The 72,089-nt window shown below is 35.5% G+C and overlaps 2 protein-coding genes across 2 annotated transcripts; both read right to left on the reverse strand.

The window, feature by feature from the left end:
• Positions 1-3,242: 3,242 nt before the first annotated feature.
• Positions 3,243-5,433, reverse strand: LOC113291561 (the record flags this gene model as incomplete). The annotated part of the gene is made up of 6 exons (XM_026541083.1): positions 3,243-3,299; positions 3,400-3,552; positions 3,604-3,718; positions 3,752-4,076; positions 4,374-5,072; positions 5,187-5,433. Coding segments are annotated over 6 exons (1,596 nt in total), but the record flags the coding sequence as incomplete, so codon positions are not given.
• Positions 5,434-70,046: 64,613 nt separating this feature from the next.
• LOC113291562 lies at positions 70,047-70,993 on the reverse strand. Its single transcript, XM_026541084.1, has 2 exons — positions 70,675-70,993; positions 70,047-70,567 (listed from the first exon to the last, which is right to left on the reverse strand). Exons 1-2 carry the CDS (start codon positions 70,991-70,993, stop codon positions 70,047-70,049), a joined length of 840 nt encoding a protein of 279 aa, XP_026396869.1.
• Between the last annotated feature and the right edge of the window lie 1,096 nt (positions 70,994-72,089).

Consider the following 72,089-nt stretch of genomic DNA (forward strand, 5'->3'; position numbering starts at 1 on the left):
GGAAACTTTCGGTCATATTGATACCAACATTAAGAAACTTTCAATTGATTTTGTATTAGTCTGATGAGTATTTTACCAGAAACATGAAAATTTTCTCTTGTTGGTTAAATAATATTTCTTGCAAATACCAAATTTTCTCTTGTTGGATTAACTGTGGATTCTAGTTCTTCATTTGGGATTCAAATCACTCACAAAACTCGATTTTAAGTGAACCCCTGTTGATTCATTCTCTGCAGTGTTTCTCCCAGATTAAATCTCTGAATTTCCCTCCGTGTCATTGATGAACAACACTTTCCACTCTCTGAGATCGACAACAATTAATCATTTTCTTCTTGATCTTGTAATAACAGCAGCAACAACGAGATTACTCTTAACTTCAAGTGATAAAACATCGGTAGCTGCTGTTTCTTTCTCTTCTCAGTTTTAGGAACAAATGATTGACCGAGAGAAAGAGAACTCTCGATTTAAGGTTGATGGGGATTGAGCTAATGATACCCGGTTGCCTCTGATAAGGGATAACCATATGGCAGCCCCTTAATTGTGAACTCAACTGGTTTTAGTATTCCTCCATTTCCTTGACCTACCAGTAGCAGCGGATTCATCTCAGTTCTTCTCACAATAAACCTTCTTCCTCTCTGTAATTGCTCAGAATCACCACCACAATCTTCTCGTGTAATATATAGATTTAATTCGAACTAGTAATCACCACCGCTTCCATCATCTCCGATCAAAACTTCATGGATCTCTCAATTACTCTCGACTGCGCCTCTATTTCCTCAAGTCTCTCAGTTTCAGACAGACACAACAATGAGGAGAATTCTCTAAGTTTTAGGGCTGTAATGAATAAAATTGATATTGGCACCCTGCACTCCTTGATAAGGGCCACAAAGTGATATTTGGATTGTCAGTTTTAGAGGACTGACTGCCCACTCTGTTTTCTTGCTTAATTGTCAGTTGCACGGAATTGACGGATATTCTTCACCTCTTTTGCTGCATCACTTTAGCTGGCTCCAAGTATTACTCGTCGTGAATTGACCTTTTTGCCATTTACGTTCCAAATGTACGATTTCTTTCTCTTTTTCTCAAAAGGACTCCATTGCACCTAATAACTCAAAACTAAACAAAAGAGATTCTATTCACAAAGATAATATCAAAGAAAGCATAAATACTAAATATAAAATTAGGTGTTTTACAACACCTATCAAATTCCCCCACACTTAGACTTTGCTAGTCCTCGAGCAAATCAAAGAAAACAATTCTTAAATACATACAACTCCATGTCGTCGAGGCTACGTTCACTTTTAGCATAAATAACAAGCCTTTTGAACCCCTAGGTGTCCCTAATGGAAGAGTTATAGTCTCGTGAAGGTTTACAAGAGGTATGCCTACAAAACCTACTTTTCCAACTTACTAGTTCTCCGAAAAGATAGTATCCAACGTGCTAAGAAGACATAGAAATTCTGCACCATAGCAATAAGAAGTTAGACACATAAATGAACACAATCTCATCCTTAAAAGTTGAGAGAGAAATAACCATCCCTTATCGAGAGAAAATCGGGTTCGGAGTGATCAAAAGTCTCGAATTTGCCTCACAAGAAAGGGTTTTATGATATTGCTCTCAATAATAAATAGCTCTTTATGGGTCACACATGTGTCCAGGTAGGAATGAAGAGAAAATCCTGTGACACCTTGAATGGTAGGAAGGTAAAAACCCTCCGAAGTATTTTGAAAACCCACATCTTTTATCATTTTGAAAACCATTTTTTCTGACGATCTCTTAGAAAGGAAATCAACCACTTAGCGAAGGTGGGAATATGCTTACTTACCTTGTTATCCGTTCGGCGTGCAGTTAGCGCCACTCTCACAGCATCCATAGAAACGTCTTCGGTCTTCAATACTTTTCTTCATCTTCGTCTTCGGTCTTCAACACTTGATGATAACTCTTAAACTTTGTTGAATCTTGACAATGTGATTCTTTCCTATAATTCCTTGTTGCTTGAAACTTCATTATGTATATTTCTTCTTTCATTAGCTTTATTGAATGAATACAAAACCAAATATGAACTAAACAAACCAAAATATAATACAATGGATTTTTTTTTTTGAGAAAATAAAATACAAATTAACAAATGAAAATGCAAAGGCCATGGTATGAGTAATTTACCACTCAATTCTTCACAACTTGTATGTCTTGATATCATAAACTTCTTGAATTCTCATCTTGATAATCTTCACTCTTGTACAATAGTCTTCGACTTGTAAAAAATTTTCTCCTTGTCTTGTTGCTTTACTTGAATCTGAAATCTGCTCATTTCTGTACTGTTGCTCATAAACCTTGAACGTCTTCAACTTTCCTTCGAATTTGTGATGCTCTTCTTGTTGATGATGATGGTGTTTCTATGGACCCGTTGGTGTAGAGAGAGATAAAGTGGAAGGTGCTAACTGCGAACAAGATTACAAGTGGTATGTAAGTTAGCAATTCGATGTCACCATTCATGATTGATAAAAATAGCACTCAAGAGATCAAAATAGTGCTTCTATGGTGGGAGGTTGGGTAGCTCACCATTCTACTCGGAGTTTACGTACGGTGACACACACTCTAAAAGCACATATTTAGACAGGTACAAAGAATTGAAGGTCGGTTCCTCTCATAATGTAATATGGGTAGTCTCCACTATAGGGGATCATAAATCTAATACCGAATTCAATCTGCACCTCATTTGCCACTGGGATGGTTAAATCCAACTTTAACTCTCATACAAGTAACAAACCCGATCACGTTCTCTGTCATCTCTAAGTTCAGTCACTCTTATGAGATTCTCGATGTAATCTTAGCGACATGTATACTATGTGACTCTAAGCTAACTACAAGTTGGAGTTTCTTATTCACTAATTTACAAAAAAGTTGAAAAAAATGCATGAAAAAGGTACAAAGCAAAAGCTTAACCACTCCCCCACACTTAAACTTTACATTGTCCTCAATGTAAATTGAATCATCCAAAGTAAGTCAAGGTGAGAAATTCAAGACAATAAAAAAATAAAAATAAAACAAGACAAGAATACTGAAAAATAAAAAAAATAAAGGTAAAGATACAAAATCGGTGGGTTGCCTCCCACTTAGCGCTTGGTTTAAAGTCGGCAGCCCGACTCTCTCCTTGCTTTCTATGACTCCTCCAGAGGGAGTGCATCCACAAAATTAACTCTTTCCACTACTTCGGAAGAGAAGTTCTCATAGTATGGTTTCAACCGGTGCCCATTAACTTTAAACTCCTTGCCTGTAGCAATACTACGAATTTCGACTGCACCATAAGAAAACACATTAGTAACAATAAAAGGTCCAACCCATCGTGACCTTAATTTACCCGGAAATAATTGCAAGCGAGAATTAAACAAAAGCACTTTCTGCCCCAACACAATCTTTTTTCTAGAAATCGTATTATCATAAAATGCCTTAGTTTTCTCCTTGTAAATGCGTGAGCTTTCAAATGCATCATTGCGAAGCTGCTCTAGCTCTTGGAGTTGTAACTTCCTTTGCTTTCTTTCCCCATCCATCTCCATATTGCATTGCTTGATAGACCAAAACGCTTTATGGTCAATCTCCACGGGTAAGTGACAAGGTTTACCATACACAAGCCTAAAAGGAGACATCCCAATAGGTGTCTTGTATGCGGTTCTATAAGCCCACAAAGCATCATTAAGTCGCATGCTCCAATCCTTCCTTGTTGGATTCACCGTCTTTTAAAGTATGGACTTCACCTCTCGGTTGGAAACTTCGTCTTGTCCATTCGTTTGTGGATGATAAGGTGTTGCAATCTTATGCGACACATTGTACTTCCTTAACAAGCTTTGCAAGAACCTGTTTTTGAAGTGAGAACCTCCATCGCTAATTACGTCCCTTGGAATTCCAAACCTTGCAAAAATATTTGCTTGCACAAAATCTGAAACCACTTTAGAATCATTAGTTGGGGTGGCCTTAGCTTCCACCCATTTCGACACATCAACAACAAGTAAGATGTAAAAATTCCCATGAGAGTTGACAAAAGGACCCATAAAATCAATACCCCATACATCAAAAACTTCAATAAATTGAATAAAAGTTTGTGGCATTTGATTTCGAGCACCTAGATTGCCTGTTCTTTGGCACCTATCACAAGTTGTGCAAAATTTATGTGCATCCTTAAACAAGGTTGGCCAATAGAAACCGCTTTCAAGCACCTTGTGAGCGGTTTTCTTACTCCCAAAATGTCCTCCGCAAGCATAAGAGTGACAAAAAGACAATATAGAGTTAAATTCATATTCGGGAATGCACCTACGTAATACTTGGTCACTACCTTGTTTCCACAAATAAGGGTCATCCCATATGTATTGGTTACCTAACCTTTTAAGTTTGTCCCTCTCAGCACGAGACAAGTCCTTTGGGATTTGTTTAGAAACTAAGTAATTAACAATATCCGCATACCATGGTTCTCCAAGGGCAATTGAGAATAGTTGCTCATCCGGGAAGCTTTCACGCAATGGGATAACTTCCTTGTCCACAGCAAGTCGGCTCAAATGATCCGCAACGGTGTTCTCAATTCCTTTCTTGTCTTTGATTTCAAGATCAAACTCTTGCAAGAGCAAAATCCATCGTATGAGCCTCGGTTTCGCCTCTTTCTTTGTAAGCAAGTATCTAAGTGCTGCATGATCAGAAAAGACAACAACTTTTGTACCAATTAGATAAGAGCGAAACTTTTCTAAAGCAAAAACAATGGCCAATAACTCTTTTTCAGTGGTTGTGTAGTTTTGTTGGGCCTCATTTAACGTTCTAGAAGCATAATAAATGGCATGAGGAAACTTCCCCACACGCTGCCCAAGCACCGCACCAACCGCGTAGTCACTTGCATCACACATGAGCTCAAAAGGCTTGCTCCAATCCGGTGGTTTAATGATAGGGGCTGAAATCAAAAGCTCTTTCAAGCGATTGAATGCCTCCATACACTTTTCATCAAAGTTAAAAACCACATCCTTTTGCAATAAGTTACAAAGTGGTGATGCTATCTTGGAAAAGTCCTTGATGAACCTACGATAAAAACCTGCGTGTCCAAGAAAAGAACGTATCTCCCTCACCGTAGTGGGAGGGGTTAGAGCACGAATAAGGTCAATCTTAGATTTATCAACTTCCAAGCCTTTAGAAGATATTACATGGCCTAAAACTATGCCATGAGTTACCATAAAATGGCACTTCTCCCAATTTAGCACAAGGTTTGTTTCAACACATCGTTCAAGGATTAAAGACAAGTTGTCCAAGCAAAGGTCAAATGAATCACCAAAGACACTAAAATCGTCCATGAACACTTCGATTATGTTTTCAACATATTCTGAAAAGATACTCACCATACACCTTTGGAAAGTAGCTGGAGCATTGCACAAGCCAAAAGGCATCCTTCTATAAGCAAAAGTACCGAAAGGACAAGTGAAAGTGGTTTTTCTTGGTCCTCCGGTGCTATCACAATCTGATTATAACCTGAATAGCCATCAAGGAAGCAATAGTAAGAGTGTCCAGCTAAACGTTCAAGCATTTGATCAATAAAAGGTAAAGGAAAGTGATCTTTTCTAGTAGTGGCATTCAATTTCCTATAATCAATACAAACCCTCCAACCGGTTTGCACACGAGTTGGGACAAGTTCATTCTTATCATTCTCCACTACCGTCACACCTGATTTCTTTGGTACTACTTGTACCGGGCTTACCCACTTGCTGTCGGATATGGGGTATATAACACCCACTTCCAAAAGCTTGAGTATCTCCTTTTTCACAACTTCCATCATGGGAGGGTTCAAACGACGTTGCGCTTCCCTTGTAGGCTTTGCATCATCCTCCAAACGAATCTTATGCATACAAACGGCAGGGCTTATACCCTTGATATCAGCGATTGTCCATCCAATGGCCGTCTTGTACTTCCTTAGCACCCTTAGAAGTTGTTGCTCCTGTAATTCACTAAGCTCGTTAGAAACAATCACAGGTAACTCTTCCTTGTCACCCAAGTACAAGTACTTTAAGTGACTTGGAAGAGGTTTCAATTCTAATTTTGGAGATTTAACAATAGATGGTAAAAGTTTTTCATCACTGCATGGTAAAGAAATAAAAGAGATATTATGAGTTTCCGGGCATCCTTGTAGTGAACTAAGATCACCAAGGGCTTCCTTGACTTCATTACCACACTCTACACCATTATCCATGGATGTAGTTAAAACGGTTTCCAAAGCATCGCCACCATTCAATTCAAACACTTGTTGTGCTAATGTATCCATAACATCAATAGAGAAACAAGAGTGGACGTCACTAGGATATCTCATCGTCTCAAAAATGTTGAAACGTATTATTTCTCCATCAAACTCCATAGTTAGCGTTCCCTTATCCACATCAATAATGGTTTTCGCCGTTTTCATGAAGGGACGCCCAAGTAGCAATGGAAGAGATGAGTCCGGTGAACCTTCATTCATCTCTAACACACAAAAGTCAGCTGGAAATACAAGTTGATTAACCTGCACAAGAACATCCTCAACAATACCCATTGGGTAAACATTAGAGCGATCGGCTAATTGCAAAACAATTCCAGACTTTTTAAGAGGACCAAGATCAAGTGAATTATATATGGACGCAGGCATAACATTAACGGATGCACCTAAATCTAACATTGCTTTGTTAAATGTAGTGTTACCAATAGTGACGGGAATGTCAAAGCTACCCGGATCCTTGCATTTCAGTGGGAGTTTATGTTGTAAGATTGCCGAAGCATTCTCTCCCACACTTAGCACTTCATTACCTTGGAGCTTTTTTTATTGGTACACAAGTCCTTTAACACCTTTGCATACTTTGGCATTTGCTTTATAGCATCTATGAGGGGTATGTTCACATGAATCTTCCTTAACACGTCCAAAATCTCCTTTTCTAGTTCCTCCATTTTGGACTTTGCAAATCTGCAAGGGAAAGGTAAAGGAGGAACATAAGTAGGAATAAGAGTTTTAGAGTTAGGAATCGGTACCTCGGTTTTTTGGGGAATTTCATCCCTCTTTTCCTCCAACACCGTCTCCTTAGGTGTTTCCACGTTGCCCGAATCAGTAACTTCGGGTTGCACAAGTTGTGTACCGCTTCTCAACGTAATTGCATTGACACCCTCTGTTGGGTTAATAGCTTGAGAAGGGAGTTTCCCACTATTTTTTTCTTTCAATTTGTTTATCTCAATCGCCATGGATCCCATTTGTGTCTGCAACTCCTTAATAGCGCTCTTAGTCTCTTGTTGTCTCTCTTGAAACATGGTACCAATGCCTTGCATCATCTTTTGAAATTTTGCATCAATATCCAAACCTTGACCTTGCATTGATTTTTGTGGTTGCTGAAATTGTTGTTGTTGTGATTGAAATCCACTTGGACGGTTGAAAGTAGGTTGTTGAACCGCTCCTTGCTTGTTGGCATAGCTAAAATTGGGGTGGTCTCTCCATCCCGGATTGTAAGTGTTGGAGTAGGGATCATACCGTCTTTGCTGATTTGGGAAGATCACATTAGCTTGTTCATTGGAGTCTTCATACCCTTGAGAAGAACTTGGTATCACCGCGGCTGCAACTTGTTGCAACATTGCTGTCACGTTACCCATTTGTTGACGAAGTTCCTCTACCTCGCTCACTTCATTTACTCTCCTTAAGAGCACGTCCGAACCACGGCTCAAGAATTGTTGGGAGTTTGCTACCATGTTCTCAATCAACTCTCTAGCTTGTGCCACCGTTTTGTTCACTAGTGCACCATCACCCGCAGCGTCAAGAAGATTCGTATCACTTGAATTGAGTCCTTCATAGAAGTATTGTATGATCATTGCATCGCTGAATTGATGGTGAGGACATCTTGCCACCAATCTCTTATATCGTTCCCAACATTCATATAAGGATTCTCCCATATTTTGCTTCATCCCGCAAATCTCTTTGCGAATTTGAGTAGCCTTGGATGCTGGAAAATACCTCTCCAGAAAGAGTTTCTTCAACCCATTCCATGTTGTGATACTTCCGGGAGGTAAATAACACAACCAATCCTTAGCATTATCCATCAAAGAGAATCGAAAAACTTTCAACATTGCACCATCCGCTTCAACATCCGCTGGAAGCATGGACGTGACAATGGTGTGTAAGTCCATAAGATGCTTGTTTGGGTCTTCATTCACCATGCCATGGAACTTTGGTAATTCTCTAAGCAACCCCGGCTTGATCTCAAAAGTAGAATTTGATTGAATACACCTTTGTTGTGTATCCAACTTGTGAGAAGCCAAGTCCTTGAGTGTACGATTTGCATCACCCATTGCTTCTTCTTCTTCTTCAAAAGGTGGTTCTTGTTCAACCGGTACCTCTTGTTGTAATTCTTCTTCCACTGCTAGCTCTTGTTCTTCCGTTGTACCTTGACTTGGTTGGAGTATTGTGCCTCTTCGAGTGGCTATTCCGCACCTTGGATAGTTCCAATCTTTAGAAGCCAGGGATTAGGTACCTGAAAACAATTCTCACAAACAAGTAAGAAACAAGACAAGAAACAAAAAGCAAATATGGAAGCAAAAATACTGAAAAGAAACTAAAAACTTAATAACAAGCCGATGCCTTCCCGGCAGCGGCGCCAAAATTTGATCGGTTGTCAATCGACAAATATAATTTCACTTCCTTAATCAACTACAATAATGTAGAAAGTGGTAGGAAAGAGTTCGTATCCACAGGGAGGCCTTTGTTGTTATGCAATTTTCGGTTTCTAAGATAACCAAGGGGGGGTTTTGTTTTAGCAAATCAAATAAAATAAAGTAAAGCAAAGTAAATAGTTGGAATAATCAATAAGGAGAAGATATTGGTCATGGGATAGTATCATTCACAAGCATGCATTTTTCATCATTGAATAGAATTGATAATTTAGTCTCTTACTTATTAAAAGTCCTAGAATACCTTGATCGCAAGAGTATCCCGCTAATTCCCTATTTTCATCACAACCACATTAGAAGATGCATATGTGAATTCTTCCTAGAAAGCAACCCAAAGTGTAAAAGCACAATTAAGTTTAACTCCCTAAAAGCTTTAAGATTTATGGAATAAGACTAATCAAAGCAAAAAAACGTGTAAGAGCACTAACTTGTTTTAACCAAGGTTATGATTCATATGTGACTAGTAGGATCTATCACTACAAGCACTAACCACAATTATGCTACTTAAAATCAGGGACAAACAACTTTTACGTATTGAAAACCCTAATATAGCTCTAGAGATGAAAGCAAATCGGATTGATTCCGGACTCCACCAACCAAACAATCAAATCCTAAAACACTATAAACCATGAATCATAAACAATAAAGTTGAGACAAAACTAATCCATAGAATCAAATAACATGCATTGAGAAATCAACTTTTATCCCATAACCAACAAGTGTATTTCGTTACTCATAATAATAGAGTTCATCATCATCATGATCAATAAAATAATAAAGAAGATGAAAGCAAAGCAAACCCTAGAAGTAGTTTTCTCCAAAGCTCCAAAAAGAATAATAAAACGTGATCCCAAAAGTTGTAGAAGTCTTCCTTTTATATCCCTTTGCTTTCCAAAATTAGGTCTAGTCTTCAAAGTCCATTAGATGAAAACCCGCATGGCCCAAAAGTGATAAAAAAACCATGAAGAAAATCTGCCAAATTAGTTTCCGGAAAGTGGACGGAAGTTGGCCGGAGGGTCGTCGGAAATCGTACGGAAAAATGTTCAGGTGACCGGCAAAGTCCGCCCGGTCACCGGTCAACGGGTTAACTTGGTCAAGGAGTTAATCAACACGGTCAACGACCGATTCAAATCAGCTGACCCCTCAGTCAGAACCGAGTCAGCTAGTCAAGTAGCTAACTGGGATGACTTGTTTGAGTTAGTGTTGGCCAAGGCCATTGCATAGGCCTTAACCTTGTGTTGCACCATCTTGGCCGGCCATAGCTTCTACCAACACGACTGCAACTCCACAAATCCCAGCATCTTGTAATCTTGCAGCTCAAAGCACAATAACAAGTTAAGACCAAACCCATCCACAACTTCTTTGAACACAACCATTCTTTTCATAATTCACAAGACTCATGTGCATATCCACCTTCAACAACACCAACTTCTCTTCCCTGCTATCTTCACTAAATTTCACTCTTCTCAGCTCAAGCCACCAGTTGCAACATCATGGCTTGTAACTCAGCAGAACCACAACAACTGATACTCCTTTCTTCCTGCCATCTCAGTTGCAACCACCAGCTCAGCCTTTCCTCCTTGAACTGCACTGTTGCGGCCAGCACATTCTCCTTTCTTGCTGGTTAACAACCATTCCAGCCAACAACTACTTGCTTGCAGTCCCAATCTTTCACATCCATACAAACCACTGTTTCACCCTTGAAAACACACTCACACAGTACCCATTGCAGACCAATCCCCATTTACTCACCATCATTATAGCTTCACCATCTGAGACAACAGCAACAGCTCCTCATCTCCTAAACCTTCAAGCATATGGTACCCATGGAGACAACATTAATCTTCACCAGAACTGTACCTGCAACAGCTGCAGCTGCATCTCACTTAATCCATCACCTGCATATTCTCAATTACCACCATCTCCAATCTCATTCTATTACTGCCTGCATCTTCCATTTCAGCTTCTACTCTCACTAGCAGCAACATCAATCTGTAGCATACCCATCCATCTAATTCCTCCAGTCTAGCTACAATTTCTACAACATTAACTCAGAACAAACCAAACCCTGATTCATTCTTATCTCACAAATTCATCAGTTGTAGCTCTTTCTTCATCTGCTATTGTAGTGACAACACAATAGACTCGGCACCGAGCTGCATCAGCTACATTTCATACCTCCCCTGCATCTGGTGGCTTTATCATTCCACATTCTTTACAGCAACAACTCCATTGTGACCATGGAAGTAACACCCATCTCTCACTGTTGCATCCTCTCCCTGTAACTTGAATCCAACACATACCCATGACCATCATCACTTTCAGCTCAGGCCTAATTTCAGGAACCCTAAATTCAATTTCAACAGCAATCCACCATTACCTGTTCTCTATAAAAGACTCAAACTCAAATTCTAACCAAAACCAAGATTCTAGTTCTTCATTTGGGATTCAAATCACTCACAAAACTCGATTTTAAGTGAACCCCTGTTGATTCATTCTCTGCAGTGTTTCTCTCAGATTAAATCTCTGAATTTTCCTTTGTGTCATTGATGAACAACACTTTCCACTCTCTGAGATCGACAGCAATCAATCATTTTCTTCTTGATCTTGTAATAACAGCAGCAGCAACGAGATTACTCTTAACTTCAGGTGATAAAACAGCGGTACTTTCTGCTTCTTTCTCTTCTCAGTTTTAGGAACAAATGATTGACCGAGAGAAAGAGAACTCTCGATTTAGGGTTGATGGGGATTGATCTAATGATACCCGGTTTCCTTGCTTAATTGTCAGTTGCACGGAATTGACGGATATTCTTCACCTCTTTTGCTGCATCACTTTAGCTAGATCCAAGTATCACTCGTCGTGAGTTGACCTTTTTCCCATTTACGTTCCAATTGTTCGATTTCTTTCTCTTTTGCTCAAAAGGACTCCATTGCACCTAATAACTCAAAACTAAACATAAGAGATGCAATTCACAAAGATGATAGCAAAGAAAGCATAAATACTAAATATAAAATTAGGTGTTTTACAACACCTATCACATTAAGAACCTTCATTCTCATCTGAATACTCATCATCTCACAGTTGTTGCTCAAGACAACACTACTTCTATTCTGGAAGTTGAAAGGAAGAACTCTAAGATGTGGACAATAACTCTAAGTTTCACCGTGCGCAAATAGGAGAAAATCAAGAAACAAAATAGATGCTTTACAAGACCAGAATGGTAGTTGGTGCTCAAATAGGATCTTTCTATCAACATTGTTAACAAATCATTTTCAATATATAAGTATTACAACTAATCCTTCTTTTGATGAATACTTTCTACAACATGTTACTCATGTGATCACTCCCAAGGAGGATGAAAGGTTGATTTTTATTCCCACAAAGCAAGAGATTTTGGATACTCTTAAAATCATGGATCCATGGAAAGTACCAGGACCTAATGGATTTCCTTCAGGCTTTTATATTTCTCAATGGGATGTTATCAAAGATGATATTGTTGCTATGGCTTAAGATTTTTCAAAAATGGCTTTCTTAGCAAGAAATTAAATCAAACAAGACTCATGCTTGTTCTTAAAGTCAAGACTTCAAGTTCCCCTTCTGATTACAGGACAATCGCATTGTATAACACCACTTGTAATCTCATTTCTAATCTAATGTCAAGAAGCATGCAACCCTTCTAATCAGAGTAATATCACCATTACAATTAGCATATGTTCCTGGGACATTAATTTCATACAATATTTCACTTTCACATGAGATCATACACACGGTGAAAAAGAAAAAGAAAGGTGAGAGTTGATTAGCACTTAAGCTAGACATGTCGAAAGCATTCGATGTACTATAATGAAATTTTATCATTGAAGCTATGAAGATAATTGGTGTCCAGTCATTTATCAGTATACATCAACTACAGAGATTTCAGTCTTACTTAATAGTTCAAGGCAGTTCAGCTTACAAGGTCAATCAAAAGTTAAATATCACTCGTAAAGTTCTTATCTTGTGCAACAAGGAAACTTTCGATCATATTGATACCAACATTAAGAACCTTCATTCTCATCTGAATACTCAGCATCTCATAGTTGTTGCTCAAGACAACACTACTTCTATTCTGGAAGTTGAAAGGAAGAACTCTAAGATGTGGGCAATAACTCTAAGTTTCACCGTGCGCAAATAGAAGAAAATCAAGAAACAAAATAGATGATTTACAAGACCAGAATGGTAATTGGTGCTCAAATAGGATCTTTCTATCAACATTGTTAACAAATCATTTTCAATATATAAGTATTACAACTAATCCTTCTTTTGATGAATACTTTCTACAACATGTTACTCATGTGATCACTCCCAAGGAGGATGAAAGGTTGATTTTTATTCCCACAAAGCAGGAGATTTTGGATACTCTTAAAATCATGGATCCATGGAAAGTACCAGGCCTTGATGGCTTTCCTTCAGGCTTTTATATTTCTCAATGGGATGTTATCAAAGATGATATTGTTTCCATGGCTTAAGATTTTTCAAAAATGGCTTTCTTAGCAAGAAATTAAATCAAACAAGACTCATGCTTGTTCTTAAAGTCAAGACTTCAAGTTCCCCTTCTGATTACAGGACAATCGCATTGTATAACACCACTTGTAATCTCATTTCTAATCTAATGGCAAGAAGCATGCAACCCTTCTAATCAGAGTAATATCACCATTACAATTAGCATATGTTCCTGGGACATTAATTTCATACAATATTTCACTTTCACATGAGATCATACACACGGTGAAAAAGAAAAAGAAAGGTGAGAGTTGCTTAGCACTTAAGCTAGACATGTCGAAAGCATTCGATGGACTATAATGAAATTTTATCATTGAATCTATGAAGAGAATTGGTGTCCAGTCATTTATCAGTATACATCAACTACAGAGATTTCAGTCTTACTTAATAGTTCAAGGCAGTTCAGCTTACAAGGTCAATCAAAATTTAAATATCACTCGTAAAGTTCTTATCTTGTGCAACAAGGAAAGTTTCGATCATATTGATACCAACATTAAGAACCTTCATTCTCATCTGAATACTCAGCATCTCATAGCTGTTGCTCAAGACAACACTACTTCTATTCTGGAAGTTGAAAGGAAGAACTCTAAGATGTGGGCAATAACTCTAAGTTTCACCGTGCGCAAATAGGAGAAAATCAAGAAACAAAATAGATGATTTACAAGACCAGAATGGTAATTGGTGCTCAAATAGGATCTTTCTATCAACATTGTTAACAAATCATTTTCAATATATAAGTATTACAACTAATCCTTCTTTTGATGACTACTTTCTACAACATGTTACTCATGTGATCACTCCCAAGGAGGATGAAAGGTTGATTTTTATTCCCACAAAGCAGGAGATTTTGGATACTCTTAAAATCATGGATCCATGGAAAGTACCAGGCCTTGATGGCTTTCCTTCAGGCTTTTATATTTCTCAATGGGATGTTATCAAAGATGATATTGTTTCCATGGCTTAAGATTTTTCAAAAATAGCTTTCTTAGCAAGAAATTAAATCAAACAAGACTCATGCTTGTTCTTAAATTCAAGACTTCAAGTTCCCCTTCTGATTACAGGACAATCGCATTGTATAACACCACTTGTAATCTCATTTCTAATCTAATGGCAAGAAGCATGCAACCTTTCTAATCAGAGTAATATCACCATTACAATTAGCATATGTTCCTGGGACATTAATTTCATACAATATTTCACTTTCACATGAGATCATACACACGGTGAAAAAGAAAAAGAAAGGTGAGAGTTGCTTAGCACTTAAGCTAGACATGTCGAAAGCATTCGATGGACTATAATGAAATTTTATCATTGAATCTATGAAGAGAATTGGTGTCCAGTCATTTATCAGTATACATCAACTACAGAGATTTCAGTCTTACTTAATAGTTCAAGGCAGTTCAGCTTACAAGGTCAATCAAAATTTAAATATCACTCGTAAAGTTCTTATCTTGTGCAACAAGGAAAGTTTCGATCATATTGATACCAACATTAAGAACCTTCATTCTCATCTGAATACTCAGCATCTCATAGCTGTTGCTCAAGACAACACTACTTCTATTCTGGAAGTTGAAAGGAAGAACTCTAAGATGTGGGCAATAACTCTAAGTTTCACCGTGCGCAAATAGGAGAAAATCAAGAAACAAAATAGATGATTTACAAGACCAGAATGGTAATTGGTGCTCAAATAGGATCTTTCTATCAACATTGTTAACAAATCATTTTCAATATATAAGTATTACAACTAATCCTTCTTTTGATGACTACTTTCTACAACATGTTACTCATGTGATCACTCCCAAGGAGGATGAAAGGTTGATTTTTATTCCCACAAAGCAGGAGATTTTGGATACTCTTAAAATCATGGATCCATGGAAAGTACCAGGCCTTGATGGCTTTCCTTCAGGCTTTTATATTTCTCAATGGGATGTTATCAAAGATGATACTGTTTCCATGGCTTAAGATTTTTCAAAAATGGCTTTCTTAGCAAGAAATTAAATCAAACAAGACTCATGCTTGTTCTTAAAGTCAAGACTTCAAGTTCCCCTTCTGATTACAGGACAATCGCATTGTATAACACCACTTGTAATCTCATTTCTAATCTAATGGCAAGAAGCATGCAACCCTTCTAATCAGAGTAATATCACCATTACAATTAGCATATGTTCCTGGGACATTAATTTCATACAATATTTCAATTTCACATGAGATCATACACACGGTGAAAAAGAAAGGTGGGAGTTGCTTAGCACTTAAGCTAGACATGTCGAAAGCATTCGATGGACTATAATGAAATTTTATCATTGAAGCTATTAAGAGAATTGGTGTCCAGTCATTTATCAGTATACATCAACTACAGAGATTTCAGTCTTACTTAATAGTTCACCATGTGCATCTTTTCATCCTACTAGAGGTATCTGGCAAGGGGATCCAATTTCTCCATATCTTTTTATTATAGCAATAAAATATTTTTCTCATGGTGGCAGCAGAGTACTAAAAGAAAATAAGTGGGATAAAGATAGCAAGAAGAGATCTTCCAATAAGTCATCTGCTTTTTCTAGATGATTGTTTACTTTTTGTTAAAGCAAATCTTGATAAGAATAGAAATCTCCAGAGTATTCTTCATGCTTTTAGCATTACTTCAGGACGATTACTCAATTCTCAAAAATCAAGCAATACTTTCAGCAAAGGTCTTTGTCATATGTTGCTACAGACATCATTGATATTCTTCAAGTAAAAAGAATGAACCCACATGAGAAATATTTAGGTATACCTCTCTTCTTGAATAAGAAGAAGAAAGTATCCTTCAATTTTCTCATTGATAATATGGAAAAATATTATCCATATGGTGTGGAAAGTTGTAGTCTCAATCAGGAAAGTCAGTGATGGTGAAAAATGTCCTAAACATAATTCACTTACATCAAATGAGTTCTTTTAAGCTACCTCAGGAAACTGTTAATAAGACAAATTCTCATCAACATCATTTCTGGTGGAACAAGCCGGCTAGGAAGGGTTTTTATCCAAAATCTTGGTCTGGTATATGTAGAACTTATGCAGATGATGGTCTTAACTTCAAAGATTTGAGATACTTTAATCATGCTTTATTAGCAAAGTTTTCTTGGAGACTCTGTACTGATAAAGATAGTTTTTGGCGAGGTTCTGTAAGGGATAAATATTTTAAAAAATTCAATTCTCTTCATGCCCCTAAAAAGGCGGACTTTACATGGTCTTGGAAGAGCATCAGTTCAGAATTTGAGTTTATTTATAAATACAGTTTCTAGTTTGTAGGTGATGTTCACACAAATTCTTATCGAGCATGAAAAGTGGGTCTTATCTTTGAATAGTCCTCCTTCTTCTTATTTAACATCAATCAATCCTCACAATTACAAGTATATATCTGAACTTAGTAACTCAACCAGTAATGGAAAGGTGATCTTATTATTCATCTCTTTGATCAAGCAACAACTATGAAAATCCTAGCCATAAGGATACCTCTCCATGGTGGAGATAAATTAGTCTGGGAAAAAACTAAAAATGGTCTTTTTACTGTGAGGTTTGCGTATCAAGCCCTCTACAACTTAAAATATCATAATGGTGAAGACCAGATTTCAAATGATACCATAGAAGTCTGGACAAATATTTGAGGTCTAGATACAATTCCTATAATTAAGTTATTTATATGGAAATATGCTAAAGATATCCTCTCATCAAAAGAAAGAATTAGCATAACACCGCGTCAAAAAGATACAAATATTGCAGATGTATTTGTACAGTGGAAACAACTATGGATATCCTTATAAAATGTCTATATGCAAGAGTTATCTAGTTTGGAGCAGGATATGTGTTTACTGATCAGCAGTAGTATTTACTTAAAGAATGGATCTCCAGTTGGATCCAAAATTATGATAAGAAACTAGTCGCTAAGATGGTAGTGATCGCTGGCAGTTGTGGAAGAAAGATGTTGTGTTGATTTCACTAATAAACATTTTTCTCCATAACAGTTAATTAATATCATTAATATCTTTCTTAGTAACCCTGACTCAGTTTGCATATCTAACAATCAAACTGTTAGAGCCGTTATTAATCGCAGATGGTGTCCACCTACAAATGATATTAAATTAAACATTGATGCCTTTTTCTGTTACAAACTAAAAAGGAAGGATATGGACTGATATTTCATAATTTTGCAGGTACTCATTTAGCTTTAGCCTGTAGGAGCTTCTAGGAGGCATCAGGTCCAGAACACTTGGAATGTTTAGTTGTCTTGGAATCACTAAAGCTTGCAGTACAATTGAAGTTTTAATAAGATTATCATTTATGTGGATTATCAAGCTCTAGCCAAAGCAAATCAGGGTGATGAATCAGATGTCTCTTGGGGGTCAAAAGGGATAGTAGAACATATATATATATATATTCTTTTATTTGCTCTCGAGTGTTGGTCATATAAGCACAAAAACAGGTTGGCTAATAAGTATGCAGATAAATTAGCAAAGTACGGTCATAAAGAAGGTATCTCTGGTACTTGTATCGGAGAACCTCCTTCATTCTTGTTAAACATCATTCAGCATGATAGTGCACAATTAGTTTAGATTTTGTTAGCATAAAAAAAAGATAAAAAAAAAAGATAATTAATTCTTTAGGATCATAATTGATTATTTTGCTTTCTTAAAATAAAAAATTTACCAGGAAATCTAAACATAGCCTTAAAAATGAAAATTTATGAGAAAATAAACAAAAAAATTACACAACTATTATATTAATAATACTAGTTGGTCGCCCGTGCTACGCACGGGTCTTATGGTTATAAAATATGGAAGTAAATAATGTTAATTTCATTAAAAGTAAATAGTGTTACTAATTTTTTTTAACTAATTTGTCTTTCTAAAAACCTAATGGAAGACCCCATGATACTATTAAAATTAAATCACCTTGATCAATGATCATTATTACTCGATTGCACACTCCTTCTCATCGACAATTGGTCTCCTCTGGCTGGCCCTTCTCTCTTGCTGGTGTTCATCCCAAAACCATAAACATTTTAATTTCATTTGGTTCCTGCATATAAAATAAGCCAATTTTCCAAACATGTTTCATATAAGTCTAACTTGTGTTGCGATCATGTAAGTGAATCGACCTCCCAAAAAATATACTAACAGAGAAACTGGATACAAAATTGTTTAGTTCACCATAAGAATGACAATTGTGAAAATAATAGGCACTTTTGTCTATGACTGTACTTAGCATGTATTCCATGCTATTATTCCAATGGTGGTTTTGTGAATGAGTAAAGTTAGTTTGTGCAAAACGACCATTGGAATAATGGCTGACATTTTCTCCATTCCTGATGCTTGGCTGCAGTTCACTATTCATTGTATATAAATTTTTGGATTCTGGTTACTGAATGATTAAAATGAGGTTTATGGTATTTCCTCCTTATACCCTCCAAAGTACATCAAACAGTGAAATTAATTTTTGGATTCCAGTTACTGAATGATTAAAATGAGGTTTATTGTATTTCCTTTTTAGACCCTCCAAAGTGCATCAAACAGTGAAATTATTGGTTAATTTTTGGACATACTTATCTTATCCCCCTTAACCATATTTCCAGGTTAGGAAAAATTAATCATTCACTTGGTTGACTGTGTATTAGGAGTTCTAGACCTAACATATGTTATCTGTTTGCAGTAGCGGTGTACCAGTTCTAAGACTCATATCAATGGCTCATTAAAGTTTTATCCATAATCTTCTAGGAAGCATAGAAAATTTATTTGTGATTCTACAAAAAGTCCTTCACGTCACTTATTAGCATTAGTATGACACACTATTACAAATCGGAGATGTTAACATAACCTTTGTGAATTTGTGATGCACGTACAATACCATATTCTTATGGTATCATCCACATACTATTACATCCATCACTAATTAACTAACATATATTATACTTAGTAGTTAATACAATTAGCAGTTTCCGTACCGCAGAAAACTCATTGTATAAAGAAACTCTTAATAGTTGAAAAAACACCGACATAGTCATAGGCCACCGATAGTCTTATATAATTATATCATACCGGTTTTCCTTTCAAAGTTATCGCCTCTGGTTATTTCTAGCATACACTTTACATTTCGAAATCTCTTGTAATGGAATTTTATAAGTTGACTGTGCTGTCCGCATGATGAAACCGTTAGGACGATGTCACCTCACACTTTCTCAGTCTGCAGCTGCCTTGCATTGTACATGATTTTTTTCTTTCCGGCACTTCCGGCTAAAGAATAAGTCCTTCCCTATTGTTAATTACCCCGAATACATTGGTATTTCTATGGGAGAAGATAAACTTAGAGACCTAACCTGGGGATATGTACACTTGTAATGGCTGAATTATAGTCATGATATACTTTCACTTTATACGTGGAATTAAAAATATGCTTGTGTAAGAAAGAATGTTAAGTAAACATATAAAAGTTTTCTGCAATTCATATCTTATTGACAGTCATCATCACTAAAGTCACTAAATTTTTATTTATCACTGGTAATAATCACATTTTCTCCCCCTGACAAATCATATCCCAGTATTTGGTATGTGGTCGTTTGATTCTTAAGAAAAAATTAGCATAAAACATAACAAAAAAAAACTGGTTGCTATATACAAATTTACCTAATGCAATCAAAATATTATCTTGAAACATATACAAATTTACCCGATGAAATCAAACGATTACCTTGAAGCAGCATCCAAGAACTGTTGTTGCTGCAAAAACTCCTATTTTCGCCGCTGCCGCCGCCATGAGGAGTTGTATAACTGAGTGTCTAATCACATAGGCCTGTGGGGGAAGCACTTCATGTCGTATTTGGTTACTCTCAGTTTCCGATCTTCGAGCTTAGGTCGAACATTTAGCTCGTTTATATTGAAGTGCCCTTCAAACTCTGCGATTTTGCTGCTTGATTTTCATCAAGAGTTGTCATTCCATTTGCGTTAGTTCCACACTACTTTTCCATAATTTCCCCTTTGGTTGTGCCACGGGAAATTCACCATAATTAGATAAAAAAATTGTTAGAAATTTTTAATTCATATACAGCACAAACAAATAACTAAACTATTAAGGTCGGCGACTAAACGCAATCAGAGAATAAAATGGATAAGCAAACTACAACTCAAATTCAGAGCTAGGAAATAAATGGATAATCAAACTACAACTCAATTCCAGGGACATGAAAAGATTAAGGTTTGTTGATTTCATTCTAATACTTTATTCTAAACTCAATATTCAAATAATAAAAACTCTAACTCTAAACTTCTGCTCAAATCGCTATATTAATTAATTAACTACAAAAACAAATGAGAAATATAATTATATTTTTTTGGAGGTTGTGGGATTCTGGTGCTTGTAAAGAGTATATGAAAATTCAATAATATACTTCTACTTATTATGAGAGAGATCGGTGCATGAAAAGAGATCGTTCGTTATTTTGGTCTTGGTGCATCAGAAGAGATCCATACAGCAAATTGATGCCCAGAGAAGCAAAAACTGGTGCAGAGAAGATGATTTTATTACAGGCATAAGATGGTTGTTGTTGCTGCCACTACCTACAAGCTACACCGCTTCTGACACTACAAAGATTTTATTACAGGTTTAATGATCGAGAAGATGATAATAAGACAGGTTTCAACAATAAAAAATAGAGGAGACGCTAATAAGACAGTTTTCAACTAAAAAAAAAAAGAGAGAAGGTTTTGTGAACTGGAAGATGAAGATTACCTGTGAACTTTGAGTCCGCGACTAAGATTTGGCTTTTAGTCGTCCTATTTTTCTCGATAATGTGACCACTTTCATCACATAACCTAATGAAGTCATTTTATAACACATTCAAACAAACACAAATCACAAAACAAACCCCTATGCTTCTTAGAAAATAATAAAACCTAAAAAATGTCATCTCACCTTTCACAAGGGAAAATAACATTAGCCCCACCATCTGGCTCACATTTACGCTTTCTAACAAATTACTTTTCTAGGTTTATAAGGAATATAGAGATGTTCTCACAGTTTACATTTTTTGAGATGAATTCTCTTATACTTCTACTAATCAGAAGAATTCAGCGACCCAAAAGTAAATAACCCTAATAATTAATTGAAACTTTACAAATAACAAAAAATAAATAAACGAAATCACTGAATAGCCATTGATAAGATAAAAGAGAAACAAATCCCTCATATTCAATCAACCCTGCAGAAACAAAAAAAAAATCAACCATGCAAAAAGAAAAGATTACGGATCATTGAAACAATTGGCAGTCATTTATCACAAACAATTGGCAGTTCTTTATCACAGAATAATCTCCTTACAATTTTCAACTTGAATAAAGAATTAGAGGCAAGAAAATAAAATTCACCTGTCCAGATTTCAAATGGGAGAAGCAGCGTCCTTCGACTGGGTACACTTCCATTATATCCTGCATAAAAAATGACAACAACATATCAGACTAATAAATGGAAAAAAAATAGAAAATACACATCAAAAGAATGAAGCTTGGATTTTTCTCAAGCGTTTTTTATACATGAAGAAAATATTATTTTTAGAATTTATGTCTTATATTTACTAAGAAAATTTGTAGAGATTTTTCCTTCCTTAATCTTTGTTTGCATATTAAAACGTTTGGAAGTAATTACCAAAAAAAAACTTTAAATATATAATTTTTTTAATCTATCGATTTATTTCGGGCAAGATATCTAAAATAGTATTATTTTTGGTTCCTTAAATTAAAAGTATAGTATTCACGGAGAGCTTTTTGTTTACCAATATTTTATTAATTTTATTTAATTTTGGAGACATTTTTATACAAAAAATATTGAGAATCTAGTCTAAGAATAGAAATTATTTTGTGTTTGTTATTTTTCTTTTGGAATGTACAGTACTCTGTGTTACCAATAAAATTACACTGAAACAAAATCGATTCTTTTTATTGTTCTCACCACGATTTTCCGTTTTCCCACATTCTTCTTAAGGTTAATGTTTAGAGTTTCGCTTCCTATTTTCTTTTTCTTTCAATAATTTTGTGTTTTAACTATTTGATAGGATTTGTCAATTTTTCTATGGGGGAAGAAGTAAACTTCGATCATCAACATGTATTGATCATTTAATTTTGATGTATAATTTTCGTCTCAATTGTAATTGTAAAATCTTAATTAGAATTAGTTTAATTATTAGCAGCTTGGAATTGTAATTAGAATTAGTTTAATTTTTTAAGAAGTGTAATTGGACATTATTTTCTTAATTTTATAGTTGATTTATTTTTGTGATGATGATCATGATGCATAATTTATCGATATTAGTTTGATCGTGATGAATGTCATAAACGTGATTGTATTTTAATTATTTATTTGTGTCTTTAATGATAGCATCTAATTTTGATTTTTAATTATTTTGAAAAATTAATTGGTAATTTATAAGATTTAGTTGTTTTAGAAAATATTTTTTCTTATATTGTGGGCCAAAAGATATCTTTTTGGATTTTATTGTCCAAAATTTTAAAAAATTACCAAAGAAAAAAAAAACTCTGTTTTTATATAGAGAATGACGAATAAAAGTCGATCTTTGATCATACTATTGTTATCTAGAAGCTTCTCATTTAGCTAAAGAAATAAATCTCTCCCTATAAAATGTGAGAGTATTTAAACTGAATGGTCTTCAGAAACTTTAAGTATTTCTTCCAGTAAACGAGCAACTTCCAAGAAATAATAGAAGTGTCGGAAAAATCTTGAAATAGTGAGGTCGTTAGCTCTATCAAAACTAGTCCAGACACACTCGCGATGCGCCTGCGGTTCCATAGAATTTTTACTTTTCATTTAATAATTTTCAATCAAAAATATCAATGACTTATTTCGAAGAATCTTCCAAAAATAGTCTGTGAAAATCAAATATGTTATATCCACAGTCCTTTGCAAGAAAAAAAATTAAAAACAAATACGTTTCCAATTATTCTACATAAAGTCTCACATCTCACTTTATCCCCAAAGTAAAAAATAAAGATGTATATGTCTGTGTGCATTGATTCCTCTACTTATATTGATGAACATGGCTTGGTAGCTTACAAATAACGCTAGTTTCGTGAACTAGTTTCCTTTTTTGTGATCTACTTTGTCACCAAGCAAGCATAACTTCTCCATATCGATTTATGATGTAAGCATGTGACAACTTTTCCTTGAATCACAAAGAGAAAATGTGCAATTGTATGTTATACATCGTGCACCAACTTTATATCCAAGAACAATGGTTAAGTAGCTCTGAAACCGACAAGCATAAGTAAAGTATAATATCACAAGATAGAAATCAATTCGTGAACTTTCCAAAAATGTTTGTGAACAAATAATCGTCCCGTAATAACCTTTTGTATTTGACAAGTTCGCAAACTGTCCAAAAAAGTTTGTATACTCAAATACAAAAAGTATCCAGGAACCTTTGAAAATCAACCAGTTCGTGAACTGCATAAATCAGTTCGTCTACTAATGAAATAAAAAGTGTCCAGGAATTTCTCAATATCGACCAGTTCGCGAACTGAAATAATTAGTTCGTGTACGCGAGTTAATTGAGATTTAGTTCATTAAGTTTTTATTTTTATAAGTTCAAGTTCGCGAACTGAGCAAAATAGTTTGTGAATATAAGAACTAACTTTACTACTCCTTATTGCTTGATTTCTTCTTTCCAATGTTCATCATTGTTAGAGCACGGTCGAACTCGCATGCGTTTTTATCTCAAGCATGTTTGTCAATATTAGTTATCAAAACTATGAGTTTTGATTTCTAGTCTGCTATAGCTAAGGTCTCAGACTAGGATAGAAAGTGTAGTTGAGCTCAAGAACTCCATGACAATCATCATACAAGACGAAGGACTACTCAAGGAACTGGTGGATCTTCATCGACTAAAAGGTATGTGGAGACTTGAACTTATCTATCACTCAAAAGTCTATTTATCTCCTATCTTGAGACAAAAGTCGTTTTGCTATATCGACTTAGATTATACACATTTGGTATTTCGAGCCGAGTTTACCTCGCCTATCCATTTCTCGAAATATGTGTTGGTAAAGCTTTCGCTTTGTCCAAGTTCATCTTTACCTAGTGAAGAAAGTCATGTTATGTTTCAATCACTTTGAAAATTGCTCTGACGAAAAATGGTTTGTGCATAACAACTATATAACGTCCTCTGAGAATGTTTCAATGATTGAAATGAGAGTTTAGACTATATAACCATTTGGAGGATATAAGCATTGTTGTGGAAACACATATATGTATAAGTCCTTATTTCTTGAACCGAAGTTTGCGAACTTTGTTGATCAAGTGAACCGGAGAAGTGCGTGAGCTAAGTCCGCGAAACCAGTCCGCTAACTGGAGAAGTTCTCAAACCCGAGAATTTCTGCCGGAGTTTGTAAACTCCATCCGGGAACTTAAGTCCGCGATCCCGGTCTGTTATGTCTAAAAACAATGTTTAGTGAACTTATCTTTATAAACTAAGGAATGCAATTGCAAACTGTGGCTATAGAGTTCATGAACCGATTCATGTGAATCATAACGTTTTTGCTTCAATCGTGTCTTGTGTAATACATGAGATTTCCTTGCAATTGAACAATTCTCTAACTAGTTCATTTGAGTCATTTGAACTAGTTATGGTGAAGAAGAATATGGTTGATATGAAAGTGATCATATGGCTAACCATTTGGTTAACTATTGTTGAAACAACTAATGTACAAGTTTGGGTACGGTTACACAAGCCCAGGGACGTGCATTTCATTTGTGTTTAACAAGCTATGTTTTCGATCTAACGGTTGATAAATATTAGCTTGAATCTAATCAGGTTTTCATCTAACAGTGAATATTGAATGCTTTGTTACTAAGCTAACATTGATTGCAAACCCTGATTTGAAAGACTATATAAGGGAGAACTCCAGCAACTGGGAAAACTAATCCCCACACATTCTGTGATACTAGTTGTGCTAAGCTAGAGTCGATTCTCCTTTAACCTTTGGTTTCTTCTTCTAAACCAGGTTAACGACTTAAAGACTTCATTGGGATTGTGAAGCCAGACCGATACTACTTTTCTTGTAGTTGTGTGATCTAATCTTGCTGTTTCCATCGTACAAGTACAATTGTAATATTTGGCTTGAGATTTCTATCTCCGATAGGCAAGATAAAAAGTAATCACAAACATCTTCATCTTATCGTTTGTGATTCCACAATATATTTTTTCGCCGCGTCGATTAAGACTATTGTGAAGTGATTGATAATACTAGCTGTTTTTCGGAAATATAAGACCGGTTTATCAATTAGTTCCTGTTCACCTTGATTTATCAAAAGACGGGACAAAACTCATAGGTATATTCGTGGGAGACGGATTTATCTATTATCGTATACTTTTTTGTGTGATACAGATTTTTTTATTAAAGTCTTCGACTTTGGGTCGTAACAACTCTTAGTTGTGGGTGAGATCAGCTAAGGGAATCAAGTACGTAGTATCCTGCTAGGATCAGAGACGTAGGAGCATAACTGTACCTTGGATCAGTGTGAGATTGGTTGGGGTTCAACTACAGTCCAGACCGAAGTTAGTTTGGAGTAGCGGCTTAATACAGTGTGTGTTCAATCTGGACTAGGTCCGGGGGGTTTTCTGCATTTACGGTTTCCTCATTAACAAAATTTCTGGTGTCTGTGTTATATTTTTTCCGCATTATATTTGTTTATATAATTAAAATAATACAGGCTGTGCGTTGTTCAATTAGTTAGAATATCCGACCTTTTGGTTGTTGATTTAAATTGATTGACACTTGGATATTGGTCTTTGGTACCATCCAAATTTATCTCTCTTGTATTTAACTCGAGACTCGCAGTTTGCTTGAGTAAGATTTAAATCGAGAGATAGAGATAAAAGCTCTTTGATATACTTTTTATCTAGATTGAGTATGACTGTTTAGTTGATTCTCTAGAAAGTATATTGGAGTTTGTCCATACAGATTGCTAAGCGAAATATTGGGTGTGGTTGTTAGACCCCCGCTTTTTCAATTGGTATCAGAGCTGGCAAACACGTTTAAGACCTTATAAGTCTGTGTTTGTGGCGATCCGACTTTATGGACAAAAACATCTTTGATAACGCAACATCAGTTCAGAGTCGCTCATGCGAGTCTCAAAGTCATGGAGCTTATGAGAAAAACTCTATCTCCTGTTCCTTAACTGAATATGCATTCGACTGGGAAAAATCCTTGATGATAAATTGGATGATCTTTCCGATGACAGTGATTCATAAGGAGGACAGAGCGTTGATGAGGAAGTCTCTCAATATATCAAGCTGTTTGAATGTGCTTTGAAAGAAAAGAAGTCAACAACTTGCTTGAGTAATTTCATGGCTCCTCTTTGTCAAGAAAACTGAAAATTGATAAAACTCTTTGAAGGATATGATGGTGGATATAATCTACTAAAATCTATCGTTAAAGATCGTGAAGAAGATGTACGCACAAAAAGGGCCGAATGTGATAATCTTCTTCGAAATCTCTTCGTGTTGAAAGAAAGACTTGCAGATGTTGAAGCAAGATATGACTCTCAACAAAAATGTTTTAATTACAAAGAACTCAGTCTTCTCGCCAAAGAAAAATCCTTGGAGACTGACCTTGCAGATGCTCTTAATAAAGTAAAATTACTGGAAGAGAATCTGAGAATATTCAATTCTAGCTCTACAAAATTATCTTCTATGCTTGGAGCATGTAAAAAACATCGTGATACACGTGGTCTGGGCTATAAGGGAATAGACACTCCAAAAACTAGTAAGATCAATTTTGTTAAAGCCGTTGAAAATTCCTCATGTGAAAAAGTTTTCGCAGCTTGTAATGTGACTAAAAATAAGGGTTCCACTTCTTCCAAATCTACTCACGCGAGAACAGTTAAGAATTCCTTAACTGCTATTATTGCGGAAACAAAGGACATTCTGAACGAAGATGTCGTTTTCGTTTGAAGAATGAAAAACTTCACAACATTCTGGTATGGATGTCTAAAGAAGTTATCAAACCTGTCTCTCACAGTGTTAGAGTAAAAGGCACCTTCAATAACCAAGAAAATATTAATCATGTCCTTGGAACGAAAAATGCGTACAATGGTGGGAGGAAGAACGACAGAAGAATATCTGACTCCATAAACTATTCTGAGAAGAGGAAAAGACATAGGAGAAATAAAGAAAGGTCAAGTTCCTTATCTCTCCCTGAGAAAGGCTGCGGATCCAAGATTTCAGCTCCAGATTTCTTACATATCAACAATCGAGTCTCAGAACTTAAGATAAGCATAAACGGACTCAAACGGGGCATCAAAAAAACATGGAAAGCAGTTGGTTCAGGTACTTCTAGTTCCTCTCATAATAAAACTTCTTCAATATTGTTGTGTGATGTTTCTCTAAATCCCCTTGATAGAGAAAAATAAGAAGTCAACATTGATGAGCAAAATGCTCATCTCACAACGCCATGACTGCTCTCTATAGCATCCTTTTAAAAAAAAAAAAATTAAGAAGGATGCTCCTTGTTCTCAAGAGGCTGTCTTGAGAAAGTTGTCATGGTTGTATGTTTTCTTTTTGATGATATTAAATTTTTGTTGAGCCTCGCTCTATCTCTTCTCCTTCGTGAAGTTTGTTCTAATTATCCTCTTTTGAGGGAAATTCCTTGTTTAACCGTCCTTCCACTGGGTTTTTGCTACTCCATTATTTGGTCACATAAGTATTATGACCACTAGTGCACGTTCACCAGACCCACACGAACGTTTCCTAGGGTGTTTATGGAACTGATAAGCATGTATATGCTACATTTTATACCCATATTTATATTAGCTATGATACAATATTTTAGTTACTAATATTATTTTAGTGCTTTTGTATAAAGTACAAGTGAATTCGATCATCCATCGAATAAACAACAAAATGTGAGACTTAATGGTGTTTGCGACGAAAATGGAAAAATGTAGTTGGCCTGGTACTTCCATATATCAGCAACCACAATGATGAAATGTGGTTGGCCTGGTATTTCCATGTATCAGCAACCACAATGATCAATTATGCTGGCCTGGTATTTCTATATATCAACAGCACTTATTATGCTGGCCTGGTATCTCCATATGTATCAGCAGCCGGGTTGGCCTGGTATTTCCATGTATCAGCAACCATAATTATGAAATGGGGTTGGCCTGGTATTTCCATATATCAACAACCACAATGATGAAATGAGGTTGGCCTGGTATTTCCATATATTAGCAACCACAATGAAAAAAATGACAAAATGTAACTGGCCTGGTATCTCCGAATATATCAGCAACATAAAATTGTTTCATAGGCGAGGCACAAACGAAGCAAATAAATTGAAATCAAAGTGGGATTGGCATATGTAAACTGAAAATGAGAGTATTTTATCTTTCTTACTTTATTACAAATATATTCCACCGGGAAAGATAATTTATTTGGCATGTGAAGAATTAATTGAGGAATATTTACACGTGAGATTATTTTGGAAATAAAGTAACTCTTTCTTCATTTGGGAGATTTTGGAAATAAGGAGATATTATTATTTCATTGGAAGAACGAGGTGGCAATACTATTTGGGGAAAGATACAGATGACGACATCAACTTGCATGCAAGATATTTTCATAGAATAATTTATTTTGATTCTTTGATTAATGAAATAAAAGAAAGGGAAGGTTATAAGAAGAGGTGTCGACTATTTGAGAGGAGGGCCCGGCCACAAGGCAGTAAGTAGAGAAGGGTTTTGAAGTTTTGTTTTCGATTCTTCATTTTTCATTGGCTAGAGTTTGATTTTAATATGTTTATGTCTTTTGAGAAAGCCATGTCTAGCTAGAGTCATGTTAGGGTTTAGGTAGAAACCAATTCAATTGTGTAAACTCTACATTTATATGCTCAATAATGATTTGAATGACTAGTTTTTTTTCTTCATATGGCTTGGTAGTTTATTGTTCATGTGATTTTATTGATTATTTAGGCTTTTCAATTGATATGGCATGCTTTGGTTAAGTTCTTTGACGTGATATGCTTTATGATTGATATGTAATTGTTTAGAATCACTACCCTTAAAGCGAAGAAAATTACAGCAGAGAAATAATATTTGAAAATGCATGGAATATATTTTTATTGACTAGTAGAATTTGCATAATTAATTGGTGGAAACCGAAAATCCTAATAACCCGCTCTCATTTTTTTTACTGTTAAAATTATTATTATTTCATTTTGTAGCAAATTTCTGAAAATCGTTCAAACATCATCTTGCCGATTAGTTAGTTTTGATATTAATTAGTAGTAGTATTTCACACTCCTCGCAAGAACGACTGATACTTGCCATTGTTCTGCTAGTTAGATATTGTGCACTTGCAGTATTTTATTGTAGGTTTCCCAACCTACCAAGTTTTTGGCGCTGCTGCCGGGGAGTGGTTGCAAAATACTCTCTAGTTGATATCATTGTATGTAGTTTATTTTTAGTTTTTGTACATAATTTATTTTTATTTTAAATTTCTTTTAGTCTTTTGATGCAGTTTGCTTGATTTTTTTTAGGTACCTTAGTCCGAAGTGCTGCGGGCGAAAAGCAAGTATGTACTCGGCAAGCTTTTGCAAGAGACACTTGGAAGATCCATAGAGGTTTGCTTAGCTCATTTTGGGTTTGGTTTTGATGATGATAGTGTTATTTGTGAATTCATGCCTTGTTAGACTCCGCACCGTTGCTAGACACTAATAAATGGAACCCCAAATTAGAACCTCTAGTTTTGTCCGAGTCTCGACTAGTTCCATCAGTCGAGAAAGATCCGACCTTGACCCTTAAGCCATTAAGTTCTGAATTTTTTTGTCTTGATGATATTAATAATGAAACCGTTTTAGATGATAATGGGTCTATGAGTCGTAATATTATTGCTCAATTGAGCTCTTGTTCCGCGGAAATTATTTCAGCTGATTTAGAACCCGATTTAGAGCGTGTTCCGCCAATAAAAACTGGCAAACAATCTGAATTTGTTGCGTATGGGAATGATTTACTTATCCCATCTATGCATTATTTGAATATCACTTTCAGTTTTCGATTGAGAATGAATTTACATACCGTTTTGGAGGTTTATAGTGTTCACAGGGACATATCTTCAGCTGACCGGATTAGTTGGGATGATCTTCAACTTTTTAGACTCTATATATATGATTGGATATCTACTTTGGGTTACCAAACTCACTTTCTTTGAGGCTACATGCTATTGGCAAGTAGGTAAACAAATACATTTCGCTTCATGGGAGTCAACCCATCAGATTTGTTCCCTCTACTCTATCTCTTATTTTTATTGTTTATTTCTCCCATCTTAATTTCTATGTTGGATGACTCAATTACACTGAGGACATGTAATATTTAAGTGTGGGGGAGTGGGAAATTATCCATATTTTTGCAGGTTTTCACTTTTCTTAGAATTTAAAAAAAAAATTAAAAAAAATTAAAAAATCAATTGCATAATATCTCTGTTTTGCTCGAGGACTAGCAAAAATAAGTGTGGGGGTGTTGATAAGCATGTATATGCTACATTTTATACCCATATTTATCTTAGATATGATACAATATTTTATTTACTAATACTATTTTAGTGCTTTTGTAGAAAGTACAAGTGAATTCGATCATCCAACGAATAAACAACAAAATGTGAGACTTAATGGTGTTTGCGACGAAAATGGAAAAATGTAGTTGGCCTGGTACTTCCATATATCAGCAACCACAATGATGAAATGTGGTTGGCCTGGTATTTCCATGTATCAGCAACCACAATGATCAATTATGCTGGCCTGGTATTTCTATATATCAGCAGCACTTATTATGCTGGACTGGTATCTCCATATGTATCAGCAGCCGGGTTGGCCTGGTATTTCCATGTATCAACAACCACAATTATAGAAAATGGGGTTGGCCTGGTATTTCCATATATCAACAACCACAATGATGAAATGAGGTTGGCCTGGTATTTCCATATATTAACAACCACAATGAAAAAAATGACAATATGTAACTGGCCTGGTGTCTCCGTATATATCAGCAGCATAAAATTGTTTCATAGGCGAGGCACAAATGAAGCAAATGAATTGAAATCAAAGTGGGGTTGGCACATGCAAACTGAAAACGAGAGTATTTTATCTTTCTTACTTTATTACAAATATATTCCACCGGGAAAGATAACTTATTTTCCATGTGAAGAATTAATTGAGGAATATTTACACGTGAGATTATTTTGGAAATAAAGTAACTCTTTCTTCATTTGGGAGATTTTGGAAATAAGGAGAGATTATTATTTCATTGGAAGAATGAGGTGGCAATACTATTTGGGGAAAGATACTGATGACGACATCAACTTGCATGCAAGATATTTTCATAGAATAATTTATTTTGATTCTTTGATTAATGAAATAAAAGAAAAGGAAGGTTATAAGAAGGGGTGTCGACTATTTGAGAGGAGGGCCCGACCACAAGGCCGTAAGTAGAGAAGGGTTTTGAAGTTTTGTTTTCGATTCTTCATTTTTCATTAGCTAGAGTTTGATTTTAATATGTTTATGGCTTTTGAGAAAGCCATGTCTAGCTAAAGTCATGTTAGAGTCTAGGTAAAAACCAATTTAATTATGTAAACTCTACATTTATATGCTCAATAATGATTTGAATGACTAGTAGTTTTTCTTCATATGACTTGGTAGTTTATTGTTCATGTGATTTTCTTGATTATTTATGCTTTTCAATTGATATGGCGTGCTTTGGTTAAGTTCTTTGATGTGATATGCTTTAGGATTGATAGGTAATGCTTTAGAATCACTACCCATGAAGCAAAGAAAATTAAAACGGAGAAATAATATTTGAAAATGCATGGGATATATTTTTAATGACTAGTAGAATTTGCATAATTAATTGGTGGAAACCGAAAATCCTAATAACCCACTCTCATTTTGTTTACTGTTATAATTATTATTATTTCATTTTGTTCCAAATTTCTGAAAATCGTTCAAACATCATCTTGCGGATTAGTTAGTTTTGATATTAATTAGTAGTAGTATTTCACACTCCTCGTGGGAACGACTAGTACTTGCCATTGTTCTGCTAGTTAGACACTGTGCACTTGCAGTATTTTATTGTAGGTTTCCCAACCTACCAAGTTTTTGGCGCCGCTGCCGGGGAGTGGTTGCAAAATACTCTCTAGTTGATATCATTATATATAGTTTATTTTTAGTTTTTGTACATAATTTATTTTTATTTTTCTTTTAAATTTCTTTTAGTCTTTCATGCAGTTTACTTGATTTTTTTTTAAGTACCTTAGTCCGAAGTGCTGCGGGCGAAAAGCAAGTATGTACTCGGCAAGCTTTTGCAGGAGCCACTTGGAAGATCCATAGAGGTTTGCTTAGCTCATTTTGGGTTTGGTTTTGATGATGATAGTGTTATTTGTGAAGTCAATGCCTTGTTAGACTCCGCACCGTTGCTATACACTAATAAATGGAACCCCAAATTAGAACCTCTAGTTTTATCTGAATCTCGACTAGTTCCATCAGTCGAGAAAGATCCGACCTTGAACCTTAAGCCATTAAGTTCTGAATTTTTTTGTCTTGATGATATTAATAATGAAACCGTTTTAGATGATAATGGGTCTATGAGTCGTGATATTATTGCTCAATTGAGGTCTTGTTCCGCGGAAATTATTTCAGCTGATTTAGAACCTGATTTAGAGCGTGTTCCGCCAATAAAAACTGGCAAACAATCTGAATTTGTTGCGTATGGTAATGATTTACTTATCCCATCTATGCATTATTTGAATATCACTTACAATTTTCGATTGAGAATGAATTTACATACCGTTTTGGAGGTTTATAGTGTTCACAGGGACATATTTTCAGCCGACCGGATTAGTTGGGATGATCCTCAACTTTTTAGACTCTATATATATGATTGGATGTCTACTTTTGGGTACCAACCTCACCTTGTTTGAGGCTAGATGCTATTGGCAAGTAGGGAAACAAATACATTTCCCTTCATGGGAGTCAACCCATCAGATTTGTTCCCTCTACTCTATCTCTTATTTTTATTGTTTATTTTTGTATTTCCCATCTTAATTTCTATGTTGGATGACTCAATTACATTGAGGAAAATGTAATATTTAAGTGTGGGGGATTGGGAAATTATCCATATTTTTGCAGGTTTTCACTTTTCTTAGAATTTAAAAAAAATTAAAAAATCAATTGCATAATATCTCTGTTTTGCTCGAGGACTAACAAAATATAAGTGTGGGGGTGTTGATAAGCATGTATATGCTACATTTTATACCCATATTTATATTAGCTATGAAACAATATTTTAGTTACTAATACTATTTTAGTGCTTTTGTAGAAAGTACAAGTGAATTCGATCATCCAGCGAATAAACAACAAAATGTGAGACTTAATGGTGTTTGCGACGAAAATGGAAAAATGTAGTTGGATTGGTACTTCCATATATCAGCAACCATAATGATGAAATGTGGTTGGCCTGGTATTTCCATGTATCAGCAACCACAATGATCAATTATGCTGGCCTTGTATTTCTATATATCAGCAGCACTTATTATGCTGGCCTGGTATCTCCATATGTATCAGCAGCCGGGTTGGCCTGGTATTTCCATGTATCAGCAACCACAATTATAGAAAATGGGTTTGGCCTGGTATCCATATATCAGCAACCACAATGATGAAATGAGGTTGGCCTGGTATTTCCATATATCAGCAACCACAATGAAAAAAATGACAAAATGTAACTGGCCTGGTGTCTCCGAATATATCAGCAGCATAAAATTGTTTCATAGGCGAGGCACAAATGAAGCAAATGAATTGAAATCAAAGTGGGGTTGGCACATGCAAACTGAAAACGGGAGTATTTTATCTTTCTTACTTTATTACAAATATATTCCACCGGGAAAGATAACTTATTTGCCATGTGAAGAATTAATTGAGGAATATTTACACGTGAGATTATTTTGGAAATAAAGTAACTCTTTCTTCATTTGGGAGATTTTGGAAATAAGGAGAGATTAGTATTTCATTGGAAGAACGAGGTGGAAATACTATTTGGGGAAAGATACTGATGACGACATCAACTTGCATGCAAGATATTTTCATGGAATAATTTATTTTGATTCTTTGATTAATGAAATAAAAGAAAAGGAAGGTTATAAGAAGGGGTGTCGACTATTTGAGAGGAGGGCCCGGCCACAAGGCCGTAAGTAGAGAAGGGTTTTGAAGTTTTGTTTTCGATTCTTCATTTTTCATTGGTTAGAGTTTGATTTTAATATGTTTATGGCTTTTGAGAAAGCCATGTCTAGCTAGAGTCATGTTAGGGTTTAGGTAGAAACCAGTTTAATTGTGTAAACTCTACATTTATATGCTCAATAATGATTTGAATGACCAGTAGTTTTTCTTCATATGGCTTGGTAGTTTATTTTTCATGTGATTTTCTTGATTATTTATGCTTTTCAATTGATATGGCGTGCTTTGGTTAAGTTCTTTGACGTGATATGCTTTAGGATTGATAGGTAATGCTTTAGAATCACTACCCATGAAGCAAAGAAAATCACAACGGAGAAATAATATTTGAAAATGCATGGAATATATTTTTAATGACTAGTAGAATTTGCATAATTAATTGGTGGAAACCGAAAATCCTAATAACCCGCTCTCATTTTGTTTACTGTTAGAATTATTATTATTTCATTTTGTTCCAAATTTCTGAAAATCATTCAAACATCATCTTGTCGATTAGTTAGTTTTGATATTAATTAGTAGTAGTATTTCACACTCCTCGTGGGAATGACCTGTACTTGCCATTGTTCTTCTAGTTAGACATTGTGCACTTGCAGTATTTTATTGTAGGTTTCCCAACCTTCCAGGAACCTCTTATATATCTATATATATGAAATCAATTGACACCTTGTTCCATAAGGTCAAAAAGATTCTACTGAATCTTCTCTCCGTGCACAATGGATGGAAGCAACAAAGATGTGGTCGAGGAAGGCAAGACTATCGAGTTCCATGAAGAACCTGTTTTCATAATATATCATCATGCTATTGATCATGAAAACAAACTACCAGTTCAGATGTCTTCACAACTAGTAGGAAATCTTCTTCGGGATTTTGAGGTCGTTCGTGAACAACTTGGAATTTCAACAAGGAATCTTGAGTTCCTGAAGAACGAACTAAAGAAAGAAACTAAAGAACTTGTTCTTGTTCAATCTCTCGTTGCTGAACATGTCTAGGGTTTTTCAAATCATGTTCTCCATCTGATTTAGTTTGCCTAGTAAATCTTCTATTTTTCTTGTTGCTTAGAAGAATAACTAGAGTTTGGAATAGCCATTATTGTGATTACACATATCTATGTCCAACGTTTTCATCTTCATGTTTTTAGATTTATTGGTTTAAATTCTAAATTGTTTGGAAGATGATTTTTGTAGTATTAATCTTTATGATTTCATATATTGCAATATTGTTATGGGATATGTGTGTTTATGTCGGTGAACTTGATTGTCCCATACTTTGTCAAAAGTAAAGTCGTTCGTGAGTTGATATGTATGTATTGATGAAAGAATGAATTGACTTTTGACAAACACAAAAGTTAAGCCTATTATGACAATTTTTGATGGAAGATAGGTTAAAATATTTTGTGTTCAAGGATTATGTCTTTTGGATGTCATTGTGAAAATGGTGATGGAAAATAGAATGCGTCTTTGATTATTCCAAGGTATTAGATCGATCTCCGATCCACGAGTTTTGTGTACATACTGTGTTGTTCCATAAGGTGTCTAATATTGAGCTCTATCGACTGAGTCATTGTTTTGGCGTAGTTGTTGTTCCATGAGATACTTTGTGTCGAGCAGGACCAATTAAATTGATTAATTTTGTGATTAGTTTGATTGTGTATTTCGATTAGATTAATTATGGGTTTTCTTGTGATTAATCTAACTGTGTTTTTTTAAGTCTCCATAAGTTTACTTATGTTGGGCATTTCCGATTAAGTTAATCATGGGTTCTCTTATGATTAATTTAATATTTTGGATTCAAATTCATACTTGTATGTGATTTGTTATGTCCAAAGAAATCCTTCTTTTCTTTTTGAAGTTAAGGTCGCTCTTGTTGTTCTTTCGGGAATGACATTTTATGGGGGAGAGTTATTTTGAACTTGTGCTTGATTGCCAAATATTTGTGGGGAGTGCGGCTGTGGAATATTATAGGGGTTATCTTGTATCTTTAAACTCCTTGATGAATGCATTTAGCTTCGTCTTTATGATTGCATCTAAATAAGATGGTATATGCTTTCTTTTAGTCATGAAACAACTCTTTTGGAAATTTCATTAGGATCCCGTTCTGGTACCTTTGCCAATTTTATTGACAAAAAGGGAGAGAATTAATATGTAGTTCACACTACAAATACATATGGTTTTCGGATCATTATGTAAGGGGGAGTGGTTTCCACGAGAGATGGAGTATTGACTAAGGGGGAGTGACATATCACCATAATATTGTTGTTAAAGTTGTGATAAATTGAACTTTGACGTTGTGTAATGATACTATGATATTGTATAACAATGATTGAGAACTCTTGTTTTCTCGTTGTTATAGCTACGTATTTTTAACAACGATGATGCTAAACTTACAACCTTTGGGATCATTGGAGTACTTGGAAGTGACGAAGATTTCGAGTAATGTTGAAGATTAGGCATGTGGAATAGGATCTACAAAAGTTTATTTATATATTTTTTGTATTCCATATCTATTGATAGTTTTGTCACTAAAATTGACAAAGGGGGAGATTGTTAGAGCATTGCTCGGTCGAACTCGCATGCGTTGCTATCTCAAGCATGTTTGTCAATATTAGTGATCAAAACTCTAAGTCTTGATTTCTAGTCTACTATAGCTAAGGTCTCGGACTAGGATAAAAAGTGTAGTTGATCTCGAGAACTCCATGCCAATCATCATACAAGACGAAGGACTACTCAAAGAACTGGTGGATCTTCCTCGACTAAAAGGTATGTGGAGACTTGAACTTATCTATCACTCAAAAGTATATTTCTCCCCCTATCTTGAGACAAAAGTCGTTTTGCTATATAGCCAAGTTCATATTTACCTAGTAACGAAAGTCATGTTATGTTTCAATCACTTTAAAAATTGCTCTGACGAAAAATGGTTTGTGAATAAAAACTATATAACGTCATCTGAGAATGTTTCGATGATTGAAATGAGAGTTTAGACTATATAACCATTTGGAGGATATAAGCATTGTTGTGGAAACACATATATGTATAAGTCCTTATTGCTTGAACCGAAGTTTGCGAACTTTGTTGGTCAAGTGAACCGGAGAAGTACGTGAGCTAAGTCCGCGAACTCAGTTCGCGAACTGGCGAAGTTCTCAAACCCGAGAATCTCTACTGGAGTTTGTAAACTCCATCTGGGAACTTAAGTCCGCGAACTTGAGTAGGTTATGTCTAAAAACGATGTTTAGTGAACTTATCTTTATAAACTAAGGAATGCAATTGCAAACCATGGCTATAGAGTTCATTAAGCGATTCATGTGAATCAAATCGTTTTTGCTTCAATTGTGTCTTGTGTAGTACATGAGATTTCCTTACAATTGAAAAACTCTCTAACTAGTTCATTTGAGTCATTTGAACTAGTTATGGAGAAGAAGAATATGGTTGATATGAAAGCGATCATATGGCTAACCGTTTGGCTAACTATTTTCAAACCAACTAATGTACAAGTTTGGGTACGGTTACACACGCCCAGGAGCGTGCATTTCATTTGTGTATAACAAGCTATCTTTTCGATCTAACGGTTGATAAATATTAGCTTGAATCTAATCATGTTTTCATCCAACGGTGAATATTGAATGCTTTGTTACTGAGCTAAGATTGATTGGAAACCCTGATTTGAAAGACTATATAAGGGAGAACTCTAGCAACTGGGAAAACTAATCCCCACACATTCTGTGTGATACTAGTTTTGCTAAGATAGAGTCGATTCTCCTTTAACCTTTGGTTTCTTCTTCCAAACCAGGTTAACGACTTAAAAACTTCATCGGTATTGTGAACCCAGACCGATACGACTTTTCTTATTGTTGTGTGATCTGATCTTGTTGTTTCTATCGTACGAGTACAATTGTAGTAATTGGATTGAAATTTCTATCTCCGATAGGAAAGATAAAAAGTAATCACAAACATCTTCGTCTCATCGTTTGTGATTCCACAATATCTTTTTTCGCTGCGTCAATTAAGACTATTGTGAGGTGATTGATAATACTAAGCTGTTTTTCGGGAATATAAGACCGGTTTATCAATTAGTTCCTGTTCACCTTGATTTATCAAAAGACGGAACAAAACTCATAGGTATATTCATGGGAGACGGATTTATCTATTATCGTAAACTTTTCTGTGTGATTGATAGGTGTCTAAAACACCTAATTTTATATCTTGTATTTATGTTTTCTTTGCTATTGTGTTTGTAAATTATGTATCTTATGTTTTCTTTTGAGTGTTTAGGTACTTTGGAGTCATTTGGAGCAAAAGAAGGAGAAATCTTCCCTTTGGATCGTAAAACGCAAAAAGATCAATTCACATGCGAGTGATGAAGCCAGCTTGTCAGTTCTACGGAACTGGCGAAACAAGAATTCTGAACTATCAATCTCGCAGGACCGACAGTTAAAGGAAAATTTATATTTCAGCTGGTTGGCCCTTATCCTAATATGCTGGGTGCAAATATAAATTCTCATTCCTACACATAACCTAAAATTCAGAGAGGATTAGCTTTTATTTCTTCTCATTCTCTTCTATTCTCTGTCCACAAGCTGCTGCTGTTGACAATCAGTTCAGTGGGCTATTGAGCAATTGAAGCTTTACAGAGAAATTTGAGCTGAGAAGGAAAGGATGAAGGAACTGGTGATGATTCTGTAGAAAGCCGAGAATGGTTGTGATGTGTGTTGTTGGTTTTAGGTTGTGCACATGAGTCAGGTGGTTGAGAAGATGGATTATGCAGTTGAGAGTTAGTAGGTGGATTTAGTGACTGTCATGGGTATGAGTAGCTGGTTGTGCTGAAGTTGCTGCTATATTGTGAAGTTGCAGTGAGGCTATGGAAGATTACAAATCTGAATTTAGATGGCTCAAAGGGTGTTGATGCTACGCTGCTAACCGTGTGGTTCAAGTTGTTAATGGCGTCGATGTACTGGAGCTGAGATCGTAGTTGCTGTGAATATGAAGAATTCATGGGTCAGTGATGTTTGAAATGGAGTCGAACCACAATTGATGTTGTTCGCAGTTAGGAAGAATGAAGGCAGTGGTTTGTATGCTCGTCACTTGGTGCGGAAGATGAGAAGCTATAGCTTTGAGGTTCACAAGGAATGTTTGTGTTGCTGCAGAAGATGGTTACAGCTGCAAGTTGGTGGCTGGTATGAACTCAGTGCAAGGATAATGGTTATGATGTTATTGAGCTGTATATTGCAGTCAGCCACCTAGGATGCAGTTGCGACTGAAGTTGATGATGTTTTGGTGGCTTAATGATGTTGTTTGTCTTGGGTTCGAGTCTGAACATAGTGAGAAGTTGGAGCTGTTGTTACCAGTTGAAGTTGAGATGTGTTTGAGCTACAGATTAAATATGGGTGCCTACAGCGAGACGCCAAGAGATTCAAATGATGTAGGAAATATAGTATGCTTGTGAATTGAAATGTTGTAGGAATGGCCTGGAATTTTGTGGGGAATGTCAGAGAAAAGCCAGAACTCGGCCAGAACTCAGTTCTGGTGAGTTCACTCACCTGTTCCGATTCGATCCAGAGAAGGACTTGGACCTGTTTTGATTGGGATTGGCTAATGGGCTGTGAGAGATTTATTTGTAGTCAGGAGAAGCATTGAAAAGTCATATAAGAGGGTTTGAAAAAACGAGGGAATATTATCTTTGCTTTTACTTTTGTTCTAGGGTTTAGAAACATGAGTTTTCTCTTTATTCTTGTGATGAACTCCTTTAACATGAGTGCTTAATTTTATCATTTGTTTAAGGAATAAGTTGTATTTCCAAATATAGGTTTTTATGCAATGAATTAGTTTTGTCTCCATGTTATCGTTTATGATTCACCATTAATATCGTTACATGATTTGAATGCTTGTTTAGTCGAGTCGCGAATCGATTGAGTTTACTTTCATTTCTATTGCAAGATTAGAGTTTATTATACGCAAAAGTGATAAATTTCTGATTGCAAGTAGCATAATTGTGGATATTGCTTGTAGTGATACATCCTAGTAGTCACAAGTGGATTATAACCTTTGTTAAATCAGATTAGTGCTTTTACACGTTCGATTGCTTTGATTGGTATGATTTCATAGAACTAAATGCATCTAGGGAATTAAGCTTGATTAGTGCTTTTACACGTTAGGTTGTTCTCTTAGCTAGAATTCATATTCGCATCTTTTAATGTGTTTGTTGATGACAAGAGAGATTTGCGGGATATACTTGCGATCAAGGTATCTTAGGGCCTTTGATAAAAGTTGAGATTAAAATATCAATTCTAGTTATTGTTTCGAATACATGTTTGTGAATGAAAACTGATCCTTGACCAATATCTTCATATATTGATTTGCGTGTTTGCTTTACTTTATTTGTTTTTAGTATAACTTATTTTATAAAAATCAGAAAACCCCCTTGTTACCTTTAGGAAATCAAGACAATTTGATAACCTAAGACCTCTCTGTGGAAACGATCCTTTCTTACCCTTGCTATATTTTTATATTATGAGTAGTAAGAAAGTAATTTATTTTTAACGCATACGATAGCGATCAAATTTTGATGACGCTGCCGGGGAGGCAGCGATTGTCACTTGTTTTTGGTTTCTTGTTTTTGTTTTTAGTTTTGTTTCTTCTTTTTGTTTTCTTATTTTCTGGTTTTTAACATTGTTTTGAGAACTCTTGTTTCAGGTACCAATTTCTATGGACGGAGCATATTGGAACAGTGAGTACGGTTTTCACCCTCAACAACATTATGACAACTATCACCCTTATGGGGAATACAATCAAAACCAATCCTTTGGTTATGGTCAATATTCCACGTACCCTTTGAGTTAATCTCATACATACCAACCTTTTTATGGTAGGTATGTAAGTGAGCAACCACAAGGAGGGGAGACTAGTTGTGCTCCTATTCATATTTCTTCTAGTTTGGTAGATGAAATGCAACAATTTATGGTGGACATAGAGTCAGTTTGTAGACAACCAAGCGTGGAACCAATTTCGTCGACCGAATATGCTAATAGTATGTTTGGCCCAATTTCTGATCGTAGTTATGATCATTCACCCATTCAAAGGGAATATAATTGGCCTAGCAATACTGAAGTAAGTGATTCTACATTTTCCTTGTCGAACGAGCTTTACCAATAAATGGAACACTATTTTCAAAATTTGGATGGATCACTCCAAGAGATTCAAAAAGGTGTTTCCATTTTAAGACAAGGCATTGAAGAATACAAAGAGGACATGCAAAATTCTGCGAAAGACCAATCTTTGGGAAGTGGTAGCCAATCTTATGTCAACTATGATAGTGACGATGACTATGAAAGTACAACGCTTGAACCAATTTATGGTGACATCCCCGAGGAGTGTACAATGGAGTCTTTTTGCGATCAAGGTGAAGATGAAAAGGAATATGATGACACTAGTGCAGCTTACTCAAGCATTGATCTTAATAATGATCAAGAACCTATTCAAAAGGTAGAGCTTGAGGATGATGCAATGCGTGTTCTTAAAAAGTTCCTTATGGAAAGACTAGAATCCGCAGTAGCATATGTGCTTTACAACAAAGAAGAGTGTATTGAGAATGAAACCGATATGACCAATATTGTGGAAGACCCAATTGAGCTTGCAAAGGATTGTAATGATGATGCTTATGTCGAGACTTTGGTTAAGGAAGAAACGAACGATGAATGGTTGCAAGGTTTGATAGAGGACCATGATATAAAAGAGGTGAATAACTCACTTGAGTTTTTCAAGGATGAAGAGGATTCCGTGATACAAGATATTGTGCAAGGTTTGTCTAACCCTTTTCATATTGTTTTTTCTCCTTTATCTCTTATTGGTTTGAATGTATGTTCTTCGAAAACATTGTTGAATGACTTTGTTTCTCGATATCCGCCATTGGAAACATTTGATTCTCATGCTATGCAGGTTTGTGAACAAGAAACCATGAAAGTTCCCGAATTCTATATTTTATATCCACTTCCAAGTGTGGACAAGAATAGGTGTAGGGGAAACTTTTATCGGTTAATAGCTTCGTTTCTGTTTTATATTACTAATATTTGTGCGAAGCTAGTGTTTGCAAAACAGGTTTTATGGAAGGATCCTCAACTTTTCAGGTTATGGTGTACGGGGAATCGGTCTTGCAAGTCGGGCTGACGACTTTAAACCAAGCGCTAAATGGGAGGCAACCCACTGGTTTTGTATATCTATCTCTATCTTTTTATTTCTCAAGTCTTTTATCTTTATTTTCTTATTTTGAATATTTGCATATCAAAACTCCAACTTTTAGAAATTTTTGAACAATTTAGAATAAACACTAGCCTTTCTAAGTAGATGGAATTTTTTCTTGACAATGAGGTATATATATTGGCTGAGTTGGGATTAGATGCCAACTAAATAGCTTGTTTAGTGTTTATCCTCTATTGTTCAGAAATAGCTATGAGTTGGAGTATGAGTTTTTATTATGCATTTTATTTTCTTATTGTATATATATCATGTTATGAATTTCCCATCTTAAATTTTACTTTGGATGACTTAATTTACATTGAGGACAATGTAAGGTTTAAGTGTGGGGAGTGTTTTCGCATATAGAGTTTTTAGCCTTGTTAGAAAAAAAAACTTTGCGTTATACACTCCGAAACATAGAAATATGTGCCTTTAGGATGACACTATCGATCTAAATGGATGGAACCATCTTGGCTGGGGGAGTTGAGGAACCCATTAACTACAAGGGACAAAATTATTCAAGTATTAGAGATAATATGAAAGTTGTCACCATAGCTCAGAATATCACCATATCACTTTCTATTTTTACTTTTGCAACCTTTATGTTATATCTATGTGATTTGGTGGGTCACTAACATCGACTTGTTATTTTTGTTTGGATGAAATAGTGTGATTGAGTTACTACAAAAAAAAAAAAAAAAAAGACCGACCAATTGACCAAACAGAATAAATTTGACACTTGGATAAAGCAATATGTATGTGTTCTCTCTGTCTCCGTCGCCTAAGCAAGCGTGGAGTGCAGGATCCAAGAGAACTATCATGTAATCTGCTGACAAGAAACATACGCTTGGATCCACAAGATCCAATCATGATGTCAAAAAAAAAAAATTGTTATGGTGCAATAAAATCGACTCCTGGTTCCCTTGTATATGCCAGTGAGTCGATCTAGATTTAAGTTTATTGACTGCTGGTTCCCTTGTATATGCCAGTGAGTCGATCTAGATTTAAGTTTATTGACTGCTGGTTTCCTTATATATGCCAGTGTGTTGATATTAGAATTCATACCAGTAGCTCAATCCAATAGGATTCATAGGTTCATCATTGGCAGTGACCTTCAGACATATATGAGAAACATCAATCCCTTTAGTAAACATCGCAACCATCTATATCTATTTCCATCTTCTTTATCTATTCATTTGTGATTGTGGTTTGTTAGTTTCCGAGATTGTGGCTTGTTCGACTTTCTTAACAGAGCTTAATGTATATATATTAATTTGGATTCATAACAAGGTACTTCCTCTAATAGCCATTTTGGATTCGTTCATAAATTTTTCACAGGTAGATGGAGTTGGAAATATAGGTTTTGTAGGTAGACCTCTTGTAAACCTTCACGAGACTATAACTCGTCCACTAGGGACACTTAGTGGTTTAAAGGCTTGTTATACATGCTAAGTGTGACCGTAGCCTCGATGACACGGAGTTGTATGTATGTTTTAGTTTTGTTTGATTTGACTTGCTCAAGGACTAGCAAAGTCTAAGTGTGGGGGAATTTGATAGGTGTCTAAAACACCTAATTTTATATCTAGTATTTATGCGTTCTTTGGTATTGTCTTTTTAAATTATGTATCTTATGTTTGCTTTTGAGTGTTTAGGTACTTTGGAGTCATTTGGAACAAAAGAAGGAGAAATCTTCCATTTGGAGCGTAAAACGCAAAAAGATCAATTCACATGTGAGTGATAAAGCCAGCTTGTCAGTTCTACGGAACTGAAGAAACAAGAATTCTGAACTGTCAATCTCGCAGGACCGACAGTTGAAGGAAAATTTATATTTCAGCTGGTTGGCCCTTATCCTGATGTGCTGGGTGCAAATATAAATTCTCATTCCTACACATAACCTAAAATTCAGAGAGGATTAGCTTTTATTTCTTCTCCTTCTCTTCCATTCTCTGTCCACAAGCTGCCGTTGTTGACAATCAGTTCAGTGGGTATGAATTAGTTAGGAGATGGAGAGGGGTTTTGCTCTTGATGATGTGAATTATGAAATAAGAGAGAAGAATCAGAGATGGATTGTTTTTATAAATGAGTTTAAATCAGCTGGAGAAGAGTTAGGGTTTGCTGTTTCAGTGAATTCATGGGTTTGAATGGGTTGCAGGGACTGATTAAAGGTGCTGGTTATGAAGTTATAGACATTTGGATACATGGGTTCGGATTGCTGTTCGAATTTGAGATAATTGGTAGAGATTTGAAGGTTCTTTTGATGTTCAATATGGGTTTGCAATCGAAGAACAAGGGCAATGTACTAAGAATGAATGCAGGTGATGCAGGGTTACGAGGCAATGTTGTGTAGGTTGTTGGTTCTGGTGGAGTATCAATATGGGTTTGAGCAGTTGAAGCTTTACAGAGAAATTTGAGCTGAGAAAGAAATGATGAAGGAACTGGTGGTGATTCTGTAGAAAGTCGAGAATGGTTGTGCTGTGTGTTGTTGGCTGGAGGTTGTGCACATGAGTCAGGTGGTTGAGAAGATGGATTATGCAGTTGAGAGTTAGCAGGTGGACTAGTGACTGTCATGGGTATGAGTAGCTGGTTGTGCTGAAGTTGCTGCTACATTGTGAAGTTGCAGTGAGGCCATGGAAGATTACAAATCTGAATTTAGATGGATCAAAGGGTGTTGATGTTGCACTGTTAACCGTGTGGTTCAAGTTGTTAATGGCGTCGATGTACTGGAGCTGAGATCGCAGTTGCTGTGGATATGAAGAATTTATGGGTCAGTGATGTTTGAAATGGAGTCGAACCGCAATTGATGTTGTTCGCAGTTAGGAAGAATGAATGCAGTGGTTTGTATGCTCGTCAGTTGGTGCGGAAGATGAGAAGCTATAGCTTTGAGGTTCACAGGGAATGTTTGTGTTGTTGCAGAAGATGGTTACAACTGCAAGTTGGTGGCTGGTATGAACTCAGTGCAAGGATAATGGTTATAATGTTATTGAGTTGTATATTTCAGTCAGCCGCCTAGGATGCAGCTGCGACTGAAGTTGATGATGTTTTGGTGTCTTAATGATGTTGTTTGTCTTGGGTTCGAGTCTGAACATAGTGAGAAGTTGGAGCTGTTGTTACCAGTTGAAGTTGAGATGTATTTGAGCTACAAATTAAAGATGGGTGCCTACAGCGAGACGCCAAGAGATTCAAATGATGCAGGAAATATGGTATGCTTGTGAATTGAAATGTTGTAGGAATGGCCTGGAATTGGGTGGGGAATGTCAGAGAAAAGCCAGAACTCGGCCAGAACTCAGTTCTGGTGAGTTGACTCACCTGTTCCGATTCGATCCAGAGAAGGACTTGGACCTGTTTTGATTGGGCTTGGCTAATGGGCTGTGAGAGATTTATCTGGAGTCGGGAGCAGCATTGAAAAGTCATATAAGAGGGTTTGAAAAAACGACGGAATATTATCTTTGCTTCTACTTTTGTTTTAGGGTTTAGAAACATGAGTTTTCTCTTTATTCTTGTGATGAACTCCTTTAACATGAGTACTTAATTTTATCATTGGTTTAAGGAATAAGTTGGATTTCCAAATATGGGTTTTTATGCAATGAATTAGTTTTGTCTCCATGCTATCGTTTATGATTCACCATTAATATCGTTACATGATTTGAATGCTTGTTTAGTCAAGTCGCGAATCGATCGAGTTTACTTTCATTTCTATTGCAAGATTAGAGTTTATTATACACAAAAGTGATAAATTTCTGATTGCAAGTAGCATAATTGTGGATATTGCTTGTAGTGATACATCCTAGTAGTCACAAGTGGATTATAACCTTTGTTAAATCGGATTAGTGATTTTACACGTTCGATTGCTTTGATTGGTCTGATTTCATAGAAATTAATGCATCTAGGGAATTAAACTTGATTAGGGCTTTTACACGTTAGGTTGTTCTCTTCGATAGAATTCATATTCACATCTTTTAATGTGTTTGTTGATGACAAGAAGATATTTGCGGGATATACTTGTGATCAAGGTATCCTAGGGCCTTTGATAAAAGTTGAGATTAAAATATCAATTCTAGTTATTATTTTGAATACATGTTTGTGAATGAAAAATGATCCTTGACCAATATCTTCATATATTGATTTGCGTGTTTGCTTTACTTTATTTGTTTTTAGTATAACTTATTTTATAAAAACCAGAAAACCCTCTTGTTACCTTTAGGAAACCAAGACAATTTGACAACATAAGACCTCTCTGTGGAAACGATCCTTTCTTACCCTTGCTATATTTTTATATTTTGAGTAGTGAGAAAGTAATTTATTTTTGACGCATACGACAGCGATCAGTGATACAAATTTGTTTATTAAAGTCTTCGACTTTGGGTCATAGCAACTTTTAGTTGTGGGTAAGATCAGCTAAGGGAATCAAGTACGTAGTATCCTGCTGGGATTAGAGACGTAGGAGCATAACTGTATCTTGGATCAGTGTGAGATTGGTTGGGGTTCAACTATAGTCCAGACCTAAGTTAGTTTGGAGTAGGCTAGTGTATGTAGCGACTTAATACAATGTATGTTCAATCTGGACTAGGTCCCGGGGGTTTTCTGCATTTGCGGTTTCCTTGTTAACAAATTTTCTGGTGTCTGTGTTATTTCTTTTCCGCATTATATTTGTTGATATAATTGAAATAATACAAGTTGTGCGTTGTTCATTCAATTAGAATATCCGACCTTTTGTTGTTTATTTAAATTGATTGACACTTGGATATTGGTCTTTGGTACCATCCAAGTTTATCTCTCTTGTATTTAAATTGAGACTCGCAATTTTCTTGAGTAAGATTTAAATCGAGAGATACAGATAAAAACTCTTTGATATTCTTTTTATTTAGATTGAGTCTGACTGTATAGTTGATTCTCTAGAAAGTATATTGGAGTTTGTCCATACAGATTGCTAAGCGAAATATTGGGTGTAGTTGTTAGACCCCCGCTTTTTCAATCATAATACTAAAGTCTAACGACATGTCTCAGTAGATACAATGGAATATAATATGAGTAAATTACATAGTCAGTCTTCACATACCTACATTGATTAAGTTTCCATTGACGTCGTTGTTTTTACGCCATCAGTCTTCAAGGTTGACTGGTGAATTTTGATACCCAAAATACCATTCTGTCCCTAGTCTGAGACTGACTGTAGCAGACTATAATCAAGATGCAGTTTTGATCATCTAATTTTTACAACAACCTTGACATATCAAAACTTGTGAGTTTGACCGAACGAAGACAATCTCCCACTTTGTCAATTTTTTTAACAAAATTATCAATTACATATGAAAGAAGCTTAAAGGTTGGAAGAAACCTTTGTTATCCATAGTAGGAAAAATTACTTTCATCCATAACGTTCTCTCTAGCTTACAAGTATACTGCATGTCTCACTTTGATATGCCTTGTTCTGTTTCTAACAATATCGAAAAGCTTATGAGAATTTTTTTTGTGGAATGAGAATTAAAATTGAAAAAAATTGCATTTGGTTAGATGGAAGATTATATGGAGAAAGAAGAAGCATGGAGATCTTGGTATTAAGAATTTAAAATCAATGAATGATGCTCTTGTTACTAAGTAGATGTGGAAATATGCTAAAGAAGACAATGAGTTATGGAAATCCATAATAAAAGAGAAATACGTCCAAGATTCTGTTGGTTGGTACTCTAAGGTCCCAACTGTTCCTTACAGAAAATCTTTATGGACGAAAATAATGATCTCTTTGTTCGATACACCAGGTTCAAAGTGAATAACGGCTTGGTTTTTAGTTTCTGGGAAGATGGTTGGGTTCTAAACGAACCGATTTGCTCTCTTTCTCGGGCACTGTATGTTGTTTGCAGGTCCAATAAATCACTAGCGGGTGATTTGCTTAATGACAACATGGATATTTTACTTGACAACTTGGCTTTAGCATGTCGTTTGTCTCCTGTAAATCAAAGAGAGTTAAAAAAAATTAAAGAATGTTTACAAAATGTTCAACTGAACGGGAAGAGATCGACAGTATTATTTGGACACCATCCAATAAAGGTCAGTTTACTCTTCGAACTTTCTATAATAAGATTACCACTATGTTTAATGTTGATGTTTCTCATGAAAATTTCACCTTTATATGGAAGCTTAAAATCCCTCCCAAGATCAATTTCTTCCTATGGTGTATTTGTCATAATAGGCTTTCTACAAGAGACAACTTACTGAACTATTGTATGGATGTTCCTAGCACTTGTATATTTTGTCATGAGAGTGAAAGTACTTCACATTTGTTTCTTCACTTTTACGCTTTCAAGGAATTATGCTCTTATTTCATTACTGAACAAAAATGCTTTTATACTATGCTTTCAATGTCGAGTCTACTATCTTGTCATCGCAGCATCTCTATGGCACTAGTCAGTTTAGAAATCTTTATAATTCCTCCTGGTATCATGTGGTGGGTGTGTGTGGAGCACAATTATCGTATATTTAATGGAAAAAAAATCATCTGACGACTCATCTTATTGATAAGGTTAAATTCAATATTTACTCATGGTCTTGGTGTTTGAAGACTTCGCGGACATTTCGTACCAAAGTTTGATGGTGAATTGGAAAGAGATTTATTTAAACCACCTACAAAATCTTTGTTTATATCTTCTTTATTTTTTTTGCTCCGCATTTTCTTTTTAAAGAATAATAAAATTATTCATTATATAATGAGTTGGTTGGTAATCTAGCCACAAGATGGTAATACTTTTTTTGTAATCTAGCCACAAGTTGGTAGTATTTTTTTTTGTACCCCTATTTTTTGATATGATATATTCTTCTTTGCCGATCAAAAATAAAGAAATAATATACTTTTTTTTGTACCCCTATTTATGAGAATATTCAAGTTAGAGCATTTAGAATGAATAACCAATCTACTCAATTATTGATATTGCTAGCGCATGGTATTTTTACCTACTTCAAAGTCCATTATACCAAAACTTCAAACCAATACCATGGTGACATGTTCTCCCCTTAGTACTTACTTGTCTCTATTTGCTAGATTTAAAATTTACATAAGTCTATATAATTCACTACCCCTTAGACAGTGTTTAGAAAAGCCTTATGTCTTAGTAGATTTCTACTAAATAATGCTCCCCTTTTTTGTCATATATTAACAAAGATTTCGAATAGGGATCGTAATGAACTACGCTTTATGAGATTATCAAAACTAAAGATTCATACCAACTTTCTTCATTGATACCACAAGGTTTCGCAACTTAGTACATCACCTAAGAAAGGTTTTTTGCAAGTATTGTCCTGACCTAAATATTCCACCGTTATACTCTCCAAAAAGAGATATAGGTTTGGTTTTGGTTCCACAATGGCTTTATATGCTATAAAAGGAAAATCTATTATATTTTCCAAATAAACGAAAATCTCCTAACTGTAAATATATGGGAAAATAACGGGTGCCACAAGTCGGCGTCTTATTGGGAGAACATGAGGGCACACGAAAGATTGGCACGGATGATCCTTAGAGAAATTAAGTGTTATGTGAACACCACATATATCATTGGACCAACATTTCAGGTGTTGACCACTGTATATACATTAAATATACCAATACCTATCTACTTGAGCTAGTTAGTTAGTAGCTAGAATTATACTAAAATGAGAACAAACATAAATTCTTTTATACCAAAAACTTGATTTGACTTACATTCTAATTGATTACACAAGCAACTAATTCTTCCTGATACTTGTGTAAGCAAGTGAAAGTGTCAGTGCAACTACCCTTTGATATAAAATGGTGGTCCCTAGCAATACCGACGATAACAGAAGACCCGTATCAAAATGTTATTGTACATCATGGACTATGAAAATTGAAGGTGTATTATAATATTACTTGTGAGGAAATATATATATATATATATATATAATCCACGCGTTTCAGTTTGTATCCCACATCACTTATTTCGGGATTTTGAAATTTTAATTTTCGTACAACAAGATTAGAGGTTTTGTGTGTCTTATGCTAAGTTATACAACTCATACATACAATGTCAAGTTTTAATTGGTTACTTACATGAGTGTTCCAGATCTCATTCTCTTGTCTATATGTAATAGTACTCTGTTTCAAAAACCATATCTTCATCTTCATCAATAAACATAGTTATAAATCTAGACCAATAGATAATCTTCATCAAGGAAATCTCGTTCTTTTGAGTTCATAAAAATAACGAATCAATTAAAAATATCTCCTAGCCGCTACATGCCATATGAAATTATTTCTCAGATACCTGATAAACCTTTGTGAGAATATTATATGCAGAGAATGGTTGAGATGATCATCCAAGACCCTGAATACATCAACAATTACTATGTGAAATTAGAGAAAATGCCTTATCTCGTTTTCCAATTCTTGGCGAAATCAATCGTAAGAAAAATAAGTACGAGATCAAACTTTGACCCAGCTACTTAGCAGTTAGCTCCCAACACCAATTTGTTATGCTTGAGTTAAAAACATGTTTTTTTTTCCTGAATCACACGATTTTATTAATTAAAATAAAGGATTACAGACTCAATCAAAGGAAAACAAAATTAAAATAAAAAGCTAAAACTAAAGAGGAAATAAAAGTTTTTGACAAGCCCGAAAAAAATGAAGAACAACCTTAATAAGCCCAATACACCTTAATAATTTATAAGCCCAAATCTCCTTGATAGACACATTTTTGTGTCTGAATTGTCCTCAGTGTCTCTATTGTTATTGCTTGATTTTGTACTTATTATGGTGTTTTTATGTTTGTATAGGTGTTTTTGGAGAAATACACTTGTTTGGAAAAAGTTGCTCGAATAGTGATGCTTGAACCTCTCTGAGAAAATTAATAAAGGCACCTGCAAGTTGGATAGGGGCGCCACCTTCTTCTTCATTTTCAAACAGAATATTGGTGAGAAATTTGGGTTTCAACAGTAAAGGATTTACAATTTTTAAGACAAGAATATCTTCTTCCTTATAAACAGGAAATCTATGAGTATTAATTACCGGAATTTGAAAAAAAGGAAGTTATCTTCTATTAAACATGAAAGATATCTTAGAGGATTTTCTCTTGGATTTGATTCTACGAATTAAAGAAGATTTGGGTATAATAAAGAAATTTAGAATATAAAGAAGAAGAAAAATTCTTGAAGATATTTTTAATTAAAAAGAAGAAGATTTTGGAGTTATGGAAGAATATATTTGATTAATGGGTTTGTGTGTATAAATAGAGAGCAAGAGAGCACAATCAAGGGAGAGCCGGTGAGCCGATAGCCAGTTTCACAATTTTCTTTTATTTCTTCTATTTAGTTTTCTTTGTAATAATGAGGAGCTAAACCCAATCCTTGGGGCTATGGAGGAAGCCGTTGTTTCGGTAAAAGTGATATATTTTCATTAATTAATTACAACAACTCTATTATGATTTTTGCGTTGAACTAAAAATTGTTTATATGATTTTGATTAGTTAGATGTATTTTCTCTTGATATTCTATGCTTGGATTAACATCTATTCTTTTGGAAATCTACATGTCTAGGCAATACTATTAGAATCAATTTAAATGTTGAGTTGCATAATTATTGTTTTATTAAATCACTAATATCGACCAATGGTGGAATCCTAGCCCCATTCTCTCCATAATTTTCACAACATCTTTTTAATTTAGTTTGCTATTTTTATTTATAAAAATTAAGTCTAAAAATCCGCTTTCACAAGTCTCAACGAACCTATTACTACAACAATTTTGAAAAACCCATCAATTTTTTGGCGTCGCCGACGCGGACTTGTCTTTAAGCTAGATTTTTTAGATTTTTTTTTTAGGTTTTTATTTTTATTTGTTCTTCTTTACGTTTTTGGGTTTTTGTCTTTTTCTTTCAGATTTTGGAATTTGCAGCGAAAGAAAATTTTGCCAAAGCTTTTGGTGAATACTTAAAGACTGGAGTAAAAGGCAAAGCGAAAGGAGCGAAAGAAGAAGATTTTTTTTTTATAAAAAAGAGAGAGAAAAAAAAAGAGAGACATTTTTATTTTTGTAGATTTTTTTTTTAGACTTTCTTTTTCTTTTGCACTTTATATTTTTGGACTTTAAATTTTGGGACATTATTTTTTTTAAACCCTATGGAAGGGTAGTTTTAATATAAACTGTTTGCAGAGAAGGACGGTGATTACGATATCACCTCGGCCCCTCGGGTTCGTACATGACATAGGAGTCGTGGCCCGAGTCGACCACAAAGGTTCATCCCCCGTCTGGTATGGGAGGTAAGTTTGTCGAAACACTTGCGAATCCCCTGTCACCGAGTTACTGTCTTCCTTCGTATGCATATATGTTTAGGACTTGAAAACGGCTGCTTTAATTTCCTAGTAAAGGGAAAGGACTGACCATACAAGATAAGGGTTCGGATTTCATCACCGTTCTCTTCTTGCCCGCCTAAGGAAAACGACACCAAACGCGAACCTAAGCCTAAAATTTTGACTAGAACGAGACCGATAGGGTAACGAGCTTAACAGGAAAGTCATTCGAAAAATATTGGTTACTCTTTAAAGCATACTTCGAAGTTCTTGACGGTTTATGTAAGTTGAATGCGTGACTGCGCCGCCTTGTAATACCGGTGAGGCCTTAGGTATCAAAGCTCCACCGAGCTTCCCTCGCCTCTATTCAACTTACTTTAACTCTGATTGATTCCAGAGGGGTTTGCTTAAATTGTAACGAATTCCCGTTCGAAGGATTAGAAGCTGGTCTAGAAACAATCTAAGTGGATCCATCATGCTTTTTGTTTGCTAGAAATCAGTAGGTTTGCTGTGGTGGAGTCATCCTTGTTCGTGTTTGCATAGAACATCCCTTCCTTTTTAGGACTTTTCTTTTTGATTTTGTTTTTCTAGTGTATGCCCGAATTTTTTAAACGGGCTTGGAAAAGAAACACTCTAGGTCGTTTGATTAGTGAAAAACCTAGTAGTTCTTCTTTTGAAGACGGGGAGCTCGAAGAATCTTCTTTTGAGAGCCCCGTTTTTGGAAACTTCAGTTTTGAGAATCTGTCTCTTTGTGAGGAAAATACCCCTAGTACTCCTAGTCCTTTGGTAGTGCCAGAAATGGAAACTTTGAAAGCTTTGCTAAACCCAACTAGGACCTCTCGTCCGTCTTGTATCAAGTAGCTGAAACCGAGGCAAATTATGAACTGAAACCTGGGACTTTACAGATGCTCCCAATGTTTTTAGGGAAGGAGAATGAGAACCCCTATTTTCATGTTAGGGAATTTGAGGAAGTTTGTAGTAGGCTGAAAATTAAAAACCTAAGTGATGATGCGTTGAAACTTAGGTTATTCCCCTTTTCCTTAAAAGATAAAGCCAAATCTTGGCTGTATAGTTTGGACTCTGAGTCAATTGAAACCTATGACTAACTTACTTCTGCCTTTATACATAAGTTTTTCCTAAGGCATAAAACATCGTCTATTAGGACACAAAGATGTATTTTTTCCCAACAAGAGGGAGAATATTTATATAGGTACTTAGAAAGGTTCAATGACTTGATATCTCAATGTCCTCACCATGGTTTGGAGAAGGTTAGGTTAGTTCAGATCCTCTACGAGGGTTTAGATTATTCAACAACAACCATGGTTGAGTCATTATGCACAGGTGGGTTTGAGAATAAAACTGTTGATGAAGCGATGACATTTTTGAATGAAATCGCCGATAAGACCCAACAATGGGAAAATAGTAGGGAACCCCAGAAAACAATTCTTCTAAGTAGAGGAAATGTTAATAGGGTAAAAGGATCTTATGAGTCAGATGCCAAAATAGCAGCTATATACAAAAGGTTAGAAGCCTTAGAATTAGGTCATTCTAGTGGTAGTAGTGGAAGAAATGATCCTTTTTGGGAAGGCCATGTTGTTGAAGAGCAAGTTAATGCTCTTTATAACAACACTAGGTTTGATAACCAACAGAAGTTTGACCCATATTCAGAAACCTATAACCCTGGCTGGAGAAACCATCCAAACCTTTCTTGGTCCAAGGGCCAGAATCAAGGTCAATCTAGTAGTGCTCAGGTTCCCCCAGGTTTTGGCTATACTAAGAATCCTTCAGCTCCGGTACAGTTTCAGAACCCTTCGGATAAGAAGATTATGAGTTTAGAAGAGTCTCTTTCTTTGTTAACTCGTAACACTGTGCAGTTTCAGCAATCTGTTGCTCAAGGTTTAGAAGAAAATAAGAGAATAGGTCAGGCTAACTCTCAGGCTATTTCCGAGTTGAAAACCCAGGTTAGTCAGATAAATGAGACATTGAGAGAAAAAGGAAAGTTTCCTAATCAACCACAACCCAACCCTAGGGGAGTCCATCAAATATCTTTAGCTGGTGAGAAATCATCAAACCATGTTAACTCGATAACAACCCTTAGGAGTGGTAAAACGATAGACAATAAGGTAGACATGCCTAGTGGACATACTGTAATTCCACCTTCTACTTCCCAAGAGGAGCCCGTAGACGAGGAAACTGAAACAGTCTCTAAGGATTCCCAAGAAATTCCTGATAGGTCTACCTTTGTGCTTAGAGCCCCATATCCAAATTTGTTAGCCCCAACAAAGAAGGAGTCGACTTTCAACGAGATAATGGAAACATTTAAGCAGGTGAACATCAACATTCCGCTATTAGAAACAATTAGGCAGATGGCTGCTTATGCAAAGTTCCTTAAAGATCTTTGTACACGAAAGCGTAAGCTTAATGTCCATAAGAAAGCTTTTTTAGATGGTCAGGTAAGTTCCATTATTCTGAACCAAACACCCCCTAAGTATAAGGATCCTGGATGCCCAACCATATCTTGTGTGATTGGTGATCAGATGGTCGATAAAGCTTTACTTGACTTAAGAGCTAGTGTTAACTTACTCCCGTATCATGTATACACCCAGCTAGGTCTTGGTAAGTTGAAACCGACTAAAATGACACTACAATTAGCTGATAGGTATGTCAAAGTCCCTCGTGGTGTCATAGAGGATGTTCTGATTGAGGTTGATAAGTTTATTTATCCTTTGGATTTCGTTGTTCTAGACACCCAGCCTGTTCAGGACCCAAGTCGTCAAATCACAGTGATTTTAGGTCGCCCATTTTTAGCCACAGCTAACGCTGTCATCAACTGTAGGACGGGGCTTATGAACATATCCTTTGGTAATATTACCACTGAACTAAATGTCTTTAATGTTACTAGACAACCTTCTAAGAACGATGATTTAGAAGAAGCGAATATGATTAGCACTTTAGTTCAAGATATGGTTCAGGATAATTGGCTTGACACTTTACTGGTAGATTCTTTAGATGATTTTGAGGAAACCATTCTCTTAGATCAGATATGTGATCAATCTTTAGAAGAAGCTCTTGAGTATTTTAAAGATTCTATGGACCCAGAAATTCAGGCAATAGTTTTAGGTTTTCCTGAGAATAATGATGACCCTAAGTTTGGGGGTAGAGAACTAGAAGAATCTCTTGAGTATTTTAAGGACTCTGAAGATCCGGAAATTCAAGAAATAGTTAGAGGTTTGTCTGTGAACCCTAAGTTCGGGGGTAGTGATGGTTCTTGTGATTGTATCGTATCCCTAATTAGAGTCCCTAACTTGGGACTCGAGCCTTGTACATCTGAGATGTTACTTGAGTCTTTTCAGACTCTGCAACCTGATCCTCCTGATACTGTCCAGGAGGTAACCCAGGTATTAGAGACCCGTTTTTTGGATGAATCTATTTATCGAGACACACATATGAAGTTCAATTACGCGCCGCAGATAAACCCAGTTGTCTTGACATAAACCTTAGATGAGGACGTGCTCCTTCTTTTCATTTTTCTGAATCAGTGCAACTGTCTCATACTGGTGTCAGCTTTATTTGGTCTTATGGACCCAAAATTGTTTCGACTGTTGATATATGACTTTGGAAGGTGAAAATCCTTTTTGAGGTATTTGATGTCTAGCTAAAGACTTTAAATTTAGCATTTCCTGGGAGGTACTCATGCTTACGGTAATATCCTTCCTTATTTAGTTTTCCATCCATCAAGTGGTAACAGTTTCTTATTGTTCATGCTTTTAATTTCATCTTTAGAACATGGAGGACAATGTTAGATTTAAGTTTGGGGGTGGGGAAGAAAATTTTTGTTAGCTCTTAGCTGCAACAAATAAACTCCAGAGCCTAGAAATTTATGCTTATTAAGGTTGACACTAACCAATCTAAGTGGATGGAACATCTTGGTTGTAGGAGTTGAGGAACCAATCTGATTAGATGGAAACATCTAAAGAGTCTATTCATAAAAGCACAGAGCTCAGGTGTTAGAATTAAAAAAAAAACATGGGAGTTTCGCCATATCTCGTTGAATCCTAATCCTTCTGTTTTTATTTTTTAAGTGATTTGGTGGGGCACACGATTCAAGTTGTTACCTTTGCTAGGGTGGAATAGAGTGATTGAGATACTAAAAAAAAGGAAAAAAAAAGACCAGACCATTAGACCAATCGGAATAAATTCAATAAAGTCGACCACTGGTGCCCTTGTATATGCCAGTTGTGTTGACCTAGAGTTAGGTTTATCGACCACTGGTCCCCTTGTATATGCCAGATGTGTTGATATTAGTCAGTTCGGTATCTCAGTCCATTAGGATAGGTTCACCTTGGCAGAGGCCTTCAGACAGATATGGGAAACACCGTTCACTTTTAACCATCTCTTTATCCATATTCTTAATCTTTCCATGTGATTGGTTGACTCCGGTTATGATGTACAGAAACTATCTTTGTAGAGCTCTGTCACTTATATATGAATTTTGGTATGCTGAGTGCAAACTCGTGTACAACAATTGGAATTTCGCATCAGCGTACTTCCTCATATAGTCAATGATTGTATGCCAACCAAGGAGATTCTTTAGTGCCTTCCAAGGTTCTGCGTAGATAGCTAGGGTCTGGAGTAATGGTTTTGTGGGTACACCTCTGGTAAACCCTCCGGAGACAACACTCCGTCGCTAGGGCCACCTAGCGGTTTAACGGCTTGCTGCACGTGCTAAGTGTAGTCATTTTTATTTTCTAGATTAGATTTGCTCGAGGACTAGCAAATAATAAGTTTGGGGGTATTTGATAGACACATTTTTGTGTCTGAATTGTCCTTAGTGTCTCTATTGTCAGTGCTTGATTTTGTACTTATTATGGTGTTTTTATGTTTGTGTAGGTATTTTTTGGAGAAATACACTTGTGTGGAAAAAGTTGCTCGAATAGTGATGCTTGCACCTCTGTGAGAAAATTAATAAAGGCACATGCACTTTGGATAGGGGCACCACCTTCTTCTTCATTTTCAAACAGAATATTGGCGAGAAATTTGGGATTCAACAGTAAAGGATTTACAATTTTTAAGACAAGAATATCTTCTTCCTTATAAACAGGAAATCTATGAGTATTAATTACCGGAGTTTTGAAAAAAAAGGAAGTTATCTTCTATTAAACATGAAAGATATCTTAGAGGATTTTCTCTTGGATTTGATTCTGCGAATTAAAGAAGATTTGGGTATAATAAAGAAATTTAGAGAATATAAAGAAGAAGAAAAATTCCTGAAGATATTTTTAATTAAAAAGAAGAAGATTTTGGAGTTATGGAAGAATATATTTGATTAATGGGTTTGTGTGTATAAATAGAGAGCAAGAGAGCACAATCAAGGGAGAGCCGGTGAGCCGGTAGCCGGTTTCACAATTTTCTTTTATTTCTTCTATTTAGTTTTCTTTGTAATAATGAGGAGCTAAACCCAATCCTTGGGGCTATGGAGGAAGCCGTTGTTTCGGTAAAGTGATATATTTCCATTAATTAATTACAACAACTCTATTATGATTTTTGCATTGAACTAAAAATTGTTTATATGATTTTGATTAGTTAGGTGCATTTTCTCTTGATAGAATATGCTTGCTTTAGGGTTTTGATATTCTATGCTTGGATTAACATCTATTCTTTTGGAAATCTACATGTCTAGGCAATACTATTAGAATCAAATTAAATGTTGAGTTGCATAATTATTGTTTTATTAAATCACTAATATCGACCAATGGTGGAATCCTAGCCCCATTCTCTCCATAATTTTCACAACATCTTTTTAATTTAGTTTGCTATTTTTATTTATAAAAATTAAGTCTAAAAATCCGCTTTCACAAGTCTCAACGAACCTATTACTACAACAACTTTTAAAACCCATCACTTCTAAACATAGAAGACTCCCTTTTTCTTAATTGTCTTCAGCTGAATCTGTAGTAATCAGTACCAGGCATTTCAATTCTCATAAGCATTGGATGTCTCCCAATATAAATGTGTCTTTCTCCTGCACCCATTAGAGCTCCTTTTTTGGCAACAACCTCTGCAGAAAAATTTGTTTCTCTGTAACAATGAAAGAATTTTATTGACTGTAGTTTCCTTGTTGTTGTTCTCCATCTCATTTTGATAAATCAAGGAATATTTCCCCCACCAAACTCAGAGATTACAGTTTTAAAATCATAACTTATAATGATATGGGTAAGCTTCCATTCCACAACTAATTCAGCAGCACATCACACAACAAATACTTCAGCAATATAATTTGTTGTAATTCGTAAGCCACCAGATAAGGAACATATTACCTGACACATATGGTTTCTGAAAACAACACCAAAACCTGCAATACCTGGATTTCCAAAGGAAGCACCATCACAACAGAATAGGGTTGTACCAATATCTGGAGGAGTCCAATGACAAGTTCTGATTCTTTGAAATTTGATACTTCTAGGTCCCAAATTAAAGAAGGATATTATCTTGTTATCATAGTTCTGATCCCATTTGTTTACTTTGATTCTCAATCCTCCTTCATACACCATCTTTAGTATTCTGCTTTTAAAATATAATTCATTTGGCTTCACTTCATCAAGGAATCTCTTATTCCTTTGGAACCATACCTCTTTTAAGATTGAAAAACTTGTTGTAATCTATACTTGTTTAATCAATGGACTTTTATCCTTGGCATTCCTCCAAACATCTTAAAATGCTTTTCGACAAGGAAATTCAAAAATATAACAGATCCATTTCCAGATATCAGAGCTAAAACTGCATTCGCATAACAGATGAGTCATATGATCGAATTTTAAATAGTGGTAAATAAGGTTGTCGCTCACTCGGACTTGTTTGAGATTAATTCTAGTCTTAAATATAAAAAATACTAAAAATAAGAAAATATATACAAAAAAAGGTCACAGGATGAAGAATTTACTGAGACTCGGGATTTTACTGTTTTTCATGTTCATGGGTTCAAAAATTAATCCTAAACATTTATAGCTCAAAACAAAAGAAACAATAACTCTATTCTTTGCCAAAGTATATTTCATAAAACATTAGTTGTAAGTTGTGAGCATGATGCATCAAAAGTAATTAAAACTAAGCATGCGACATCAAACAAAATAACAAATAATTAATAGAAATCATAAAACAATTAAATTCTATGCAAATAGTTATAAAAGAATTATTTTAATTACCACATGAACGAAAAACAGCCTCCTCCGTCGTCCCAGTGATGGGGTCTAGCTCCGCATATTGGAAATACGCTCAAAATTCATTTTTATTGCTCAAAGAGTGTTTACAAAGATGAAAAATGGAGGGAAAATTATTAAACCGGGTTTGTAACACTTATTTTTGTTACAAACCGAGCTGTTACAGAGAACAATAATAACTATATGTGTCACTGTATCACAACGACTGTTCTTGAGTGTCTTATGTTCTTCGTGTTCTTGAGGTGCAACAACAGCAGTAACGACTCTGCAACCTCTAATTTCTTTTCTGCAGATCAGAAATCACCTCTGTTTTTACCCCTAACTCTCCATGCCTCTTCTCTGAGTCCCAGGAAACCTTTTTATACTCGACGATGATAAAATATCTCCTCATAAATGCTCCAAATATTCTCTCTGTCAAGCCATAAACTCGGGAATATTTTCTTCCCTGATTTAACTTCCCATGCACCTGATTGCGGCTAACTCACTCCAAACACGCAGAAAACCTTCTTGCACGCTCCAGAAAGTGTCCCAAGTCCTCCAAACTCGAGCAATGCTCATCTCAAACTCACAGCCAGTCATGCTATCCCGTGAATATCTCAACTGCACACGGACTCCCATGTTTTCTTCCCAGCGATTATCCAGCCCAACTGAATTCATTTGAACACCCATACCAGTATTTTTTTGGCATATCACGTTCATCCCAATCAAAACAGTGGTTGAGTCTCACTGAAACTCCTCCAAAAATCCAACAGAACATCCCGCAGGAAGAAAACCAGGGAATATGTTCAACCCTTATATCCACCATTCTATCCAATTCTGGTATAAACGACGACCATTAATAGCTCTATTGGATCAAAATAGACAAACCCAATGAGTTTCAGCCCTTGAATCTCCCTAGAACACGATCAAAACTTCAACCCTAATTCTGCCTGCGTCTGCACTATCTTCCCGCCAATTTTGAAAATTGAAATGAAGAAGAGGAGGTGCCCTGTTCCAAAACACGGGCTCCTTTAACAGCAGGGGTGCCTGGGGGTGCCCTTATCCAAAATGAGGGTACCTTTAGTACTTTCTTCGGGGGTCTAAATAGCACTTTTTGAGCAACTTTTTCCACACAAGTGTATTTCTCTAAAAACATCTACACAAACATAAAAACACCATAATAAGTACAAAATAAAGCACTAACAATAGAGACACTGAGGACAATTCAGACACAAAAATGTGTCTATCAAATACCCCAAACTTATTATTTGCTAGTCCTCGAGCAAAATTAATCTATAAAATAAAATCCTAACTAATTAGGTGGCCCTAGTGACCGAGATATAGTCCCGAGAGGGTTTACCAGAGGTGTACCCAAAAAACCTTTACTCCAGAACCTAGCTATCTACGTAGAACCTTGGAAGGCACTAAAGAACCTCCTTGGTTGGCATACAATCATTGACTATAGGAGGAAGTACCCTGATGCGAAATTCCAATTGATGTACACGAGTTTGCACTCAAGCATACTAAAATTCATATATAAATGACAGAGCTCTACTCAGATAGTTTATGGACATCATAACCGGAGTCAACCAATCACATGGAAAGATTAAGAAGATGGATGTAGAGAAAAACTTAGATGGTTGTGATGTTGACTAAGGTGAACGGTGTTTCCCATATCTGTCTGAAGGCCTCGACCAAGGTGAACCTATCCTAATGGACTGAGATACCGGTCAGACTAATATCAACACAACTGGCATATACAAGGGGACCAGCGGTCGATAATCCTAACTCCAGGTCAACACAACTGGCATATACAAGGGCACCAGTGGTCGACTTTATTGAATTTATTTCGGTTGGTCTGATGGTCTGGTCTCAATTTCTTTTTCTTTTTTTTTTCTTTTTCATCATTTTTTTTGTATCTGAATCACTCTATTTCACCTAGCAATGGTAACAACCTGAATCGTGTGCCCCACTAAATCACTTAGAAACATATTTTAAAAAAAAAAAAAAAGTGAAAAGGATTCAACGAGATATGGCGAAACTACCATGTTTTTTTTTCTAACACCCGAGCTCTGTGCTTTTATGAATAGACTCTATTTAGATGTTTCCATCCAACTCAGATTGGTTCCTCAACTCCTACAACCAAGATGTTTCCATCCACTTAGATTGGTTAGTGCCAACCTTAATAACCATAAATTTCTAAGCTCTGGAGTTTATTATTTATACTGCAACTAAAAAGTTTCTCCTATACCCCCAAACTTAAATCTAACATTGTCCTCAATGTTCTAAAGATAAAATTAAAAGCATGAACGAGGATAAACTGTTACCATTTGAAGCAAAAGAGTTAAGGAAAGATATTACCGTGTTGCATGAGATTGGGTTACCTCCCAAGAAGTGCTAAGTTTAACGTCTTCGGCCAGACTAAGAAAGGATTAGTCACCTTACAGAATCATAAAGTAATAGCCGGAATAACTGCGGATCACCAAAACCAAATACTGCTATCACAAGTAAAAGAAATCTGCAACATGCCAAGAAAATTAACAAATAAAAAACATCCTTGTCTAGTTTACTGTTTAAGACAACTACCTCTAGCTGTGGTTCAAGTTCAGGTTCTATAACTGGGTCTAGATAAAATATTTTCATGGACTGCAGTTCCTCGTAGCTAAGATCCGATTCAGGTATTAGAGTCTGAAAAAACTCAAGTAAAAACTTAGAAACACATAATAATAACCTAAATAATTGTGGATCCTTAAAGTCAATCAGTTTTGACTCACACAATTGACCATGATGAATGTGGTGATCAATCTTAAGCAAATGTGTCGATTCTAACCCCCTAAAGTACTTAGGTTTAGTCTCAAAACTTAATATCTGACACATTTGAATTTCATAAGTTCCCACAATTGGAGAAAATTTTTTTGGTGGGAAAACAAAGTCAATCGAGGTATCGTAGCCTGGGCTAACCACATCAACCAGAGGATGGGTTTTTAACAACTGAACTTCTTCCTGGACATTATTAGGTTCGGGAGAGCTAGTATGAAGGTAATCTGGCACAATGGTTGAGGCACATAAATTAAGTCCCATGTGAGGGATCTTTATAAGAGTTAAAGCACATGAAGAATGATTATCACCCCCAAACTTAGAGTTTTTAGTGTCTCTATAAAGACTAGTCACAACTTCCCTGGTTTCAAGGTCATCAGATTCCTGAAAATGGCCAATTGATTCTTCTAAGTCAGGTACATCGTCACTCATATCGACGGGTTCATATTTTTTTTCTAAGTCTATTGTTTCTAAATTGCTAGACTCAAAATATACCCGTTCCTCTAAACCATCATTGGCTTTGTAATAAGGAAATACTACGTCATCTAAATCGGGGATACTTCTAGTCAAATCCTCGTCCTTTTGAATAGGTGAATAATTATTAAGATTATTTGGATTGAACTATAAATAATATTATCATTGTAAATCTCAATTGGAGTAACAAATTTCTGATCACTATGCCTATATGTGTCTGATTCTTCATCAACACTATCCTCATCATAATCATCATTATAATAACATGAAAATGGTTGAACGTCATCTAAACAACAAGTAGTGTTACCAATTATAACCTCGTCATCTTGATTATGTGAATATCTATCTTCATTTTCAAGGGTACTATCGGAAACACTATATTGGAAATTAAGATTATTTCGAGCAGTCTTTTTCTCGGCCTCTAACAAAATTTTCTGAGTCGACTCACATGACTTCCTGATTTTATTTAGGAAAGAAGGTTCACACGTTGCATTGATTTCATCCATGATTAAGTTATTTAATTCTGCTAACTTACGTGTCGACTCAGCTAATTTACGTGTTGACTCTAGTAAAGAGGAATTATCAAAATTTTGCTCGTATGACCGGTGGGTGTGTGGATAGTAATTGGGATCTATATGGCATGAGTCATAACCTTCGAAAGTTTGATGTTCCCAAAAACTATTCACACTATGGTCAAAGTAATGTCCATTTTGAAAATCAGTCGGATATTCGTTGTATTGGCTATTATAATAATACCAGTTCGACATTCTCAAAAATAAACCCACTGACAGGGGATTCGTGGGTGGATAGAGTCTTACCTCCCGTACCAAACGGGCGATGAACCGTTGAAGTCGACTCAGGCCACCGACTCCGATGTCAGTGTACGAACCTGAGGGGCCGAGACAATATCGTAACTGTCGTCCTTCCCTGCAGCAGTTTTATTTAAATTAACCCTTCCTTCGGGTTTAAAAAAATGTCCAAAAGAATGTCCCAAAAATAAAGTCCAAAAATAAAAAGAAAAATTACAAAAATAAAATCCTATTTACAGTTTCTAAATGTAAAATAAAATAAAATAATTATATACAACATCTTCTTCTTCACTCCTTTTGGATTCCTCTTTTCCTTCCTTCTTTGGCTTCGCTTTTCTTTTCAGCACTTTCTCTCTTTTTCTTTAGCTTAGTTCCAAATCTGAAAGCAAATAAGAAATACCAAAACGCGTAAAAAAGAACAAAAATAATAAAAATAAAAATAAAACCTAAAAACAAACCTATATACAAGTCCGCGTCGGCAGCGCCAAAAATTAATCGAATTTTAAATAGTGGTAAATAAGGTTGTTGTTCACTCGGACTTGTTAGAGATTAATTCTAGGCTTAAATATAAAAAAATACTAAAAATAAGAAAATATATACAAAAGAGGTCACCGGATGAAGAATTTACTGAGACTCGGGATTTACTGTTTTTCATGTTCATGGGTTCATAAATTAATCCTAAACATTTATAGCTCAAAACAAAAGAAACAATAACTCTACTCTTTGCCAAAGTAGATTTCATAAAACATTAGTTGTAAGTTGTGAGCATGATGCATCAAAAGTAATTAAAACTAAGCATGCGACATCAAACAAAATAACAAATAATTAATAGAAATCATAAAACAATTAAATTCTATGCAAATAATTATAAAAGAATTATTTTAATTACCACATGAACGAAAAACAACCTCCTCCTTCGTCCCAATGATGGGGTCTAGCTCCGCATATTGGAAACACAATCAAAATTCATTTTTATTGCTCAAAGGGTGTTTACAAAGATGAAAATGGAGGGAAAATTATTAAACCGGGTTTGTAACACTTACTTTTGTCACAAACCGAGCTGTTACAGAGAACGACAATAACTATATGTCGTTGCCACTGTAGCACAACGACTGTTCTTGCGTGTCTTATGTTCTTCGTGTTCTTGAGGTGCAGCAGCAGCATAAACGACTCTGCAACCTATGATTTCTTCTCTGCAGATCAGAAATCACCTCTGTTTTCACCCCTAACTCTCCATGCCTCTTCTCTGAGTCCCAGGAAACCTTTTTATACACGATGGCGATAAAATATCTCCTCATAACTGCTCCAAATCTTCTCTCTGTCAAGCCATAAACTCGGGAATATTCTTCCCTGATTTATCTTCCCACGCACCTGACTGCGTCTAACTCACTACAAACATGCAGAAAACCTTCTTGCACGCTCCAGAAAGTGTCCCAAGTCCTCCAAACTAGAGTAATGCTCATCTCAAACTCACGGCCAGTCATGCTATCCCGTGAATATCTCAACTGCACACGGACTCCCTTGTTTTCTTCCCAGCGATTATCCAGCGCAACTAAACTCATTTGAACACCCATACCAGTATTGTTTGGGCATATCACGTTCATCCCAATCGAAATCAGTGGTTGAGTCTCACTGAAACTCCTCCAAAAATCCAACAGAACATCCCGCAGGAAGAAAACCCGGGAATATGTTCAACCCTTATATCCACCGTTCTAGCCAATTCTGGTATATAAGACGACCATTAATAGCTCTATTGGATCAAAATAGACAAACCCAATGAGTTTCAGCCCTTGAATCTCCCTAGAACACGATCAAAACTTCAACCCTAATTCTGCCTGCGTCTGCACTATCTTCCCGCCAATTTTAAAATTTGAAATGAAGAAGAAGAGGTGCCCTGATCCAACACACGGGCGCCTTTAACAGCATGGGTGCCTAGGGGTGCCCTTATCCAAAATGAGGGTGCCTTTAGTACTTTTCTTCGGGGGTCTAAATAGCACTTTTTGAGCAACTTTTTCCACACAAATGTATTCCTCCAAAAACATTTACACAAACATAAAAACACCATAATAAGTACAAAATCAAGCACTAACAATAGAGACAGTGAGGACAAGTCTGACACAAAAATTTGTCTATCATCATACTGTCTTGCTCTTGTTCACATATGCAACACCTTGAAGACAGATCATATCCTTTAGAAACCATTTTTGAGTCATCCACATAAACTCTTTGAATCAATTTCCATACATTGCTAGTTGTGCTTGGATGTAAAAATGAATTCCAGATTTTCTTAGGCCATTGCAATTTTGGTATTTTGTTCCTTATCAAATTTATTGCAGAAGCTGTTGTGAAATTTTGATATCTCCAATCCATACCAATTCATCATTACCTCTGATATCTCCAATCCATACCAATTCATCATTACCTCCACCCTTATCTGGCATACTAAAAGATGAAAGATACTGTTTGATATCATTAGGAATTACCCACTCATTGTCAACCAGAATGTCTGAGACCTTCAGAAGAGCATTATTTTTAATAAATGAAGTATAACCAAAAGAATCAATAAGAGGAGCTTCACCTATCCAGTGATCAAACCATAATGAAATATTTTTGCCGGTGCCTACACACCACCTTATATTTTATTTCAAGAAGTCCCAAGCCCATTTCATTCCTTTCCATATTGAAGACATTTTCCAAGTTGTAATCCATTGAAGATTTTTATCCCTGAATTTAGCTTTAATAAAAAGTGCCCATTCTTCATTGGAGTTAAGAATTTTCCACATAATTTTCATAAGTAATGCTTTGTTTATGACTTAAAGTATTTGAATGCCCAATCCACCTTCACTAAGAGGAGTACAAATATTTTCTCAAGCTAAGTTGTTTTATTTCCTTGTTCCTCCATAACCAGCCCAAAGGAAGTTCCTATGATCCTTTCATGGATCTTAATCACAGAAGCTGGCCATTTGTAAATGGCCATATTATAGATGGGAATACTACATAAAACTGATTTGACAAGAATCAACCTTTCTTGAAATGATAAAAGTTTCCCCTTCCATGCTGCAAGCTTCTTTTGCATCATCTCAACCATTGGCCATACAGTAGAAGATTTACCCTGCCAGGATGAAGAATGACCCCAAGATATTTGTCTGGAAATTTGCTCAGCTCCATCTTCATCATTTGCTGAATTTGGATTTTCCTAATTGTGGAAGTTCCTTCAATGAAGAGTTTATTTTTTGCTGTGTTGATAACTTGCCCTGATGCTCTTTGATATTCATTTAGTAAGTTTAGGAGATTACTAAGACTTCTTTTACCTCCATTGCAGAAAATAAAAACATCATCTGCAAAAAACAGATGAGTAGGATGTATTCCTTTTCTGATTACCATAGGAGCAGTATCTCCATTTTGCACCATTTGAGTTAAATTCCTGCTCAATACATCCTCCATAAGAACAAAAATAATTGAAGACAGAGGCTCACCCTGCCTTAATCCTCCCCATGTTGAAAACAATCCTTGAGGTCCTCCATTAATCATGATTGAAATTTTAGCCGACTTGAGGATAGTATGTATCCATTCACACCAAGAATTTGAGAATCCATATTTACTTAGAACCTTCAATAAGAAGTCCCAACTTACCGAATCATATGCTTGTGAGATGTCGAGCTTTATCCCAACATTCCCACCTCTTCTTTTCTTTTTCATCTCATTAACCATTTCAGAAGCTAAGATGATCTGCTCTTGAATACATCTTCCTTTTATATAAGCAACTTGTTGAGGTGAGATTAATTTATACATTAATGAACTCATTCTTGTGGTGATAAGTTTAGTGAAAATTTTAAAACTTACATTGCTCAAGCCAATGGGTCTGAATTGGTTAGGAGTTTTGGCACCTTCAACTTTAGGAAGTAAGACAAAAAGTTCGAATTAAGCCCTTTTGGAATGAATCTTCTCTCCCAGCAAAACTGAACTGCCTTAACAATATCCAAATGAATAATATGCCAACATGGTCTGTGAAAACACCCTGTAAATCCATAAGGCCCCGGAAAACTCTCTGGATCCATATTAAAAAGAATATCCCTTATTTCTTGTTCACCTGGAAGCTTATCAAGCATACTTTGATCTTCAAGAGAAATAATTGATGGAATAACATGAAGCAATTTATCCACATTCTCATTTTGTTTAACTTCAAATTTCTTTTGAAAATGTTGAACTTAAATGTCAGTTATTTTCTTCTGATCAGATATGACTTCTCCATTTTCATTAGCAAGCTCACTTATGCAGTTTCTAGCTTGTCTTATCTTAAGATTAGTATGGAAAAAAATAGTGTTGGATGCTCCTTCTTTAATCCATCTGATTCTTGATTTCTACTTCATTAATTTGTTAAGTTGCACTTCTCTAGAATTATATTCATTTTGAGCTTCAACCAGCTTGTCCAAAGTCTCAGCATTGAATGGATCATTATCTGAATCAGACATTGCTTCTTGAAATTTTATTTCTTCCTTCTTTAATTGCACCTGAACATTAACAAATACTCTCCAATTCCAATTTGAAAAATTTTCTTTAAGAATTTTAATTTACTTTGAAGAACAAAATCAGGATCACCATTTATATATTTTGACCAACTTTCCTCCACTATCTTTAAAAATTCAGTATGAGATAACCACATCTTTTGAAACTTGAATGGGGCATTAGTTGGTTTTGGAATATTGACACTACCACCCATGAGAGGAGCATGACCTAAAGCAACTCTTAATCCAACTTTATAACCCCAGTCAGGAAATTTTTGAATCCATAAATCATTAAAAACAACTCTACCAAGATTACATAGAATTCTTTTATTTCCATATTGACAATTGGACCAAGAGAACCGAGTTCCAGTCTTAGGTGCTTGTATCAATTCACATTGATTTAGACATTCATTGAACTCTGTCATTGATCTTTTATTTTGGCTTTTCCCACCAATCTTCTCTTCCATTGAAGTTAGAGCATTAAAATCACCTATGAGCAACCATGGTTGTTTCAATTTACTAATGAGTTCCATTTCAGACCATAGATATCTTCTTTGAACCATTCCAACATGAGCATGCACACCAGAAATTAGAGTACCACCAATATCAACTGTAATTATTTGACTAGACATTGAAACAACTGTAGGAATTGGTAAACTTTTATTCCAAAATAACCATATATTTCCTTTTTTATTTGAGACATAATTGTGAATTACCATACTCTGCATACTAGGTAGATTCAACTTATTACAAAAATAAGCTTCACAAAAAACTTTTGGTTCTGAAATCCATACTATTGAAGGACTAAATTGATTAATGAGAGACCATAATTTATTTTGAGACCTTGTTCTTCTAAGGCCTCTGAAGTTCCAAAAAATAACTTTCATTGTTTAGGATAGAGGACTATAGTGCCTCCTTTACCTTGATTTCTTCTAAAAAATTATACTTGCCAGTGACTTTAGTGGTTACCTCTTTTTGAGCATCATTATTAGGAGTTGTGGGAGATATTGGAATTGAATTTGAAGGCCTTTGAACCACTTTTGACCAAGAAGTAGTTGGAACTTTTTCAGCTGAGACAGTACCATTAAGACCATTGATATATTTAACTTCACTTTTGTCTATTACATTATCTTCTACAACTTGAAGGATTTTTGCAGTAGTAATCTCTCCTTCTTATATCCCTGTATCATCTTGTAGTGGACTGAATCTTCCTTGTGATATTGAGATTGTATTGACAGAATTTCCCACTATGTTTTCTACTTGAACTTTCTCAGGAGTTTGACAAATATCAAAAGGTTTTATTACCTGTTGAGCAGATTGAAGAATATCTTTCAACTTCTCTGAAGTAGAACCATTAACCTCCTTTTGCTTTTCTAAACTGGAAGAATTAACTTTCTCACCAGATGTTTCTGATTGATTCTTTGCTCTACATTCAGAATACTGATGACCAACTATTTTGCACTTCCAACAGAATTTAGGTAAATTAGTAAGAACAACTGACTGAGAGAAACATCCATACTTTGTGATAATACATAATTTGTTTGGAATAGTTTTTGCTAAATCAATCTCTACTAAAACCCTTGCATAGTACCCACTTTGGTAGTTCAATGTAGCATCATCAACCTTGACATGATTACCTAGAGCTCTGCTTAATTTGAATAAAATTTCCTCATCCCAATATTCTAAACTTAAACCTGGAAAATGAACCCATATTATAGCTTTGGATGTTCTTTGATTTTCAGGTCTGAAATTAGGAATCAAATTCTAACATTCAAAATTTGATCTGCAAGTTTCCACTTACCATATTTGATGTAATTCTTATCAACTTCATTTTCTAATTTAATTGTAAAAAAACGTTTTCCTAATGGAATTAGCTGACACTTTCCTGATATTTTCCATTGCTTCAACAACATATTTGAAGCATCTACAAACTTAATACGCAATAAGTCAAGTCGACCAATTAAAGAATACTTCCAAGAATCATACCTTGTATTTGCTTGATTATCAATCAAGTTAATTGAAATTTGAGCTTCATAACTTTTTGATAAATCCACCACTGATGAATTTGCCTCAGAATCATCACTTTTACCCTCCAAATTCACGTTCTTACAAGAATCCATCTTACTTAATATGAATCATTGCTAAGAACGCATTAATTTCCAATGATTATGAACGAAAATCGAAGTCAACGAAGAAGATCAGAGAATTTATTTTCTGAGTTGAGAGCACCGGTATACAAACAGTCTCTCTCCTCAACTCACCTCTATTTTCTCTCACCGAAAATCGAATTCAAATCCAAAACATGTTTTTTATGAACAAATAAATATTTTCAAGAAGTTAGCAGTGGTTGAAAATTTTTATACTAGTATTGGTAGAAGGAATATTGGATATTCAAGAGGACTGATTTGTTTGGAAGTTGGAAAGTCTTATTAGGTAAAGGGTTTTTTCCATTTCTTAAAAGAAGTAATCAATCCTAGTACTCTATAGAAATTAAATCTTTTGTCTTCCATTCCATTGGATGTACTAACAACACGACTCTGGAAGGTTTCAGATGGCGTCGAGAAAGAGTTCATAATCATGTGTATATTGAACTTGGGACAAGAAAACTTCAAATACATGATATACAGGATGGGTACCAAAAAATAGAGAATAATTGGAAAACCAGATGTGCTAATTTCTGGTCATAGATTGATAAATTGTGAATGTCCAATCCATACCACTGGTGAATTTCTTATTTGTAATGTTTACAGATCTAAATTTTAGTGTAACTTTATCTTATGCACGGTGGAGGAAATATTTTCACTGCACGAGATTCTTATAAATCCGCGGCTCGATTTCAAAGCGAGAAAATATTTTCATTTAATAAAAGAAGAAATTTATCTTTGGCAACAACCGTAAAAAGGGAATCCATTGTGTGGTCAAGTTATACATATTAGATATTACAAAACGGAGTATGGAATATTGAATTAAACATGTTTAATTATCTCGTCTCACCATATATATCATTTTTTTTAACGAAAAATCTTTAAGCATGAAAACAACGACATATTTAATATGTTTCCACCACCATCATTATCACCATAAATCAACAATATCTTTTGATTTGTTGTTGCCATCATCATCAGAATCATTATTGTCACGATCATCGTTATTATTATTAACAGATCAACATCCTACATCATTTCAACTAACCTAATATATTATGCAAATATTTGT

The sequence above is a fragment of the Papaver somniferum genome, chromosome 6 (genome assembly GCF_003573695.1).
Source record: "Papaver somniferum cultivar HN1 chromosome 6, ASM357369v1, whole genome shotgun sequence".
NCBI lineage: Eukaryota > Viridiplantae > Streptophyta > Magnoliopsida > Ranunculales > Papaveraceae > Papaver > Papaver somniferum.

What these genes read in the sequence shown, in the direction of transcription:
- LOC113291562 (XM_026541084.1), bottom strand. Translation starts at nt 70,993, where the DNA reads ATGGATTCTTGTAAGAACGTGAATTTGGAGGGTAAAAGTGATGATTCT. An exon ending in TAAGAATTACATCAAATATG is followed by an intron (nt 70,568 to 70,674) that starts GTAAGTGGAAAC and finishes TTCATTTTCCAG; the next exon opens with GTTTAAGTTTAGAATATTGG.